This window comes from Camellia sinensis, chromosome 2 (assembly GCF_055761805.1).
Source record: "Camellia sinensis isolate YWXY chromosome 2, ASM5576180v1, whole genome shotgun sequence".
NCBI lineage: Eukaryota > Viridiplantae > Streptophyta > Magnoliopsida > Ericales > Theaceae > Camellia > Camellia sinensis.
In genome coordinates, this window is record NC_138962.1 from 182580025 (window position 1) to 182652113 (window position 72089).

Genomic DNA, 72089 nt, shown 5'->3' on the forward strand with positions numbered 1-72089 from the left:
ATGAGTGCAAAAATCCTGGACATATGAAGATAGATTGTCCAAAATTGAAGAACTATGGAAAAGACTACAAAAGAAACAAAAAGGCCATAGTAGCAACTTGGGGAGAAAGTGAAGATGAAAGCTCAAATGATGAAATTGAAAATGAAGTAGCCAACTTATGTCTCATGGCTCTTGAAGATGAAGACTCTACTCAAAATGAGGTAACTACTCTTTATGAAGAACTTGAAAGTGCATTCCATGAACTATCAAATGAATTTAGAAAAGTTTGTGCCAAAAATAATATGTTAAAGAAATCTGTTGCATCTTTATCTATTAATGTAGAAGAATTAAAGAAAGAAAAAATTATTTTGAAAAATGATTTTGATACTATCTCTAATGAGAAAACTATTTTAAAAAACAATGTTGATGATTTAACAAAAACACTTGAAAATTTTGTAAAAGGTAGAGATAACCTCAACATGCTTCTTGGAAATCAAAGATGTGTTTTTGATAAAGCGGGTATTGGATATGATCCTATTAAGAAACAAAAGAATCTCAATATAATTTTTGAAAAGGCACCTCTCATGACTCACCCTCATATTACTTGTCATTATTGTAGAAAGAAAGGCCATTATATATCTTATTGTCTATTCAAAAAGAATATGAACATGGGAATTAAAAAGATTTGGATTATTAAGGGATCTAACAAAATTAACCAAGAAGGACCCAAGAAATTATGGGTACCAAAAATCAACACTTGATTGTCATCTTATAGGTTTGCTTTAAGTCCAAAGCTAAAGAAGGAAAGTGGTCCTTGATAGTGGATGTTCCAGACACATGATCAGAGATAAATCATTCTTTACTAAATTATCATTGAAAGATGGAGGATTTGTTACTTTTGGAGACAACAAGAAAGGAAAAATCATCGGTATTGGTAGCATCGGTATTTCTCCTAACCCTTCTATTGAAAATGTTTTACTTGTTAATGGACTTAAGCATAACCTACTTAGTATTAGTCAATTATGTGATAAAGGTAATCGAGTTATTTTTGAAAAATCACATTGTACAATTGAAAGCACAAATGATCATAAAGCTTTATTCGTTGGTAATCGCCATGATAATATTTATGTTTTTCATCTTAATGATCTCTATGCTAGTGATGTTAAATGTTTATATGTTAATAATGAAAATAGTTGGTTATGGCATAGAAGACTTGGTCATGCTCATATGGATTTAATTGCTAAACTTTTGAGAAAGGATTTGGTCATTGGGCTTCCAAAAATTAAATTTGAAAAAGATCATCTTTGTAATGTTTGTCAACAAGGAAAACAAACTAAAATATTATTTAAATCAAAATCTCATATTTCCACAACTAGACCTTTACAACTATTGCATATGGATTAATTTCGTCCCTCAAGGACATCTAGTCTAGGTGGTAAACGTTATTGTCTTATTATTGCTGATGATTATTCAAGATTTACTTAGGTTATGTTTTTAGCACACAAAGATGAAACTTTTTCTTCTTTCACAAAACTCTGTCGTAGAATTCAAAATGAAAAAGACTTTCTTATTACTAATATTCTAACCGACCATGGTAGAGAACTTGAAAATGAGAAATTTGAATTGTTTTGTGATGAGTATGGTATTGGACATAATTTTTCAGCACCTAGAACCCCTCAACAAAATGGTGTAGTAGAAAGGAAGAATAGAACTTTAGAAGAGATGAGTAGAACAATGCTTTGCGAAAATAATCTTCCTAAATATTTTTAGGCCGAAGCCGTTCACACTGCATGTTATATTTTAAATCATGCATTAATTAGACCTATTCTAAAAAAGACTCCTTATGAACTTTGGCATGATAGAAAACCCAACATTAGTCACTTGCATGTTTTTGGTTATAAATGTTTTGTGCATAATAATGGTAAGGATAACTTAGGTAAATTTGATTCAAAATCTGATGAAGCAATTTTTCTTGGCTATTTCTTAACTAGCAAAGCTTATCATGTTTTTAATAAAAGAACTCTTGTTGTGGAAGAATCTATACATGTGGCATTTGATGAAACTAATATCTCTGCTCAAAAGCAAATTGTTAGTGATAATATAGATTTGGAACCAAATGTGGAAGATTCAAGTATCTACAAAGAAGAGAACCAACCATGTAAGTTGAACAAAGAGATTGAACAACCTATTCTTCCACCTCAAGAAGAATGAGGACACAATGATGATTTGCCAAGAGAAAGGAAGTTTGTTCATAATCACCCTAAGGATTTAATCCTAGGTGACCCTACAAAAGGTATTGAAACTCGCTCTTCACTTAGAAACATTTGTAGTAACTTGGCTTTTCTCTCACAGATTGAGCCTAAAAACTTTCAAGAAGCTGAATTCGATGAACATTGGATGATAGCTATGCATGAAGAGCTTAACCAATTTGAGATAAACAAAGTGTGAGAACTTGTGCCAAAACCTAAAGATCATACCATTATCAGTACCAAATGGATCTTTTGAAACAAGCTTGATGAAATCGGCACAATCATAAGAAACAAGGCTAGACTTGTTACACAAGGATACAATCAAGAAGAAGATATTGATTTCGATAAAACCTTTGCTCCGGTTGCTATATTAGAAGCTATTCGCATGTTACTTGCATTTGCATGTTTTAGAGATTTCAAACTTTATCAAATGGATGTAAAAAGTGTCTTTCTTAATGGTTTTATAAATGAGGAAGTTTATGTTAAACAATCCCCAGGTTTTGAAGATCATGCTTTTCCAAATCATGTTTTTAAACTATCAAGAGCTTTATATGGTTTGAAACAAGCACCTCGTGCATGGTATGAACGATTAAGTAAATTTTTGATTGAAAATAATTTTTTTAGAGGAACGATTGACACAACACTTTTTGTTAAAACTAAAAATGATGATTTACTTATTGTGCAAATATATGTAGATGACATTATATTTGGTGCTACTAATGAAACCTTGTGTAAGGAATTTGCTAAGTGTATGCAAGGTGAGTTTGAGATGAGCATGATGGGGGAACTAAATTATTTCCTTGGGCTTCAAATCAAACAATGTAAGGAAGGAATTTTTATCAACCAAGCTAAGTACACAAAAGAACTACTCAAAAAGTTTGGTATGTATGACTCAAAAATAGCTGGAACACCTATGAGCACATCCATTAAACTAGACAATGATGAAAAACGTAAGTCCATTGATCAAACAAAATATTGAGGTATAATCGGCTCACTTCTTTATTTAACTGCAAGTAGACCCGATATTATGTTTAGTGTTTGTATATGTGCTACATATCAATCAAATCCTAAGGAATCACATCTCAGTGCTGTTAAAAGAATTTTTAGATATCTTGTTAGCACTCAAAATTTGGGACTGTTTTATCCTAGAGATGTTGCATTTTATTTAATTAGTTACTCGGATGCCGACTTTGCCGGATGCAAACTTGATAGAAAAAGCACCAGTGGCACTTGTCACTTTCTTGGTAACTCATTAGTATCTTGGTTTAGCAAAAAGCAAAATTTTGTTACTTTATCAACGGCCGAAGCTGAATATATAGCTTCCGAAAGTTGTTGTGCCCAAATACTTTGGATGAAACAACAATTGGAGGACTTTGATTTGCATTATGTTCATATCCCTATTAAATGTGATAATACTAGTGCCATCAATTTAAGCAAAAATCCGGTTCAACACTCACGAACAAAACATATTGAAATTCAACATCATTTTTTAAGAGATCATGTTCAAAAAGGGGATATTGTACTTGAATTTATAAACACCGACAAGCAATTGGCGAATATTTTCACAAAACCCCTAAGCGAGGATCGCTTCAATTTTATTCGTGGCGAGCTTGGAATGTCGATTTCTACTTAAAAAGTTTTGTTATGACTGTGAAACTTGAATTTTTGTTAAAATGATATATGTGTAATGCTACATTGATATGGAAACATTTATATCAGTTGAATGCTCTCAAGTCCTTCATACATTTATTCTCCTTAACAGTTTGTTATTCTCAACTGTGTAATATTTTTTTTTGGTTCTACATCTTGAGGTAAAATTAACTTTGCATACATTGATTTTTTTTTAAACCTCATGATATTTTTTTTGCATTACAATTCCAGCAACACCAACGTCCCATTAAGTTTAATTTCTGCTAGTATTATTCTATTTTAATTTCTTTTATTTTTTTTATTTTGCTATTAGGCTTAATTTCTTTTATTTTTATTTTTTTTCCTTATTATTTTTTGTTTGGGCTTAATTTTCTTATTTTTTTTCTTTTTAATTTTATTTTTCAGTACTTAAACATAAAAACAAAAACAAATTAAAATAAATTTTTTTACATAAACAAAATAAAAAAAAAACATCCTTCATTTTCTTTCCGGCCACACGCCGATCACAATAAACATAAAAAAAAAACAAACAAACAAACAAACAACCCTTCATTTTTTTCTGGCCATATGCCGACCTTACTTACTCGCCTCTTCTATCGTTTTCTTCTTCTTTTTATCACCTTGGGCGACCCTTGACGCCCTTGCCCCTGTGCTTTCGTCCAGAGCGACGACTCCCTACTAACTATCAAAGGCCAAGAACAACGTTGCTCCAAATCGGGCCATGGAGATGGTCTTCCGTTTAAGCTCTTTATTTTCGGTCTTCAGTGCGCCTATTTCTACTCGCGCATCCTTGTACATGCGCTGAAGCAGGGAGAGTTGGGCGTTGACCTGATGGAGCTCACTCGTCCTGTTCTGTAATCGATGAGCCAATTTTGTGACTACCGTCACCGTCTCCATACAGGACGTCAGTGTGAAATGATTGGCTTCTATGTCAAATTGAGTTACCATGCTTTGCTCAATCGACATCATAGGAAGGTTAGAAAGAGGAATGACATGAAGAGTAGGAGTAGGGGCACTCGATCCAGCAGAGCTTATGGGATCGTTCAGGTTCGGAAATAGAGTGAGGGGACGGGATGAGGAAGCCATGGTTTCGAGGTGCGAGGTGTAAAAGAAATGAGTAGCAGAGAAATAGAAACGACGAGAGTGGTGACGAAGAGATAGAAGCTAATGGTAAAGCAGCAAATAGACGAGTGTGTGATTAAGAAGAAGGCGAAGGGAGAGCTTAAGAAAAAGACGAAGGAGAAGAAGACAAAAGGGAGAGAGAGCTGAGGCAGCTGATTGACCCGTCTCACTTTTGTCGGTCGGCTGACGCAAAAGCGAGGCCGCGTGTCAAACGCGTTTATTGAAGGAAAAAGAGAGACACGATTTTCGACGGGCATGGGAGAGGCACGCAAATTAACCATATATATTTTTTATTATCTGGTTTTGATGCCATTTATCACTATCATTTTCCTCCTCCTCCTCCAGATTCTGAGCCATCATTTCCTTTTGATAATATCACAGGGGGAGAAATTATATGATGTTATATATTTATAGTTTGATATCTTAATATCTTAAATCTTATATCATGTTGTTGATTAAAGCTTATTTATTACACATGTGCTAACCTATGTTAAATCTTAATATCTATAGTTTATGATGTTTTATATTTATAGTTTGATATCTTAATATCTTAAATCTTATATCATGTTGTTGATTAAAACTTATTTATTACACATGTGCTAACCTATGTATTTAGAAATGAATTTAGGGAGCATGACTTGAGGGGGAGTCTTTCTTACTCCCAAATCAAATCAAAACATCATTGTGTGCCATCATCAAAAAGGGAGAGATTGTTAGACTTATTTATTTTGATGATTTATTTAATTATGTTTTAATTTATTTGAAAGAGAAAAATAGAATCCAAAATTTATTTTGATGATTTATTTAATTATATTTTAAATCCAAAATTTATTTTGATGATATATTTAATTATGTTTTAATAGAATCCAAAATTTATTTAGATGATTTATTTAATTATATTTTAAATCCAAAATTTATTTTGATGATTTATTTAATTATGTTTTAATTTATTTGAAAGAGAAAAATAGAATCAAAATTTATTTTGTCCGATTATTTCCCACCTAAATCTTTATCCTCAATGTTGTTAGAATGTATTTAATATTTGATTAAATCAGGAGTACAAACAGCACAAAACAAAGGTTCAAAAGATTCAAGTGGAAGATATTCAAATTTGTAATGATGGAGTTACAACGGCTATAAATTCAAATGAATAGTTCAAAATGTTCAAAAGATTCAAGTAAAAAATATTCAAATTTGTAATGATGGAGAGAAATATATTCAAATTAGTAATGATGGAGTTACAACGGCTATAAATTCAAATGAATAGTTCAAAAGGTTCAAAAGGTTGAAACGGAAGATATTCAAATTAGTAATGATGACTACAACGGCTATAAACAGCTATAATTTTCATTATATATATCAAAGCCTCTAATGTAAAACAAGTTACAAAAAAAACCTGAAAATATTCTTTGATCTATAATCACTCACATCTATTCTTTGAAAAATTCTCTAAGAAGTATTCTTCGATTTTTGTTTACATCCTCTCTCACAAATTATACACTGAGCCTTATAGCTTTAAGTCCATCTTTCTTGTGTGAGGTTTACAGAAAAAACCAAAGCTTCATTTTTATATCTATCTTTGAGAGATAATTCTTGTAGTTTTCTGTGAAAGCAAAAACACCTTCTTTTCAACCTTGTAAGAGTGTAGTACACTCAGTGTTCTTGACTTAGAAAGTCTGTGTAAAATCCGTGGATGATTGCTCCATTTGTAAAGAGGTTGCTAGCACCCCCGTGAAACTAGAGTATAGTGGAAAATCTCAAGTGAAGCTTGAGGAGTGAAGGTAGGCCGAGTTGAAGCCGAACCACTATAAATTTGTTTGCCTCTCTCTCCCTTATCTCTTTAATTTATTTAAATTGTTGTAGCTATATTTCACATTTTCACTGTGCTAAAATCATTAACTGACATAGTTGTTAGAACACTTGTTTTAATTATTTTTATTTCATTAACTATATTTATCTATTGTGCTAGTCATAATTTTTATTAGGGTATTATTAATTTTTAATTGTAAAAACCTAATTCACCCCCCTCTTAGGTTGTCTTTTGGGTAACATTCTCATTTTTGGTCTTAATCAGATTGATGCTTAACTTCAAACAACCATATCCCTCTCATCCAGACTCGGCTTTAGGAGATTCTTAAGTCTAAATGAAGTCCCGGAAGTCCACTTTCCAATGGTGGCGGCCTCATAATTAAAGTATAAGTGTACGAAGAGATAGGCCTAATTTAGTGAAGGCTGCTCAGTTCTCTTTTAACGGTTTCATGCCCAACTTCTTCCCCAACTAGTTTTCTTCCCTCCCTTCTAATTTTCTTCAACTCCAAACCTATAAATAAAATGTTTAAAAAGATTTTTCAAAGAGTTCACCTCTTTTCCATTTATTTCCACTTTGTCTTTACTCGGTTTGCTGAAAAGTACAATTTTTAACGAAATGCGAGCCTCGGAACATCGTAGAAACTTTTTCAAAAATATTTTGAAAGAGAAGGTTTTAAGGTCTAAATTAGTTTTGGTCCAAAATAGGGTGTAAGGTTGGGATTTAAAAGCTCTTCTTGCTAAAGAAATTGAACGTTTGTACATCATAACTTTCATCATCGAGTGATTAACCAGTGGCACCCAAGTCTTAAGGGCAGTAAAAAATGGGGTGTCTACGATGGGTCATTGCAATTGTGTATTGATTACCACAAGTTGAACCGTGTTACTGTTAAGAACAAGTATCCCCTACCCAGAATAGATGATTTATTTGACCAACTTAGAGGGTCTCGCTGCTTTTCAAAGATATATTTGAGGTCGAGGTACCACCAGTTGAGAGTCTGGGAGGAGGACATCCAGAAAACGACCTTTTGTACACGTTATGGCCACTACGAATTCCTTGTAATGCTTTTTGGGTTGACCAATGCACCTGCTTCCTTTATGGATTTGATGAACCAAATTTTTCAAGAATTCTTAGACCGCTACATGGTCGTCTTTGTGGATGATATTTTGATTTATTCTACATCCGAGGAGGAACATGAGAACCACTTGCGGTTAGTACTTGATTTGCTTAGGGAGCACCAATTGTATGCCAAGTTTGAGAAATGTGAGTTTTGGTTGACCGTGGTAAAATTTTTGCAACATGTGGTGTCGAGCAAAGGAGTAACTGTAGACTCTTCCAAGATAAATGTTGTGCAAGATTGGGAACAACCTAAAAATATTTTTGAGATTAGAAGTTTCTTGGGGTTAGCAGGGTATTATCGCCGTTTTGTAAGAGACTTCTCTAGATTAGCTGCACCTTTGACCAGGTTGACTAGAAAGGGGGTCAAATTTGTGTGGAGTGAGGCTTGTGAAAAATCATTCCAAGAACTTAAGACTAGATTAATTACCGCACCAGTCTTGATAATTTCAGAAAGAGGTTTGGGCTACACCATTTATTGTGATGTGTCTCGGTATGGACTTGGTTGTGTCTTGATGCAAGGGGGAAAGGTTGTGGCCTACAATTCACGACAATTGAAAACTTATGAGAAGAACAACCTCACCCATGATTTAGAACTAGCAGCGGTAATTTTTGCCTTAAAGATTTTGGAGACATTACTTGTATGATGCGAAATTTGAGGTGTTCTCCACTCAAAAGAGTTTAAAGTATTTATTTTCTCAAAAGGACTAGAATTTGCGCCAACGGAGGTGGATGGAATTTATAGAGAACAACGACATCGAGTTACACTATCATCTGGGAAAGGCCAATGTAGTACCCGATGCCTTGAGTAGGAAATCCGTGAATAGAGTGGCAAGTGTGGCCACTCGGGAGTGGGAAATGCTAGGCGATATCGGTGAATTTGATTTGCATTTGGGTGAGTCTAGTGGGGGTGCTACCTTGTCTACTTTGATTGCTCAACCTACCTTGATTAATAAAGTCATAGAGACACAATAAGGGGACCGTGAAATGGAGTCAATCCGCGATAGAATTTCTAATGGGAGGGAAGAGAGGAGCTTAAACATTCACTCGGATTTGAGTGTAAATTATCTAGACCGTTTGTTTGTACCAAAATCTTGTAGAGAGGAAGTACTTCGAGAGTTCCATCACTCACGTTTTGCGGTGCATCCGGGAGGCACCAAAATGTATCATGATCTTAGTCGTCAATTTTGGTAGAGGGGTATGAAGCGGGATATCTCTTTGTTTGTATTGAAATGCCTTACTTGTCAACAAGTGAAAGCTGAACACCAAAGACCAGCGGGTTTATTACAACCCTTACCGATAGCCGAGTGAAAATGGGAGCACGTTACTGTGAACTTTGTAGTTGGGCTTCCTAGAACGCAGCGAGGCAATGATTCCATTTGGGTAATTATTTATAGGTTGAGTAAGTCTACACATTTCATTTCGATGCGCACCGGTGACTCATTTGAGCATTTGGCAGAGTTGTACATTAGAGAGATAGTTCGACTTCATGGGGTTCCTGTAACCATTGTGTCGGATAGAGATCCTCGTTTTACTGCTCGGTTGCGGCAAAGCCTTCAAGAGGCGTTAGGAACTAAGTTGACCCTTGGCACCACTTACCATCCTCAGACCGATGGGCAGTCAGAGCATACCATTCAGATTTTGGAAGACATGCTTAGAGCTTGTGTCCTTGATTTCAAAGGGTCTTAGGAGAGGCACTTGCCATTGATTGAATTCGCCTATAACAATAGTTACCAAACTAGTATTAAGATAGCACCGTTTGAGGCCTTATATGGCCGACCTTGTAGATCACCAGTATGTTAGGCCAAGGTGGGTGATGCACCGTTGTTGGGTTTAGAAATTGTTAGAGAGACAACCGAGAAGGTTGCTCTCATTCGGAAGAGGTTAGCTACGGCCCAAAGCTGACAGAAGAGTTATGCCGATAAGAGAAGGCGAGCCCTAGCTATCGAGGTTGGGGATCGCGTGTTCCTTAAGATCTCACCAAGACGAGGTTTGATGAGATTTGGTAAGAGTGGTAAATTGTCTCCGAGCATCATAGGGCCCTTCGAAATATTGGAGAGAATTGGGGAAGTGGCATACCGGTTGGCTTTACCGCCACAACTTTCGGGGGTTCACAACGTGTTTCATGTATCTATGCTTAGGAAGAATGAGCCCGACCCTTCTCATGTGCTTGATTAGGTTGATTTGGAGGTAGATGAGGATGCCTCTTATGAAGAGCGATCGGTTCAAATACTAGACACCCGGGAGCAAGTGCTACGAGGCAAAACTATACTGTTGATTAAGGTGTTGTGGAGACACCATGGGGTTGAGGAAGCAACGCGGGAATGGGAGGCGGAAGTCCGCTCCAAGTATCCGGATTTATTTGAAAATGCGTAAGTTGTTTTCCTTTGTAGTAACTCCCTAGTGTTTGAGGGAAATGTGTTAAAATTGTTAGTCGCGTGTTGTTGTGTATATTGTTGTTGTTTCAAGCATGAGGTTGTTGTGGGTCGTTACTATTTTTACTGAAAAACTTCATGCTTATGCTTATTTTGGATGGTTGTTGCTAATGAGGTAACCATTATGATAATGGTGAATTTTGGTGAAAATAGATGTTGTGATTTGAGAATTTAATAGCATAGTTTTGATCGCTTGAAACCTCTTTTTTTTGGGTAGTTTGACTTAATTTCGGGGACGAAATTTCCTATGGTGGGGAGGTTGTGATGACCGGGTATGTAACTCGTCTTACTTTTCTTTTGTACGTGTTGGGGTTCAACGTGTTAGAGTGTCGGGGTCTAACTTGAGGTCTTGTCAACTGTTAGGTTCATCACTTTTGAAATCTCTTTCTCAAAATTTTCGTCCCTATTTATTTCAATTTTGAGTTTCGCTTGTTTCGGGAGGCTTGAAGTTGAATATGGGGATTTTTCATTTGAGCTGGAAATTTTCTGAGCTGAGGGCAGAGTCACACGTACGGGGGCCTTGGCTGCACATACGGAAGAGGGGCCACACGTGCACGAAACTGGGGGCTTGCCAAGGTGCCCACCGCATTATATGCACATGCAGTTAGAGGTGCGGGACATGGGCTGCACGTGCGGGGGTGAGAGCCATACGTACGGGAATCTACAGACTCCGAAAAATCTGTTTTTGTTCTTTTCTTGGGCTGAGTGTATAGCATTTTGTACATCTCTCTCTCTCTCTCTCTCTCTCTCTCTCTCTCTCTCTAAAAGCCCTTTTCTCCTCATTCTCTTTACATTTCCTACATCAAACCTCACAAGATCTTTGATTTCTCCAAATCCATAAACATTTTGATCCTAGTTCCTTGATTAAAGTTGGAAAACTCTCCGAGGGCTTCATTTTGTGCGGTAGAGATTGGACTTCAACACCGTCAAACTTAAGTGTTTCTTCTTTTTTCCCTCTTCAAAGTTGAGGTAGGGGTTTTCTTAGAGTTATATATATATTTTTACAAGTTTTTGTTGATTTCGAGATTTCCTTTGGTGGTATTGAAAATTTGGTTTTTGGCTTAAGAATATTGGTGGTTTTGAAATTGGGTTCATCTCGTTCTCTTTAAATGATTTTCTTAAGGATTTGAATCACATTGATTGAAAGGAAATATTTTTGGTGATATTCTTTCAATAGATGAGGGAATGTCTAGTTTTGATGAAAAACCTAGAAATTGGGGGTTTATGGAAGATGTTGAGAATCTATGGATTTTTCTTTGTACCAAATGATTGAATGAGCAAAAAATTTATATTATCGTACATAAATTGACAATTTTCTTGGTATATGAAAATTAATGGATTTTTTTTTTTTTGAAGTTATTGTAAAAGAGTGTATATATAAATATATTCATGAAATGACAATTGTTGAGAACCTATGTGATGTGGAAATGTTGCTACACTTGGATAAATGTAAATTCATATGTGATATATGTTGAAATGGCATTCGAAAGGGAAATGGAAATTATGATCACGAATGGAACGAATGTATGGAAATTTTTGTAAATGGGAGGATGTTACATTGCATGGATGATTGTTATATTGGCATTTCAATACTTTTGCTCGCTACAAATATTGAATTGCGATTTGAAACCTTGCATTGATAAAAGAATGTTGTGAAATAAGATGGACTGAAATATTTTTGGGGTAAATACGTTGGTAAGTCTGGATGGGAGGTGTAGATGAACTTGATCAAGTTGGCCTGAGTGTCTAGGGTAAAAGACCGAAAATACGTGTGGAGGAGGTTCCGCGTGCCTTCTAGTTAGCTACCGGTAAAGTGGGGATTTGGTAGTGCTAGTCTTGCCTACTCGCAGACACCGACCTATGGATTACCCTAGTCGTATTTACTGCCCCAAAATCTTGGTTAAAAGTTTATGAATTTATTGAAATTTCAAGTTTTCATTGTGCATGTTGATTTTCAAATGACAAAAAGAAATGCTACCTTATATGGCATGGCATGTACCCTTGTGTGGGCGTGTATTTTTGTGAGTGACAACACGTGGCCAAGGTGGCACCGAAGTGCCAGCTGAGGTGCCACGTGTTCTGGTCATAACGCCAAGATGATCTCGGCAAGGTCGAGGTTATCTGCGGAGATGCCGGAATCCAGGATAAACGGATAAGCTATGAGAGTCCTAGAATGGGGGAAGACTTCAACCTGGATAAGGATAAAGCTCATAGGGAGTTTATCTTTATCTATTGGAGAGTCTAGGATGAGCATTGGGCCAGAGTCCAAGAGAAGCTAGGATTCTACAAGGATCAGGACAGTGCAGACTATAAAAGTAAGGCACCCTTATGGGTCTAAGGTACGCTTTTTGTATTCACGCTTATGAGTTAAGCACAATTGGTTATCTTTGAGAGATATTGATTACTGACTTGATCGTCGGAGTGCCCCTGGGTGGACGAACCACCGCCGGAGTCTCATCTTTTTGTGACAGGTCGTTTGGGCACAATCTGTTCTGTCGGTGTTCTCCAGCTGAGTACTTGTTTGGTAGTGTGGTTAGAAAACAGCACACACAATTTGGCGCCGTCTATGGGAAAGAAAGGAGAATAGATGATGGCTAACGACGAATAGAAAGAGAATATTGGGGACGACATCCCTATTGGAAGTGGTAAACACTTTGATCCTAATGTAGAGAAGGATAACTGCAATGAAGAAACTCGGGATCAGAATCCCGGAGAGAAAGAAGTCGGCCAGGAGGGCGACGTACCAAAAATGTCAGACCGAGGTGGGTATTATAACAAGGACGACCTCCGGGTATGGAAAGATAAATGCCTGCAGAGGGACAACGAGATGAAGAGAATGACGAACAAATTGGCAGACCTGCAATCGGTCGTCAATTTCATGATGCAGAACAACGTCATGCAGCCACCGTTTCCGTTACAAGATACACCAATTCCAGCGGCCAAAAAAGATGCCCAGAAAGGGGGGCAGAAAACAGTTCCTCCAGTCCCCCAGGACACTAGGACCAAGGAACACTCTCACCGGCCTTCAATGGAGATCGGGTAAGAAGAGTCAATGAAGGGAGATTCTCGGAGGACACATCGTACCAAAGAAGCTTATCCCAAAGAACATCGGCATGTTCAAGGAAAAGAACTTTGTTTCGACACGAACAATAGAGGGAGGTCCAAGAGGACCCATAACGACACCGGGAGTAATGCGCCAAAGAGGCTAAAATTCGTAGATAGCCGAGCTCCTGGACGGACCAAAGAGGATCTGAGAGATTACCTCCAGAGGAAGTGACAAGATGCCGAGGTAACATCTCCGGTCAAGCCGAGAACGTCGTTCTCAGTAGAATTGGACAAATTTGAGGCCCCAAAGAGGTTCCACATGCCGAGATTCCAGATATATGACGGTAAGTCTGACCCTAACTTTCACGTCGGCTTGTACCTGAACTCAATGGCACTATACACCGGGAACGAGCCGTTGCTCTGCAAGGTGTTTCCCTCATCCTTTGGGGAAATTGTATCAGACTGGTTTCACAAGTTGCCAAAAGGAACTGTGAAAAACTGGGAAGGCCTGGCCGAGATGTTCGTGGCCAGGTTTGTGACAAACAAACTATAGCCGTTGACGGTGGACTCCCTGATGGCTTTGAGAATTGACGAGAATGAAAGCCTCAAGGCTTATGCCAAGAGGTATTATGAGGTATTCAACCGAATATCATGATGCAACCAAGAGGTGGCAGTCGTGTCTTTTAAGAGCGGCCTGAACGATGATTGTTTGCTTCGAAAATCACTGGCAAAAACACTGCCAAAAAGTATGGAGGAACTAATGGCCAGGATAGAGAAATATGCGAGGGCCGAGGAGGATACGCCAGGGACAAAAGCGTCAAAACAAGAGAAGAGAAACGGCTTGCCGAAGCGAGGCCGAGGTAATAGTGGATATAATAAGTAAGAGACAAGACTAAGGGCTGCACAGACAGTCACAACCGTATTCTAAATTTCGGTTTACAAAGTCTTGGAAAGAATCCAGAATCAGCCCTATTATAGAGCACCAGAGAAGATTCCTAGAGAATTTATGGGAAGAAGTCTGGGGAAACGCTGTGCCTACTAAAATGAGGATGGGCATCTAACTCAAGGGTGCAGAGCCCTAAAAGCACATCTGGAAGACCTAGTAAGACATGGTCATCTAAAGGACCTGGTAGATGAGGCCAGGACAAGAGAAGAGCAAGCGAGACTACCTCAGGCACCGACAGCACCACCTCCTTCAGCACCACAACCGCAAGCAGACGGACCTTGAGTGATCAATGTGATTCACTCGAAGGTCAATGAGAACGAGATACGTGGGGAAACTCAGAAGGTAAAACACTTACAACATGTGTATCAGGTCCGGCAGAAGAGACCTAGGGCAGACGAGTGCTAGGGACCAATGGTGTCCTTTATTGAAGATGACCTAGAGATGGTGCAGCATCCACACAACAATGCCTTAGTAATTTCCCTCCAGATTGGAGAGTGCCAGGTAAAGCGAATTCTAATCGACCAGGGCAACTTTTGTGACATCATGTATATCAGGTGTTACAAGGAGCTTGTCCTTCACCAAGATGATCCAGAACAATCCAATGGTCCAATGGTTGGGTTCAATGGAATGCCGATGTGGCCCCTGGGAGTTGTGAGTTTGGAGGTGAAGGCTGGCACTAAGAAGGTAAAAATTAAGTTCACAATAATTGACACCCCCTCCCCCCTACAATGCTATCCTGGGAAGGCCATGGCTGTATGCAATGGGGGATGTTCCCTCAACATTGCACCAGCTGTTGCGGTTCCCAACAGAACATGGAATTGAGGAGGTTAGAGGGAATCAGGTGCAGGCAAAGAATTGCTCCATAGCAACAATGAAATCCACCTACAACATACGAGAAGCAGAAGCAGCGGAGATTGAAGATAAGGACATGGAGGTCCTTGAGGACGTCGACAAAGAACCAGCCGAGAAAAGTGAAGAAGCCCTGAAGAAGAACTTAGTCCAGCAAGGGAATGAAGAGCGCTTCTTCCTCCTCAGCTCAGGCTTGGCTGAGGAAAAGGAAAAAGAATTAGAGGCATTCTTGAGAGCAAACCTTGAGGTGTTTGCCTGGACACCATACGAGATATCTGGCATTGACCCCGAGGTCACTTGCCATAAATTGAATGTGGACAGGTCGGCTAAACCTGCCATCCAACGAGCAACGAGGCCTACGTTGATGCATGTTGAGGCAGTAGAAGAGGAAGTGGATAAACTTTTGGAGGCCAGAGCCATTCGAGAGGTAAACTACCCAACATGGCTATCAAACACGGTTGTTATGATGAAAAAGAATGGGAAGTGGAAGGTTTGCGTGGACTTCACCAGCCTGAACAAGGCTTGTCCCAAAGACAGTTTTCCACTGGCCAAGATTGACCAATTGGTGGATGTCACTTCAAGGCATGGAATGATGAGCTTCCTGGACGCTTACAGGGGGTACCATCAGATAGCCATGTACCCCCCCAATGAGGAGAAGACTGCATTTATCACCCCAAAAAGGCTATATTGCTACAGAATGATGTCTTTTGGGTTAAAAAATGCAAGAGCAACTTACCAGAGATTGGTAACTAAGATGTTCAGACATCTAATATGCAAAACAGTAGAGGTATGCATTGATGACATGGTCGTGAAGACCAAGGAACCTGAGGATCATCTGGCTGACCTGAAGACAGTCTTTGATATCCTAAGGACATTTCGGCTCTGATTCAATGTGTCAAAGTGTGCATTTGGAGTTGGGTCAGGGAAGTTCCTGGGATACTTGGTCACCAGAAAGGGCATTAAGGTAAGCTCAGATCAAATCAAGGCCATCTTGGAATTGAAGAGCCCAACGTAGGCAAAACAAGTGTAGATGTTGACTGGAAGGGTTATAGCCCTAAATAGATTCATAAGCAGAAGTTCTGACAAATGCAAACCTTTCTTCAGTTTAGTGAAGAAAGCCACAGACTTCTTATGGACAGAAGAGTGCGAAGCCGCCTTGGCCGACTTGAAGAAATACCTGACCACCGCTCCAGTTCTTTCAAATCCAGTACTTGGAGAGGAGCTGCTCTTATACTTGGCTATTTCAGAGCATGCAGTGAGTGCAGTGGTAATCAGAGAAGAAAATTGAGAACAAATGGCAGTTTACTACGTAAGTAAAACCCTAGCAGATGCAGAGACCAGATACCTACCCTTGGAGAAACTGACACTGGCCTTAATAATGTCCTCCAAGAAGCTGAATCATTACTTTCAAGCCCATAAGATTGTGGTGTTAACTAAGCATCCGTTGAAGTCCTTGTTGCAACAAGAAGATCTGCCAGGCAGAATAGCCAGATGGGCAGTGGTATTGGGCCAATATGACCTGGAGTTCAGACCCAGAACAACAATCAAAGGCCAAGTTTTGGCCGACTTCGTGGCCAAGTTCACACAAGGCGCCATTATACATCGGGCTTCGTTGAGCCGGGGTATACGATGTCTAGGTGAACAAGAAAAAACCCAGCTGGGGATAGCAGAACAGAGGAAAGAAGAGAAACTCAGGCCCTGCAGTATTTACGTTGGTGACTCTTTCCGCCTATTTATTGATGGAAGTTCAAACCGACAAGGAGCGGGGGCAGGAGTAGTGCTAGTATCACCAAATGGGCAGATGCTGGAACAATCCATCTGTTTGGGGTTTAAAGCCTCAAACAATGAAGCAGAGTATGAAGTAATGATCGTAGGGTTGAAGTTCACAGTAGCAATGGAAGCTGACGAAGTGTTGGTCTTTTGTAACTCCCAGCTTATCGTCAACCAGGCAACGAGCGAATACGTAGCTTGAGATGAAAAAATGATGGCCTATGCAAAAGAGGTAGGTAGACTGATAGCATTATTCCAAAATTGCCGACTACAGCAAGTTAGCCGAGATAACAACAACCATGCTGATTCCTTTGCTAACCTGGCTAGTGCAATGAAACCAGGAGAGCCAAGGACAATTATGGTTAACTACTTGTCAGGTCCAAGTGTAGAACCACTAAACACAGAGCATGAGGTAATGTGTGTGGAGATAGGACCAAGCTGGATAGATACGATAATAGTATTCCTTAGAGTTGGAAAACTACCAGATGATCATAAAGAAGCACACAAGATCAGACTGAAGTCGGCAAGATTCAGTCTAACATCAGAAAGGCATCTTTACAGAAAATCTTTTACTGGTCCCCTTTTGAGGTGTGTGAATCATTCACAAGTTGAAGACTTGCTGTATGAAATACATGAAGGAGTATGTGGAAGCCACATTAGGGGCAGGTCACTTGCTCATAGGGCTATTACTCAGGGGTATTAGTGGCCTTACATGCAGAAAGATGTTGAAGCTTATGTTAGAAAGTGTGAGAAGTGTCAAAGGTTTGCACCTTTGATACACCAGCCAGCAGCAGATTTGAACCCAGTGTCCAGCCCTTGGCCATTTGCCTAATGGGGCATGGATCTTGTTGGACAATTACCTCAAGCAACTGGACAAAGGAAGTTCCTGCTAGTGGTAATAGATTACTTCACCAAGTGGGTTGAAGCTGAACCCCTTGCAAAGATTCGGGATATTGATGCAAGAACTTTATATGGAGGAACATCATCACCAGGTTTGGGATCCCAAGGGCAATAATAGCAGACAATGGTACGCAGTTTGACAGTAAGCTAATCAAGAGCTTCTGTGCAAAGTACAAGTTCAAGAATTATTATTCTACTCCAAGCTTCCCTCAGAGTAATGGTCAAGCAGAAGCATCCAATAAGGTTATCTTGGATGGGATCAGGAAGAGGCTGGAAGCAGCAAAGGGAAAGTGGATGGATGAGTTGCGCAATGTACTATGGGCATGTAGGACTACGCCGAGAAGATCAACTGGGGAGTCCCCATTCACCATGGCTTATGGCACAGAAGTAGTTATTCCATTGGAGGTCGGCATCCCAGGGATCAGAACCCAAGGAGTAGAAAATGGGACCAATGAGGCGCTCTTAGCCCAAGATCTGGATCTGTTAGAAGAAAGAAGAGAGAAAACAACAATTTAGCTGAGGGCATACCAGCAGCAGCTTGCTAGGGCTTACAATAAAAAGGTCAACCCAAGAGAGTTTCAAGTTAGTGACCTCGTCCTGAGAAAGGTCATTGGCAACAAGAAGGATCCTAGAGAGGGAAAGCTTGGCCCAAATTGGGAGGAATCTTATAGAATCATCCCGGTCCTGGGCAATGGGACATATCGGCTTGAAGACAGTGAAGGCAAAGAGTTGCCAAGACCTTGGAATACTTGCAACCTGAAGTTTTTCTATCATTAGATTTCTTTTTGTTTTTTTTTTAAAGTTTTTTGTTATTAGCCGAAGTATTAATAAAGTTTAGCTCGATTTTTTTATTTCAAATTTGTCTAATACAACTGACCAGTCACTTGGCGATGTTTCTAAGTGAAACATGATGAATAACTTAGATTTATTATATGGTAGAGTTGAATTATACTTGCATATAATAGAGTTGAACTAAGTTGGCGATGTTTTTAAGTGAAGCATGACGAATAACTTAGACTTATTATATGGCTGAGTTGAATTATACTTGCATATAATAGAGTTGAACTAAGTTGAACTAACCTGGACTTGCCATATCGGCAGAGGCAAACACAGATTGAAACTAAGTGCATTTGAGTAAGATTAACAGAGGAACTAAGGTTGAGAACCTCGACTAGGCTCTGTTTAATATAAACTTCGGCGACAAGGTCATAGCCACATGCTTAATGAGAACCCAAGTGGAACTTAAGTTCACATTAGGGAGCAAAGAGCTGGAGAATAATGCACGAGAGTTGGAATTTACAAGCTAAAGTTGGTTTAACACATGTTAAAATGTTTTAAGGACAATTTACAAGTTGAAATTAAGTCAAGGTTATGTTGAAAGAAATATCTATGTACTTGCCGAGATTACCATATTGCTAAGACTTGAAAGATAATGGAAGACAGAAGTCTTAATAAGTAAAAGTAAAGTGTCAAGTTTTACGTAACACTTGAAAGTGAAGTGCCAAGGCCAAGATGAACAAGATTGGAAGTTATGTCTGAGGTATGTTAATCCGAGGAGACTGTACAGCTAAAGGCATAAACTGAATGCATGCAAAATATTCTAAATATGGAAGCAGTAGAGCTTACAAGCATACAAAACACTTGAAAGAAGAAATTATAGAATGCATTTAGAAAAGGAAGTTCAAGTATAAAAAGGCACTTCGACCTGACATTAAAGATTACTTGTTCAGAGTATAAAAATGTACATCGGCCAAATAAAAGCTAAACATTGTTCAAAAGAAAAAAGCACAAGGTATAAGAAATAAGAAAAAGCTTCAGAACTAGACTATTAGGCGTCATCGGCTGGATGGGTTTGGGGATCAGAAAACATCTGGGAACTCTTCTCGGCAGCCTTCTCAGCCGTGAGCTCGGCATTGATCTCTTCAGCAGTCTGGTCGAGGCTCTTCTCGGTGATAGGTGCCTCGGATGTTGTCTTCCCGGGGGAGTCATCTTCTAAGACCTCGTCTCCCTCATCCTGAGTAAAGTCTATGACTTGCTCATTCCGAGTTGGGGACTTGGCCCCAGCAGCTTCGGCCTTCTCAGACTTGTCGGCCTCGGCATCTTCTTCGGACTCAGCCTCATCCTCGGATTAGCTTGGAGTGGGGAGGAATGGCAGGACGAGGAGGTTGTTATCTCAGAGAGTTGAGTCCTTGGGGACAACCAACTCCTTTAAGGCAGCTATCCAGCCAAGGATGTAACCCTTGTTGTATGCCTTTTTCACTTGTTTTTTGTAGTCCTCACGGATGTCGGCTGCCCCCTCGGCATATGCCTTCTCATCCACCACTTTGATCTCGGCGTCCTTTGTAACCAAGGCAGCGAGGAGCTCGGCTTGGGCTTCGATAGTTTTTGCTTCGGCCTCTTTCTTCTCGGCTTTGAAGACCTCAGCAACAGCCTCTGTAGCCCAGGCCTTTTCTTCGGCCTCGTCTTGAGCTTGCTTGGCTGCCTTAGCCTGGTCTATCAGCCCTTTCATCTTGTCCTCGGCGTTGTTCAGCGATTTGAGCAAGCCAGCAGCTTCCTTGGTCTTACGGGCCAACTCCTTCTTAATGTCGAAGGCCTGCATCGCGAAAGAATGGGTGTGCTGGATCGTCTAGAAGAAATGGAAAAAAATAAAAGTTAATAAAACTCTCTAAGTATGGAAAAACAGAGAATGGAGAGTACCAAGTGTTAGGGGCTTACCTATATAGAGTATTGCAACATCATTGCAAAATTCTCATATTCACTGACCTCGGCGTTACGTTCGAGGTCTTGGGAAAGGAGCAAGGCAGTAGAGAGGGCAACGCTGACTTCAATGTCAGTTGCGTTGTCGCTGACTCTAACTGGCTTGTCCTCGATTGTGATTGAAGGGGCCTAGGGGGCATCAGATTTCAAGGACCCCGAGGTTGTAGCAAACTTCCACCTCGGCTTTTTGACCGGGTGGATTTGGAAGGAGCAGCCTGTGCGGGCCTCTTCTCGACAGCGGAGGAACCTTTTTCCGCCTTGGCCATTTTTGAAATCAGCAAGGTATCCTCAGAATCGATCTGAGTCACCGTTGCCTTTGCTTGGGCTTTCTTCAGCCTCTTTGACTTTGGCTGGGATTGCGATGGGGAAGATTGGACCATAAAGACACTTGGGATGTCGGCCAAGAGGTCTTCGGCAATAGCCTTCTTGCGTCCCATCTCGTCGGAGGTCGCGGTAACTATGACTCTTGTGTCGAAGTGGATTGCTGGCAGAGCTGTGGATAGATTTGTTGGGTCGTAAGCCGACGCCTCAGAACTTAGGCGTTTCCGACTACGAGTTCTTCCTGTAGGGGCAAGCTGTGGAGCTCAACGTCAGCGTTGGCGTTGAGAGGGTGGAATAAGTTGTGGAGCAAAAGTTGATGACCGCTCTGCTGGGTCAGATGTAGAGCTTGATCTGGCCAAGGTGACGAAGTTGTGGGAGGAGTTATTGCTGAAGGAGGAGACTTGCTCTTCTTCGGGACATCGGGCAAAATGGATTTATAAGTTGGGATGTAGTTGAGTAGCAGAGGGGTTTTCCGTTGGTCAACTAGCAAACCCAACAATTTCTTGAAATCCTTGCTGGGATAGAATGTTTTGCGGAAGTCCTTTAGTGGTTGGGGAAGAACTGCAAAGTAAAATAAACAGACGTTAGAATATACAAAAGTATCAGAAATAATAAAAGACTTAAAAGCGAGTAAAGTGACACTTAGCTCTTACCATTCCCTTCTCTGAACACTGTTCGGCTTAAAGGGTAGAGGTAAAGGTCATCATTTGGTGGGAACTGCCAGTTGCCCGAGATGATGAAATAATTGTCTCCAGCACCCTTGTTGGAGTCTGGGAGGTCGGCGACAAGTTTGTATTCTGTGAATCTCGACTTAAGGTAATATATATAGCCCTTTTCTGACTTCAGGCCGTACATGGTGTAACAGTACTGGATGTCGGCTAGAGTAATCCTAGCGTTTTCTTTTTTGGCTAATGCAATTATACCGTTTATGACTCGATAAGAGTTAATGGCTAGTTACATCGGGTTAAGTTTATAGTAGTGAAGGACTTCTCGGAAGAGGATGTCAAGAGGGAACCTAAGTCCACACTATATGAAGGCTACTACTGGGAAGAGCATGGAGTCGTCTTTGGGCATGATGGAGTCCTCTTCTCCAGCCAACCTGAGATGAACGTCGGCATGGATGGAGAACTCTTGCCTAAAGTATTCCAGCTTAGCAGGGATGTCTACCCTCCACCTAAACATACCCATGATGTCGGCTAAGATGGACAAGGTGTTGGATTTCAGAAGGAGGTGTTTTATCTAGGTTTGAGTGGACCTCGGCTTAACTAAAAAAAAACAGAAACTGGGGAAAAGGTTTTCAAGTTCAAGAAGGAATTCGTTTCAATTTTTCCTAAGGATAGGAGTTCTAAAACAAATCCCAAAACCTAAGACTATAAAAACAAGAATTGAAGGCAGAAATCTGGAAAACACAACAAGAAAACAGAGAAGAATAGAAATTCAGACTCAAGAAAACCAGAAGGGGTTCAAGAAACATTGCATAAAATGTAAACGTGCTCAAATTGAAGACAGTGGCAATTTACAAAGAACATCAAGTTTATGAACAGTGTGTGAGTGTGTGTGTATACCCATAAACAAATTGTAAGCAAGGAAAAATTTACAACACAAATGAAGATTCGAGAACATGAGTAAAATCACAGTAGCAGTGTATAAACATAACAAATGTCGCAGTAAGTCAAAAACTGAAACAAGGGGGGAACAGTGACTCACCGAGGAAAATGAGGCCGGCATAAAGTACACCGGAGTCAGACAGTGGCAGTGAGCGAAGAAGAGCAGCAAAAGCTTCACCGGAGGAGGTGAACGGAGTAGTTGCAAAAAGCTTTGAGAAGGTAACAATGGAGGCTTTGGGAGAGAAAGTGAGAGAGTGAGAGAGAGAGAGAGAGAGAGAGCTTGAACGAAAATAGTGATGTGAAAGTGAAAATACGAAGAAAGAGAAGTGTTTTTTTATCAAAACACAAAAAGACGGCAAAAATGGTATTGAATGTGCCTAAGATGACGTGTCTGTCAGGCGGCGCACGCCAAAAACGACGCGACCTGATGGCGCGTGTTAGGTACGGTTCAATAGGGAAAAGACACGTGGCGAAAACGGTTGAGTTACTGTACGTGACAGCTCATACACGTGCAGAAACTCACACGCACAGAAACTCTTGAAGTTCTTGATTTAATGAAGTAATGACCTCGGCTAAGGGAACGATCTCGGTTAAAGAAACCTGGAAAACTTGGTCCTTGGTTCTAAGACATTGATGAAAACAGACTACAAGTCTTGGTCATATGGAGTCGACGAATGATGACCTCGGTAATAAAGGATAGAGCAAGCTTAGCCGACGTGTTATATGGTCGAATGATATAGGTTCCATCACCTCAGGATGCTGAGGTAATAGAACCTAGGGGGCAGTTGTGGGGGCGTATTTTTATGAATGACAACACGTGGCGTGTCCTGGTCATGACGCCGAGATGATCTCGGCGAGACCGAGGTTATTTGCGAAGATGTTGGAATCTGGGATAAACGGATAAGCTATGAAAGTCCTAGAATGTGAGAGGACTTCAGCCTGGATAAGGATAAAGCTCTTAGGGAGTTTATCTTTATCTATTGGAGAGTCCATGATGAGCATTGGGCCAGAGTCCAAGAGAAGCTAGGCTTCTACAGGGATCAAGACAATGCATACTATAAAAATAAGGCACCCTTATGGGTCTAAGGTACGTTTTTTGTATTCTGGCTTACGAGTAAAGCACAATTGGTTATCTTTGAGAGATATTGATTACTGACTTGATCGTCGGAGTGCCCCCGGGTGGACGAATCACCGCCGGAGTCTCATCTTTCTGTGACAGGTCGTTCGGGCGCAATCTATTCTGTCGGTGTTCTCCAGCTGAGTACTTGTTTGGCAATGTAGTTAGAAAACAACACACATACCTTCATTTCATGGAACTTGTATAAAATGTATATACTTTGTTAAGAATTTTCTACTGGGCTTTATGCTCACCCTATAGGATTTTGGTGCAAGAAAAGATGTGGCAATCCCGTTGAGTTAGGGCGTGGATGTATCTGTTGAGAGCACAAGGCTCTTATTTTTGTTATGGTATGTTTTACTAGCCAAGGGTTATAATTGTATGGGTTCGAGAGACCATTTTTGTGTAACCGGGCCTACGCCTTGGGAATTTGTAAGCCTATGAGGGTATTTATTTATTTTTGGATTGAGGGTTTTACATGCTATAGATTCATGTACTAGGAATTATTGAATGTATATTCGCATGTGGAATTATTTTGTATGATCCTCATTATCAAGTAATGTAAAAGTTTGAGACTTGTTTCTTTTCTTATAATGAATGTTGGTTAATGTATCTTTATGGTGTTATGAAAATTGGGGCGTTACATATGAACTACACATTTCATCAATTTAATCTTCACCACATATAACCATTCTAAGTAAAATATGGGTCCCTAATTCTAAACCCCTTTTCTATTAGAATCGTGTTTATTTTGAAAAATTATCATAAAATAATTCATGGAATTCAATTCTCAATACTAACTCTCTCCACAATCACTAAACTCCTTGGTAGAAAACCAAACATGTCATTTGAGGAATCCACCTTACTATTATTTCAATCATACACTTAGGATTGGTTTAGGAATTATTTTTTTTTTTTTCATAATAAAAAAAAAGAGTGCTGTTATTTGCACCTCATAAATTATTTTAGACCCCCCAATTTTTAGCTTTTTTTTATTGCAATAATAACCTCAAATAAAATTACTACAAAAGACATCATTAATTTTGGGACATCTCATCTCATAATGACACACCCAATAGATCATAAATTAGGATTTATGAGAGCACCCACCTTCATCACCAACCATCCATCTTTCCCAAATCTCACATTCAAAACATACCCATCCTCAAAACCTTCAAAATCCTTTGGCGGAAACATTCTGGTGCTAACGGTGGCAACCATTTGATTACCTACACTTTTTCGGCAATGACAATGAGTGGAAGTTTATCTGACAACCGCAATTCCATAACACGAGAGAAGTACAACAATAAAAACTTAGAGGAGATTCATAGTTTTGATGTTGTTCTTAGCTTAAATGAGATTGGACTTGCAAGGGTAAGTTTCTTGAAAAAAATGACAAAAATAATAAAATATGTTTGTTATTTTTTTAGGATTGAACTCCCGAACATATGACCAAAATTCGGGAACACATGCCTGAACATTGTTTATTTGTTCGGGAACCGGTAATCGAACATTTATTATTTGTTCGGAAACAAGTAACCGAACATTATAGGTTCGGACTTGTTTTACTGAGAAAACTAAACCAATTATTATAATTTTTTTTTATGTAATAGAAGAAATTATTATGAAAAAACTATGAAATTATGTGTATATATATATATAGAGAGAGAGAGAGAGAGTATACTAACTGTGACAATGGTGGATGAGCTAGTAGAGACAATAATCACATTGCCTTTTCTTCTTCTTCTTCTTCGTGGGCTTTGTTAGGGGTTTTTTGGAAGTGGGATTTTTTTGGGGTGTAGGGGTGTGGGGGGTGTGCATTCAATGGATGAAATGTTTTCACAAGAATAATTTTGGTATTATTTGGGAGAGTGAAAGAAATTTTAAGGGTTTTAAAATTTATAAGTGAGGGTCCAAAGAAATAGGGGTCTAAAATAATTCATGGGGTGCTAATAGCACCACTAAAAAAAAAAAAAAAACGAATTTACTTCTTGAATATTTTTTTCATTCTTTTACGAAAGGACATGTAAAAAATTACAGAAAATCATTTGACAACTTATAATATTTTTTTTTTGATTTTTTAACTACAAAAATCATATTCCCAAACAAGGCATTGGTACCAAAAAAAGGAGGGTAAAATACAACTACACCCCTTGAGGTTTACTTAAAATACATATTGCCCCTATGATTTTGGAAATTACAAATACTCTCTTATCAAAAAAAATTATTTAACAGAACTAATAGAAAAAATAATTTTTTTAACTACTTTCCTATACAAAATATCATTACCCTAATTGTTAATTAAAATATATTTATTGACATCATTAAAATTTATTAATTGATTTGATGATTTATTAATAAAAGATGTCATTTGTTATGTGATTAGAAGCTTAAAAAGGCAAAATAATTTTTAGAATTACAGGAGCCCATCCATATTTTAAACAAACCTGAAAGAGTATACCCAAACAATAAACGTGCTTCCAGAGATTAGAACTCTAAAGATTAACACTAACCAATCTCGTGATTATGTTCCATCTCATGACTGAAAAATTATTTGGCGCTCATGAAGTGTCACGTGGCGATATTTCTCACTAATCACAGTACATTATGTCGTTTGGTATTTCCTAAACAGCCAACATAAAAACGTAAATCTCACCTCTTTCACCAATCACAACACTCTTGAGACACTACCTTGCGATATCCCAAGAACAACTAATAACTTCTCCTCTATACTGATTAGTCAACTGTTGGAATTTAAACCCACACTCCAAGCTTGGAATAGGGTTCGTTGATACTTGGAAATCTAACCCCTAAGAACATCTTTACTTGAATTTTAAAAAAATTATAAGTCAACTTATTTTGAAAGCTTATTAAGGTCTTGTTTGTGAACTAAGTATTTTAAGTAAAAAATTAAAAAGTCATTATAAATTATCATATCATTCTTTCTATTTTTCTATATATATTTTCATAAAAAGTCAAAAAATTATTAAAATAACATATCCACAAATGAGATCTAAATTGGCATATTGACATTTCTAATAAAAATACTTTAATTGATATGCCAAATTTATTATTTTATTAGTTTTATTTTAAACTTTATTTATTTTAATATTTTTAACACTTTTATAGATTCTAATCATTAAAATAATAAAAATAAAATGATTACCATCTTCCTTTTAGTGAGTCCGGATCATCTGCCGTAATTTCCTGCCGTGATCCCTGCGGTGCCCCAAAACGACGTCGTCGTTTTGGGGCCAAAAAAAAAAAAATCCCAGAAAAAGAAGAGATAGAGAAGGAAGGAAAGAAAGAAGAGATAGGAGAGCAACTCCATCATCTTAGTTTCTTCATGGACTGTGAATTGGAAAATATATTTTGGATATGTTGAAGAACCCTCTTTTTTTTCTTTCTGTTTTCCCTTTCCTTTTCTTTTCCATCTTTCAATTTTTGACAAATTCAACATACAGACACAGCCAGAAATTCTCAAAGGAGTTTAACTTCAAATGAAGCCCTGTTTGGAGTTCATCTCATTTGTGTAGGGAAGACAAAATGGAAGTAAAAAATAATTTTTTTTAAAAAAAAATCCAGAAATCCATTGACAAATCCAACATCTCTACACGGGCCAAGAATTCTCCTGAAGAACTTGAAATTACATCCAATAAACTGAAACTTATTATCCCAAAACAAAGAAAGCTCTGTTTGGAGTCCTTCTCATTTTCCTCTGCACAGAGTGCAGCAACTTACATTCAGGAGGTTGACGATCCATTACATTCAATCTTGATGGAGTTGCCGTTGCCGTCGCCTCGCTGCCGAAGTCACCTCGCCATCCGATTGCGGGTCTCTTTTTCGTCTTATTGTTCAGGAGGTGCTTAGGTTGTGGTTGTGGTCTTTCAAACTGAGGGGAAACAATACAGGAGGAAAGAGCAAAAAAAAAAACAATACAGGAGATTGGGTTTGGGGCCAAACTTTCCCCCACCAAAAAAAAAACCCAGATGCAACTGAGAACAAGGATCAAATGAGAAGAAGAAGAAGGAACAAGGAACAAGTTCATTTACCTTCCTTCTTGCTTTTCTCTCTCCTCTTTGATTGTTTCTACAAACCCAAAAAAACCCATCTTTCGTTATATTTTCTATGATCCTCAAGAACCAAAAAATGCTATAGCTAACCAAACCTAGGATCAATTTTTTCCTTTTCTTTTCTATAATTGAAAAATTGAAGTTCCATTTTTGTTGTTTACTTTCCACGGAAATTGATTCAGATCTGAAGATGACAAATAGAGACGGGTCTGAAGATGACCATCTGTGAGCTTGAGTCTGAAGATCTGAGCTTTGTTTTCGTCGAATTCAAATTTTTCTTTGGATCGTTTTTTGGGTTTGAGTTCTTGGTGGTCGGAGGTGCCGGGTCTTCGGATCGCGGTCCTGAGGCCGCCGTTGGGAGCTGCGGAGGGGTTGACATCGTCGGGGTGGATGTAGGTGTGGAGGCCTTGGAGGAAGAGAATGGGGATATTAAGGAAGGAGAGAGTGAGAAAGAGAGCGAGAGTTGATTTGAGCATGAGATTGTTTGTGAAGAGAAGGGTCAACGGTGACATGATCTTCATCTTCATGAAAAATTGGAAGAATCTCTCTCTCTCTCTCTCTCTCTCTTTCTCTAGATTGTTAAAAAAGAAAACAAATTAGATGAAACACCAGCTCTTACACTTTACCATAATATAAGAAACGAGAGAGGAAAAAAATAAAAATAAAAAGGTAAAAAACGACGTCGTTTTTTACCACGGCAGGGACCACCGCAGGAATGTATGGCAGAAGATCCGGACTCCCTTTTAGTATGTCAAAATTAACAATGTTCAAGGCATGTCAAATGTCATTTCACTTTTAGCGGTTAAAATGGGAGACAAGTGGATGCCAAATGTACTGATCAAAAATGTCACCTAAGCCCTCGTTTGGAAACAGGTTAATTTAAAATTTTTTTAGTTATTTGATTAAAATATGAGCTAAAAAAAATTAGTATGTTTGGAATGATTTTTTAATTTTTTACGAAAAGATGTGTAAAAAATAGAGAGAAAAGAGAATTTTTGACTTTTTGGTATGGGTTGTTAGCTTTTTGACTTTTTTAATGACTTTTTGACTTTTTGACTAAAAAAGCCACTTGCCAAACGAGGCCTAAGAATTAAAATTAAGAAAATAGTTGAGACCATTAATTAGTGGTAACACTTATGATATGACAGTGAGTCATATTTATTGTCACAGTGTTACTGTGCCTTTTTTTTTTTTAAATGTGTGCCAACTCACTAGTGGTGCTTTAGAGCACCACTTTTAATGACATGTATCATTGCCTTTAAAATTATTTTAGCAAGTCGAATAAAAGTTAGTTTTTTTATTTTTTATTTTTTTTGTCACATTATCTCTCTTTATTTTTTTATACTTTTTTTAAAAAAAATTAAAAAATTAACTTTTAACATACTTTTCAAAATTCGACGGAGATGCTAAGAACGAAGCTAGCAAGTTTCTCCAAACATAGGGCCCGTTTGGTAGAGTTGTAAAAAAATGATTATAAATTATAGCTTAACAGCTTATAGCTTATAGCTGTGAACATAAGCTGATTTTTGACTTATAAATTAAGTTTTTCCTCCCTTACTCAAAGAATAAGTTGATTTTTGACTTATAAAAAGGTATAATTTGTATTATTAAGCTGAACCAAACACATTAAAATAACTTAAATTAAGCTAAAAGTTAAAATAAGTCCTACCAAACAGGATCATAAATTACTAATGAGAAATTATTTTATGTAAAAAGTGCATCATGTGAGTGAATTAATGTGATGTACCATCCTATTTATTAATTGATGTGTGAGTGAAATAATGTGATGTACCATCCTATTTATTAATTGATATGTGAATGTTTGACCTAAGGTATTGAATAATACATATACAGTCATATCAAATCTCCATTTCACACTTATTGTGGTTTCATTTGAAATTTAATTTTTAAAATATTTTTTTAACTTTTTATAAAAGTATATGAAAAATAATAAAATAATAATTTAACAATTTATAATAACTTTTTAATTCAAAAACCTCCCTTCCTAAACATGGTGTAAAAGAGTAAGAGCAACTCCAATGCTTGTTGCATCAGAGAGAGGAGCAACATCGTATGCAGAGAACTTTGAGGCAGATGCAAGAGGTGTGGACTAACCTATATTTGAACAAAAAAATGTCGTGTCATCCAGAGCAGTATCGTCATTCTTGTTTTACATTGACAAGGCTAAAGGTTTATCGGTCACTTGCATCATTGCAAGAACCTTGAAAATCTCCTTGTAGTCCTTTTCAACTTATAGATAGAATTTGTAACTTGCTATCCTCTTTGCTTAACAGGCAAAGATTTACCTATGTAGAAATGATGATTCACTTAAATTCATACGAGAGTCTAACTGCATTGTATTATCATAACCCATGTTATATATTTGAAAGAAGTTGACCTCTTAAACTTCTCCCAAAAGAGTTACACGTGGGATTACTATCCATGAGGGGCATTCAGCATCATATTCACGTAATCCCATTCAAATCAAGCTACTTATTAGATGAGTCCATCGTATGAACATAGAGCCACATCACTTTCAAGTATAGTTTGAGTGTTAAGCACATAACTATGGTAATAGGTAGGTATAAATATTAAAATAATATAATATAAAATATAATTTTTAATATTAAAATATATTAAAAATACCAAAAGATATGCATGATATTTTATATAATTAACCTCCTTACTAAAATATATCATAAATAAGTATAATTTTTTTTAATATCTTCACTAATAATTCTCAAATCTCTTTATTAACAATTTTGATACTACCAATTCAACCCAATTAATCTCAAAATAAAAGAGCCCTAGAAAATATCTCTAATAATTTTTTGTTAGAATTAAATATATTCCTTAGTGCGGTTCAAAAAAAAAAAAATATATATATATATATATCTCTAATAATTTTTTGTTAGAATTAAATATATTCCTTAGTGCGGTTCAAAAAATATATATATATATATATATTCCTCAGTGTTTAGAGCATGTAGGGTCTAAGTTTCGTTCCGACAGAAGTGTTAAGAGATAATACTTACTAATAAGGGGTTATTTGAGATGTCTTAAATAAGTGTATTTTTTATCTTTTTGGACAAAAAAATTGAGGAAGAAAATATGGATGTTTGGATTAACTTTTTAATTTTTTATGGAAAAATGTATAATAAAAAATTGTAAAAATTGATTTGTATGAAAAAATTAAGATTGAGAGTTGTACAGTCATAATTATTGACTTTTGATGAATAGTATTAATCTTTTAACTTTTTTATAATATGTCAAACTTGACATAAATATGTTGAAATAGTCTATCTATTTATTTTTTTTTGAATAAAAAAAAAAAAAAAAAAAGTACTTGAAACGCATCATTTGGACCGAGTAACGTTCACGTAAGAAATTACTTTCCCTCAGTTACTTTTCAAGTGTAGACTAGAGTACACAAAGCCTCTCTCTCTTCACGTGCTCATGATCAGTTCATCAGGTAAGCTCTCTGGTCGGAGTCGGAGGTGTAATTTATGATAATTTAAATAAGCGTATTTTTTAATTTTTTTTAATTTTTTAATGGGAAATTTATCAATAAATCCCATTTCATAAACTATTAAACCAATTAGTCCCAACTTTATTCTTTTGTTCGGATAAGTCCTATCAATGGGGAAGTTTATTTCTTGTTAATCCTATTTTTCATATTTAGTGTACCTGTGTGGACAATTTTACCCATTATTGTTTTGTTTTCATATACTGTTGGGGCCATCAATGTGATCCCTCACTTTACCATCACTTCACCGTCTTCCTCCCTTCTGTCTCTTCCTCCCTTCTGTCTGCAAGCTCACCCGCGCTTCTCTCTCTCTCGCAAGCTGGCGACTCCTTGCTCGTGATCTTTCCATCACCGTCTTTATCGATCATCTTGAAGGTTTGAACGAACTCGAAGCAGATTTCGGACCAATCGCATGAGATCCGATGATTTCGAAGGCAAAACGCTAGTCGGAGTCTGTGTGTGTGTGTATGTATCTGTGTGTGTGTGTGTATCTGTGTGTGTGTATCTCTGTGTGTGGACCAATCGCATGAGATCTCCGATGATTTCGAAGGCAAAACGGTAGTCGGAGTCTGTGTGTGTGTATGTATCTGTGTGTGTGTGTATCTGTGTGTGTGTGTATCTCTGTGTGTGGACCAATCGCATGAGATCTCCGATGATTTCGAAGGCAAAACGCTAGTCGGAGTCTGTGTGTGTGTATGTATCTGTGTGTGTGTGTATCTCTGTGTGTGTGTATGTATCTGTGTGTGTATCTGTGTATTTGTGAGCAACGGTTAGATGAGGGTAATTACGTCCCTCACAATTAAATGGGACTAAACAGTTTACTAGAATAAAAATGGGACTAATTGGTTCATAAGTTTACATTTTAAAATTTATTGATAAATCTCCATTTTTTAATAAAATATGAGTTGTGTAAGAATTAAATTTGAAGTGACGTGTGAAAGAAATAATGTAATTTTAAAAAAAATGATATGACTCATATATTAACTTTTTGATTAAATCATCCCAAACAAAATCTGAGTTCTCTAATCATCATCCCTGTACGGCCCACTCATTCTCCTCTCTCTCTCTCTCTCTCTCTCTCTCTCTCCACACTTGTATTGCTTCTCTCGGCTCAGGAAATCCCCCATTGACCCTCCAAATCGCTCCTTCATTTCACCATCTTCGACCCCATTTTAGGGTTTCACAGAGAGACAGAGAGAGAAAACCATATTGTGTCTCTGAGGTCGTCTATGTAGAGTCCAAGCATGGGCTGTTTTCAGTCCAAAACCGCCAATGTTCAGTCCCCAGACCTAGAACCCTCTCAACCTGACTCCAAACCTGATCTAGGTACTAAAACCCACTTCTTCACATACTACAATACAATTTCTTTTTCAACTCTATTCTATTGTATTATGGATTTGTGTGTGTGTGTGTGTGTTTTTAATTTTTGATTGAATGCTGTTGGTGAAGCTAATGAAGAGCAATTGGATCAAGATCAAGTAGTTCCTGCATTCAAAGAGTATAGTCTTGCTGAGTTGAGAGCTGCCACAAATGGGTTCAGTAGCGAATTGATTGTGTCTGAGAGTGGTGACAAAGCTCCCAATGTTGTTTACAGAGGCAAACTGAAGAACAATCGCTTTGTTGCCGTTAAACGCTTCTCCAAGCTTTCCTGGCCCGACCCTCAACAGTTTGTGGTAAATTTATAGTGTGTGTGTGTGTTTTTTTTTCCTCTTCCATATTGGGGTTAAAGATTCAAATTAAACTAAGCCTTGTGTTTCAATTAGCTGGGTTGGGTTTGGTTACATGAATCTTTTTTGCTGATTCTACGTAGATATAATTTTTTTTTTTGTTGGGTTTTTAATGGAATTTTTCTTGATGATTATTTAAATAAATTTAGGGACGCTGGAGTGATCTTAATTACCTATGGCTTAAGTCTTTTCAAGGGTTCTCTAAATGGTGGGATCAGTGATGTGTTTTTGGATAATAGAATTGTTGTTTGGGGGGTGGGGGGAGGGTCAGTTCTTGGAAGCATTTATGCTGGGGGGAGGAGTGGTTTCCCTAGGGAATGCAACAGGGCGGATTTTCTTCGGATTTAGAAATTCCCGTACCCGCTCAACCTTGCTGGGCCTTGACCACAGAGCAGATTTTTCCCCTGCATCCGAACCTGTCCCCTGTCACTTGACTAAACCAAACTAGTATGCTCTCATCATAATTGAGAATTTAATTAATGGTTCAAGCAAAAGTGATGTTTTAAGCTATCTTACCAGGGTTGTGTTTCCTTCTGGTGGGTTGTGTCTCCTGTGGGTGAGGTAGAGAGATAAACCAGAGTGAGAGAGAGAGAGAGTTGCAGAGAATATGAAACGTGTACAGATTTTTATTATGTTATATAGACTTCTTATAGAGTTTTTTTTTTTTTGGTTCAAGACATCTTATAAACTTGATAGTCTTTTAGACTTTTGGTACATATTTTTAGTTGTCTTTGAAACTTCTTGTAGACTTGGTAATCTTTCAGACTAGTCTTTTATTAGGGTACATGCTTTTGTAGTTTTTTACACTTCCCACAATACTAGCCTTTTAGACTTCTAGAGCTAGATTGTATATATAGATATATACACATAATTATTATACAAAAGATGTAAAAATATTACATTTACTTATATATACAAGGTCATATCGAATGATGCATCCCCTGTCACTTCGGGTGGAGAAACAAACACTTACTCCCGCCCCATTTTTTTATCGGATAAGGTAAAATCTGTTCCATTCACATAGGGCAGGGTAGGGTGTCCACGGGGCTGGCCAAAATGGCCATCCCTAGTTTCCCCTCTCTTTTCTTTTGTATTGCAATTGACAAACAACCTTTCATTGGGGGATTATCTTCATATAGGAAGATATTTACTTTTCTCATTTATAAGGGAATTAAATGATTGGGAGGAGGATGAGTTAGTGGATCTTCTTAGCTTGTTATATGTTATCCTAACATGGGGACGGACGTGATGCTTTGGGCTGGAAGAGGTCAAGATTGGGGTGCTTTCAGGTGAAATATTTCTGAGGCATTAGTAGGTGGTAGACTGGTATACTTTCCCTAGAAAGGGATGGCTTCCTACGACCATTTCTAAGGTAGTTTTCTTTTGTGGACAAGGATGCATGTAATTTTTATCTTTTTCATTTTACCATTGACGATTTGATTAAATGTGGGAAAGTCATTGTGAATTGGTATTGCATGTGAAAAATGATGGGGAGTCAGTTGATCACCTACTTATTCATTGCATGGTGGCTAGGGACCTTTGGGTGATGATTCTAACCCTTGGCATATTTGGCGTTCGTTGGGTTTGGTGGATTTATTGTTTTGTTGGAAGATTGGAAGAGTGGGTAGGAAAAGGAAGAAGGCTTGACTTTTTGTACCATCATGTTTGATGTGGATCATTTGGGGGGAGCACAACCGATGGACTTTTAAAGAGGTGAAGTGACTGATGTGTATGGTAACTAGAGATTGATGTCTATTTTGTGTAGTTGGATATCAAGGAATGTTACCCATCTCTTGATTAATTTTAGATTTCATAGACTGTTGAGGAAGAAGTTTTTGTATAGTTGCTTTTTCTTAACCAAGCCTCTGCAATTTCAGAATCTCTCTGTCGAATGGCCTGTTCTCCGCGGTTGGAATTTATAATTGTATGTGGGTGGCACCCCCTTGGTGCATTGTGAACAATACTTATTAAAAAACTGTATTCTTAGCTTATTTTATATCAATGGCACTGTAATCACTATTTTCAGTTGTTATTGTTGATCCCTTTCGATTTTTATAATACATGTACAACTAATTAATGGTTTTTAAAGGTATTATTTATCATAATTTTTGATTTATTTGGTACCATTTCTTTTCTGTGAGACTCATGTTGGTTTGGTTAATTATGTAAAAGCTACTTATGTTTTCTCAAGAACATTATTTTCAGCTAGAAGCTGCTGGAGTTGGCAAGGTTCGGCATAAGAGATTGGTGAACTTAATTGGGTGTTGTGCTGAGGGAGATGAACGTCTATTGGTGGCAGAATTCATGCCCCATGATACACTCTCGAAGCATTTGTTTCACTGTATGATTTCTGGACTTTTTCCAATGTTGTTGCATTCTGAAGAAAGTCTCCTGTCTTAGTTGAAGATCTTTTTTATGGATTACATGCATGTATGTTTGTGTGTATGTATGTATGGGGCATGATTAATTTAGTCTCCCAACCTAGTTGAAGATCTTCTTTATTGATTACGTGCATATGTGTGTGTATGCATGTATATATGGGGCATGATTAATTGAACTTAATCTGGGAGGAAACTAACAATTAATTTTCTTTCAACCCTCAAAAACTTTTTCTAAGATTTACGTTGCATTTGTAAACACCAATTTACCTTAACAAAAAAATAAAATGAGTGTTTAAAAAATATGAAACCTAGCTGTGTTGTGGTATCCTTCTACATGAAAAATTAGATGAATCGGAAAGACATGTACCCGCACCCTATGTCTTCCTGAGTCCATGTAACAGAGACTTTTGTTGCAGGTTCAATTATGTTTTCTTACCAGATGCAGATTGTTCTGAAGCTTGTTGGTTGATTTGTTCTTTTTCCGCCTTTGAATAATGTGGGCCTGAGTTTTAATTGTTTACTGTAGGGGATAAACAACCTCTTCCGTGGGAAATGCGTGTAAGAGTTGCATGCTATATTGGACAAGCTCTTGATCATTGCAATGCTGAAAATAGGAAAATCTATCATGATTTAAATGCTTACCGAGTTCTTTTTGATGAGGTACACATTTGAATATGATTACTATTTCTAGAAAAGATTAGTTTTGTCTGGGGCACACTAGTTGCTTTGTCTTTAAACTTTTGGAAATATGAATGCATGAGCCTCTGGGGTTTGGTGAATACTTAAGAGTGTTAAACAATGTGTAATCCACACTTTGGAATTGGAGGTCATCTTATTTCACAATTTGTAATACGGGGGGCTCCAATTCCAAACCCATGGCATGCATTCCATGCTGCCAAACATGGTAGGAGTGATTTTGGTATTTGCTATGTTACAGTTTACATGCATAATTATCTTAGCTCCTAACTGAAAAATCGATATGCTACATATTTATGTTTTCTGCTTTCTTGGAGTCAAATTTTTGCATATAAGATTAAGAAAAATTTAAAAACAACGCCCAATTAGTACACATTAATGTGTGTTTGGGAGGGAACAAATTGAGTACACACCTAACCTTTGCATATACAATAAGATTAAAAAAAATTATGATTAAAATATGAAGAGAGTGAAATACTTACATAGTCCTTTTGTATGTAGACATACAAATATAAATAAATAAATAAATAAAAGATGAAAATAAGTGTGCATTGGCTGATCTGATGCCCTGAAGTTTTGAAATCACTTAAAATAAGTAAGATTTATAAATAAGAAGCATATTAAGTGAGTGATATCCTGAAGTTGTGAAATGACTTAAACCATGAATATGTATTTGCTTAATAAATGAGAGTATGGTTAACAATGGTGGACAGAAAGAAATTTTCTCAAAGAAGCTGGACCGGAGAACATTATAGAAAAGATATTGACCCATACATCGTCACATTTTAAGAAGCAAAGAAATATGGTGGAGAAGTAACTCATGGACGAGTTGGAAAACAATAGATTGACAAGACAACCACCAAGAATAATGTGAGTTATTCTGCCCATAAGATGAAATGAGATTAGGAGTTTAAGTTCTTTATGGTAATTATGTGACAGGGAGTTTGGGTGACATTACTTGTGTCAAAAAATAATGTGATTTTTTTTTTGTCGGGTAATGTTCTTTTCATTGTGAGAAAGTTCAAGTGACATTAATTATATGACAAATGAGTGGGTGATTCAGCATTCTTATGGGCACAGGCATGCCGGGTAATTCAGCTTTTGGTTTTTCATCGGCCATTGATGTTCTTTTCATTGTGAATTTGTGAGGTATTGCTGCCAGTTGTCTAAAACAGTATATAATTTTGCTGAAGACATTGAAACAAAGTTAATTGAGAATAAAAGCACAAAGATACATAGCAGGAATGGGAAAGGATCCCTTTAAAAGAAAATGAGCAGTGACCCAAAGGAAAAGAAAGAAATAGGGAATATTACCTACCCTTGATGATTCCTAATCATGCTTTTGGACTCTTTTATAGCTCAAGTTTCCCCCCTTTCTCCTCTGCTCACATGCAGTGTTGTTTTAGTTAGCTACATGTCATATATATGCATTGCCGCTTCTTTATAATACTTGTAATAGTTTATATGAGAATATGCCTGTGTGTTGATATACTAACATGCTTAGGCAGGCACATACTTTAGTGCTAGCTTATATTTAAGCAATTCTATTTCTAAGACATGCATGAAATTGGAAAATTAAAAATACTTGGTTTTTGCCCCTTCTTGTTTATGTGAAGTGATTGTCTTTTACTTATCTAACAGGAAAAAAGGAATTTACCTAAAAATAATAGGAAAAAAATATCAGGTTTCTCTGTATGAAGAAAACTTTCATGGTGAGGTGTTTTTCATCTGGATTACTTATGTGAACCATTTTCCCCTCAGCTCATTCTTCAAGTTTACTGAAATGATGTATTGCTCCATTCATTATTCAGAACATGATGTATTGCTTATATTTGCTCACATTTTCCATCTAGCATCGAATATATATATGTTTTCTGGCAGTTGCAGTGAACTTATCTGGTTTTTGGTGAACTCAATTTGTTATTATGCCAGGATGGTGACCCCCGATTATCTAGTTTTGGTCTTATGAAAAATAGCCGAGATGGGAAAAGTTATAGCACCAATCTGGCTTATACTCCACCTGAGTTTTTGCGTACTGGTACATCCAGATGTTTTCACTTTCTGTTTGTTTCTGTTTATTAGTTAAAGAATTTAATTGTAGGGGGTTTGCTTCTGAGAACTTTCTTTATCTGGTTTGAGCATGCTGTTTTTCTTTGGTTGTTGTTTGTAACCACTAGAACCTTCCCTTTTTTAATTCTTTTTTTTGGGTGTAATCACTGGACAATGATTGCATACATGAAATGTAAACTGTAGGTTTAGAAGAGGACATTAAATTGACTTAAGATGTCAATTTTCTCCTGTGGCCAAGTTATCCTTTTCATGTTTGGATGGTGGGATCTCATGGTCTATGTTTCACCATTCATTCTGTCATGTATTATGAATCTTATGATAATTACTGGTAACATGTTGGGAGTATTGGAGTTTAGTTTCACCCTGAAAAATGGAAATGTTTTGTTCATTTGTTGATTAAATAAATGTAATTGCTGACTACTAACACATAGATGTGTAAAATGTTAAGTCTATACCCAATCTACATTTTCTAGATCTCAATCCAATGGGGACTAAATAGGGCATATTGTTATCTGATGTGTTACCAATGCATTGATTTAATGGCCCTATCTTTCATGTCTTATACCAATGCATTGGTGACTGATCAGATGGTATCCAAAATTTGGTGCCTAAATTTGTTCACTGTATCAATAATGCGAACACATATTGAAATATGTTGTACTGACATTAAACTGCATTCTTATGGGCTATTTCACATGCTTGGATAGGCTTGAGAATGAGCCAGAGTTGTGCAAAATATGAACAAACCTAGCTTTAACATTTTAGCTAAGCCAGAGGTTAAGCTTTACATATACGTGATTAAGTTTCCACCAAATCAAGCTCTAACATCCTAATATTCGGCTCTACTCAATCTGTTTTCTTCCATATCTATAATCAATTGGCAGTAATTTGAATTAGATGCCATAAAATTATGTGGATTATATTACTCGGTGAAAAGTGTTTGGAATTGTCACAATGTTTTGGGTTTCTTTTCAATGTCCATTGGGTGAGGCTATAGTTTCTCTATTGTACCTGAGTCAAGACTTAAGAATTTATATTCAGTCCATATGATTTGGGTGCTGACTTTTTGCAGGTAGGGTCATTCCAGAGAGTGTTGTCTACAGTTACGGAACTGTTCTTCTGGATCTTTTGAGTGGAAAGCATATCCCACCAAGCCATGTACTATACATTCTATTACATATACCATCTCAGTTGTTCTCTACTCTTTTAAGATTCTTCTTCAATTTTGTTTTCCTTTATAATCATGTTGTAGTATTGGCCTTATAAATGCATATGATGATATAATAATAAGAATGGGCAAGCTTTGCATGTGTAGCAAATAAGATGATGTATAACTTGTATCTTGCCTAGTGGTAGGTTGGGGCCACTGTGGAGCAACACACATCACCAAAGGAAAAAACCTACATGGGTTGGTATACCTTTTAATAAATACTAGTTCTTTCTAGGTATGATGTGGATGATAATTTATAACTAAACAATGAGATTTTTTGTTTTTTTTTCCTTGACAAGTAACTAAAGAATGAGAAATTTCTCCCAATGAAGTTGTTCTTGATATTATTATTAGCACACTTTTGTCTTGGAAGATGGATTCTAGCTGGTTCACTCTAACTTATTTCTGTGATGTATAATTATGAAGGTTTGTACAAATGGCAGCATAGTGGTTAAATCAGAAACACTTTTGAATAAGTAAAATGTAATTATTGTAATTAATTAGAGGGCCACTGGTTTAGTGGTTAACATTCAGCCTAATAACCTTGAGGTTGTGCGTTTGAATCTGAGGGCAACCACATAGTATATAACGGTCAAAGGTTAGGTTTGTACCTAGTCCACCCCTCCCAAAGCTGGGTCATTCTATTTCTGCACACCAATGTTTTGCAGTTCACACATTTTCTAAGTTCACACTTTAAAATTTCCACCCCATTGTATGCTAATTTCCTTCTTCTTAGTCCTTTTGCTTGATAATATAATTGTAATAAAAAAATTATTCATCAGGTGTGTGAACTGAGAGAAAATGGTGTGTGGAAATAGAATTACCCCCCAAACCCCTATTAATGGGGGCTAAAACTGGGTGTATGTGTAATTATAGATTGAATGATTATTAAAATTTGTTTGTGTATCCTAAATATCTATGGTTATGTAATTGTCGAATATAACTTAATAACAATGGAGAAATCATTGAACTTTAAGATTCAGTAAAAACACTTCCACATGGGACTGCTGGATCTCTGTGGCTGACTTGCATATCTGTTTGAGCTGCATACACCTATAAGCTCTAAGGTAAGGAGGTTTAGAAAAGACACTTTTGCAGAATTTTAGGATGCATTTGTCTTCAGGTGAGGATTGAAGTGAAAGTGGAACTGAAAAATATTTTCAAAACTATGTACAAGAGTTGTGCTTGCTCATATTTACTTCACTGAAGTTAGCAATTAACTGCTTTATGGCTTACTGGACAAATATTTCTTTGTACTCTGCAATATTGGATTCTTAGTTTGAGAAACACTACCCCAGGAAAGCTCAGAACAAAGATAAGAATGTTTACATATATTTTATGTTAATGCTATTATATGTTGTGAAAATCTGTACTTCTGTTTGTTTGGAAAACATGCTATTAGTCTCTTTCCCACTTATCTGTTTTTAACCCATTACATAACCAAATCACTGCTCAATGTCGCTTATATTGATTCCATTGAAGGTTGTCACATTTATTATTATTTTTTAATTGTTTCTCCAGGCACTGGATCTTATAAGGGGAAAAAATGTTTTGTTGCTGATGGATTCATCCTTGGAAGGACAATATGCCGATGAAGATGCAACTGCATTGGTTGAACTGGCTTCAAAATGTCTCCAGTATGAGGCTAGAGATCGACCAGATATTAAGTTTCTTCTTACTGCGGTAGAACCCCTTCAAAAGCAGAAAGAGGTGAAACTTTGATAACTAGTTTTGAACAGGACTGTGTGTGAACATAATTACTGAGTTGTTTTTTGCATTTGATGACTTCATTGCTATGTCTATCTGAAGAAAATCTCATTCACATTGATATTTCTAGGTTGTGTCACATGTTTTGATGGGTCTGATGAAAACTCCAGTGGTGCTGCCAACCATGCTTTCTCCTCTTGGAAAGGCTTGTGCAAGGATGGACCTTACTACGGTTCATGATATCTTGCTTAAAACAGGTTATAAAGATGAAGAGGGTGCAGAAAATGAGGTGAGCAAATAATCCTGTTGTGTTTTCACGCAATTTGATGGTTAATGGAGATTGCAGTTTGCAGGTCTATACATGGTTCGTGTGCCCTTTTGTCTGTCATCTTAATGAAATCTTGTTTAAAAAAAAAAAAAAAAAAAAAGAGGAAATTTTAGGTCTTCACTTGATCCACTGAAAAGCTAGATAGGTAGTAGTTATAAATAATAGAAATTTTGACCCTAGATTTACAGGTCTATATATGGTTGGCGTGGCTTTTTGTGCTTCATCTTTATAAAATCTTGTTTAAAAGAATTTTTAATAGGACTCAAAATTCTACCTTCCTAATATATAAGCGATTTCTGGCGGAATGAAATAGGTACCTGGAATGTTTCCGGTGAAGGCGAAGACTGGGCCGCGGTGTAGGATTCTCTTCCTTGTGGGTCAATCTTTTGAGATACAGGAGGTATCAAGGGACCAACGAGGCAATTGACGGCTGGGAATTGTGGAACGTGGCTTAGGATTACGGCGAGAAGTGCTTTTGGTCGGATTTGAAGTGGGGTGGATTGTTAAGAAGTTGCGGGAGGCATCACGTAACATAGGGACCCAATCTTTTCTGGGTCGGTTGGATGGAAAATGACGAAGTGTGGCAGTCTGGACTTGAGGTGTGGAGGATGGAGGGGCCTCGTTTTAGATTGTGGTTACGACTGAGGGCAAGTGATATCAAACTTTTCTTCCTGCTTCGGAGTTCATGGATAGATGAGAGGGAGTTATTGAGGGCTTTGCCAAGGGGAAGGGCTGGGTCTTGAAGTCTAGTGACATAAAAGGGACATCAGTGGTGCAAAGGGGTGAGCCACTGACTGCAGGAGGCGTGCCTCCTATGGGCAACGGTGATAAATTGATTCAGGTTGTAGTGGAGGAGGGGTGGTTTGGGTCAGGTGGGGGGTAAGGGTGTGGGGTTTTTGGCCATGATGGAGTGGGTAAGCTCGTGGTGGAAGATGTCGAGGACGGTGGAAATCCGACCAGTTGGGGTCAAGCCTTTCTCTTCATGTTCCCTTCACGACTAAAAGCTGGGGAGGTCTTGAGGTGCTGGTAGGTAATTGACAGGTGTGATTTGGGTTTGCAATGGTGGTCACCATCAACTTTTTGCGATAAAGGGATGACATTTGGGCCAGAGACGACGGTGTGGGTGAGGGTGGTGTGATTACCCATACATCTTTGCGGGGTAAAGACGTATAGGGCCATCGGTGAGAAGTGTAGGGGTTTGGTGGATGTTGATGAGCTTTCGGCGGATCTAGGTGTGGTCTGAATGCAACTCCAAAGTGGTGGCAGCATAGCACCTAAGATTTTGCTCCGACGGGAGTCATGGCAATATGTGCTACCTCTGTGGCCGGAGGTTGGGCCAACGATCGAGGTTGTTCAGCCGGCAGTGGAAATGCGAGGTGGGGGGCAGCCGAAAAAGGAAGGTAGTATCTGGTTGCGTGATGATAGGGGGATGTTTTGGATTGAGGATCTTGAGGGATTTGATCAAAGATTTGGGGGAAATATTTTAGGTCTTGGGCCTTGGGGCAGACAACTGAGAAAAGGGGGGTGGGCTTTGGAGGTAAATAGTTGGGCTCAAATCATAAGGGGTGGATGGACCGTAGGGGCAGAATGGGAGCCTAACATCCAGTGGGCTTCTTTAGTAGAGTTGAGAAGATTTGGCAATAGGAGTCGTGGACTGGGCCCTAACAGTTCAAGCCCATATCAAAAAGAGAGGACCGACGCTAGGAGAGGCCCAGTGCTAACAATGGGGGCACAAATTAACCTGACTATTGATCGGGTGCTCGGATCTCTGCGTGACAAAATTGGGTCAAGTCGCCAAATTAACAATGGTGATGCTTTGTTGTCAAGTGGGGTAGTGGCGTGGGCTTTGTTGGAGGAGCCTAGTGTGCCGACGATGAGTCTAAGTCCTCGGCAGCTGGTGGTGGGAGATTTGATGTTGTGAAGTCTGGAAAAGGTACAGTGGAGGATGCAGGGCTTACCCTGACAAATTAGTTGATAGAAGATGAGACTTGTGGGGAAGTGCTGGGTCAGTCAGGGGAGTATGTGGCGTCTAAAGCAATGACGGAGGAGAGATGGGAAAATTTGGGTGAGAAGCATGCCTGGGGATAAGGCACTGGGCCCGAATGGTTTTTCTATTGCTTTTTTTTCAACATTGTTAGGGGGTGGTGAAAGGGGAGGTGATGGCTATGTATGAGCAGTTTCATCGAACTGGGCAATTTGAGTGGAGTCTGAATGCAACTTTTATACCTTTGATTCCTAAGAAGGGGGGCCGGAGGGCATTCAAGATTTTCGGCCTATTAGTCTTTTGGGCAGTGTTTACAAACTATTGGCCAAGGTTTTGGCTAATAGACTTTAGGGCGTGTTAGAGAGGGTGGTGTCAGAATCATAGAATGCTTTTGTGGGCGGTTGACAGATTTTGGATGTTGTTCTGGTGGCTAACGAGTGTGTGGATTCACGGCTCCGGTAAGGAAAACGGGGGATAATTTGTAAGCTGGATGTTGAGAAGGCTTACGATAATGTGAACTAGAAGTTTTTGTTGTACATGATGGAGATGACAGGTTTTGGGAAGCGGTGGAGGAGGTGGATACAATTTTGTGTTTCTACTGTTCGAATGTCTGTTCTGGTTAATGACACACAGGCAGGTTTCTTCCCCATTTAGAGAGGTTTACGGCAGGGTGACCCTTTGTTCCCATTATTGTTCATTTTGGTTATGGAGGCATTAAGTCGTCTGTTCTCTAGGGCGGTCCAAAAGGGGTTTGTTATCAGGTTTCGAAGTGGGTATGAGACCTGGTTCTTTGGTGGTTTCTCATCTTTTCTATGCTGATGATGTGCTGATTTTTTGCAATGCGGATTCTTATCAGATTGGCAATTTGCGGTGTGTATTGTTATGTTTTGAGGCAGTGTCAGGTTTGCGGGTTAATTTGGCAAAATCAGAATTGATACCGGTAGGTGAGGTGGACCAATTGTCGGTGTTGGCAGTTGTCTTGGGCTATAAGGTGGTAATGTTGTCAGTTTCTTATTTGGGTCTTCCTTTGGGGGCTTCCTTTAAGGAGACACGGGGTGTGGGATGGGGTGATGGACAGAGTTCAGCTGCAGTTGGCGGGGTGGAAGCGACGGTACTTGTCAAAAGGAGGGCGGATCACTTTGATCAAGAGTGTTCTATCTAATTTTCCGACGTACTTTATGTTGGTGCATGTGATTCCTATCGAGGTAGCAAAGAGGTTGGAGAAGTTGCAACGAGATTTTTTGTGGCGTGGGGGCGGGGAGGGTTTTCATTACCATTTGGTGAACTGGGAGAAGGTTTGTACTCTGAAGGAGATGGAGGGTTTGGGGGTGCAGAAATTGGTGGTGTTTAATTAAGCTCTATTGGGGAAGTGGTTGTTGCGTTTTGCAGGGGAAAGGGAGCGGCTATGGAGGAGGGTGGTGGTAGCTAAGTACGGGGAGGAGAGGGGGGGTTGGTGTTCGAAGAGGGTGGCTCAGCCTTATGGTCGAGGATTGTGGGAGGGGATTTGGTTGGAGAGGGAGGTTTGTTGGGAATGACTTCGCTTTAAAGTGGGAGCAAGAGATCGAGTTTGTTTTTGGCGGGATCGGTGGTGTGGAGAGCTGTCTTTGGCGGTCATGTTCCCTTTGATATTTGCGATTGCCGCTAATGGGGTGGTTGCTTCGGTTAGGGTGAGTCACGGGCAATTAGTTGTTTGGAACGTTTGTCTTCGACGTGATATTCAGAATTGAGAGCTAGACAAATTGGTGGATCTTTTGAGTTTTTTGTATGGGTTGTAGTATTGGGTTGGGGGGGGGGGGGGGGAGGGAATGGGGTGGATTCTTTGGTATGAGATGTTCTAAGTTCTAAAGGTGTTTTTTTAGTGTCATCATTTTATAAGGTGCTTGCAGGGGGTAGTGGTGGTGCATTTCCTTGGAAATGTATTTGGGCGACAAGATCTCCTTCCAAGGTAACTTTTTTTGTTTGGATAACTGCTTTGGGTCGTATTCTCACTAATGATAATTTGATTTGGCGGCGGCATGTATTGGTCAATTGGTGTTGTTTGTGCTGTAGAGATGTGGAAACAGTTGATCATTTGCTTGTGCAATGCCCCGTTGTGTCTCGGCTTTGGTGTACGAATCAGGCTTGGTGTTGGAGGTGTTGCTCAGTTGGGATGGGGCGAGGGTGGGTAAGAGGCGGCGGAAGGCTTGGTTACTTGCTTCTCATTGCTTATTGTGGTTAGTTTGGTTGGAGCATAACAGACGTATTTTTCAGAACAAGTGTCATTCATTTCTTTGGTTAGAAAGTACGCTTATTATGGTTTTGCATAGTTAGGTTGCAGGTTCGGTGGATCCTGATGTGTTCACTTTTGTACATTTTGTGGAGGATTTGCTTAGCTAGTGAGATTCTGCGGACTGTTTTGGCTGCTATTTCTTTTGTATTCTTTGCATCACTTTAATGCTTTTCTAATAGTCTTATTATTTATCAAAAAAAAAAAAAAATTTGTTTAAAAGAAAAAAAAAAAAAAAGTGAGAATTTTGGGCCATCACTTCATTCATTGAAAAACTAGATAGGTAATAATATAAATTTTGACCTTAGCTTTACTTGATCCACTGAAAAGCTAGATAGGTAATAAAAAATAGAAAATTTGACCCTAGATTTATAGGTCTATATATGGTTGGCATGCCCTTTTCTGCTTCATCTTAGTAAAATCTTGTTTAGAAGAAAGAAAAAAAAGGGAGAATTTTGGGATGTCACTTGATCCACCGAAAAACTAGATCGGTAATAGTAGAAATTTTGACCTTAGCTTTACACTTTTAAATTAAATATAGAGAAAATTTTTGGTCATCACTTGATCCACTGAAAAACTAGATAGGTAATGATAGAAATTTTGACTTACAGGCTTTACACTTTAAAATTAAAATATTGATGTCACGTTGTCCTTTATTATACGTAAGAAGTTATTATACTCTGCATGACTTCTTTTTGTTTTTGGCTTGAGTATGGCTCTGTGTTATAATTTATTATTCAATCTTGTAGTTATGTTCATGCTTTTGGCTTTAGTTAGTCTTACATATAATAAGATATTATCTCATGGGAATGTGATCTTCATGTAGCTATCATTCCAAGAATGGACTCAGCAAGTTCAAGATATGCTAAACACAAAGAAATTTGGGGATATTGCATTTAGGGACAAAGATTTCAAGAGCGCCGTTGATTATTATTCAAAGGTATGGAGTGTACTTATTCTACTGGTGGACTCATTTACCAAATTTCAATGAGTATGAATTTCTATTTGTTTTATTATTGAATCTTCATTAAAGCATCAATAGAATATTCTCAGATTCAATTCATTTATTTTTTAATGTCAAATCCTTATTTGCACTGATGCAAGGGTTTATATATTTGGGAAAATTACCCAAAAATGGGAAAATAAAAAATAATTACATTAGAGATGGAAACTTGCAAAATAATTGCTAATGGGTGGGAATATTTTGTAAAATGACAAATTTACCCTTCCCCTTCCTCTCTTTCCCCTCTTCCCTCTGAAACAAAACATCCTTGCTGGCCAACTCCTCCCGGTGCCAGTAGACCCTTCCCTGCCACCGCCAGTCCCTTCCCACTTGCCCCAACCTCCCAACCCCTTCCCCACACTCCCCAACCTCGCACACCCACTGCTTTGTAATCCCTTCCCTCCCACCCCGACTCCTCCCCACGCCTCCCTCCGCCTCACCTCTCCACCTCTTCCACCCTGTCCCTCCCCCGTAGCCCTCTTCCCGGCCCCCTAGATTGAGGAGTGTGGTGCTGGGGGTGATATGTACATTGGACATAGAAAAAGCTTATGATCATGTAATTTGTCTATATCAGAATCATGCACGACAAAATACAACTACTGCAATAATACCTTTCATGCTTCTACATCCCTATTCGTAACCAAGTTGCTTTATGAGGCATATCAGTTATGACCTTTTGAAAAAGAGAGAGAAGTTTCATCCCATATTTTCTCATGCAACTGATTTTTTGCATTTCATGACTGTTCATTGCCAGCTTTACATGTTTTCTTTTGTTACCTTTTTGTTACGCTTGCTTGGTTTTTAGTTTTTACCACTTCCAGCACCCTTGATGAATGACCACACATCTGGTAATCTCTCTTTCCGTCATTTATCTAGTTTGGCGTCTTGCTTTGTTTCATGAATATCTGCTCCATTTCCCAACATCCACAAAGATGTACCCAAATATTGATTCAAACCATTAATTGAAAAATGCAGTTGGTGTCAATGATGTCTGTCCCTTCTGGCACTGTCTTTTTGAGGCGAGCCCTCTCCTACTTGATGATTGGCCAACCGGAACTTGCACTAAGGGATGCCATGCAGGCTCAGGTGTGCTTGCCCGAGTGGCCTACTGCCTTCTACTTCCAGGCTCTTTCCCTCTCCAAACTCGGAATGGAAACTGATGCCCAAGACATGCTGAATGATGGCGCTGCCATTGAGACAAAGAAACAAAACAGCTGGCGCAATTAACTTACAACCTCTGAGCTCTGCTTCATGCAGCAAAAATGAGATCAAACACATTGCTAAGGACTGGAAGAGATTCATGTGGTGGCAAATTTAGCAATGGTGACAGGTTACACTTCAGTTTCCACCCCCCTGTTGTAGACAAAGTAGTTCCATACACAGAAATGTATAAAGCTCTTAAAATAGCTAAAATAAGTAGATTAGTTAATGACATCAATGCCATTTTGCTTTAGATATTGGTCTTCAGTCCTTGTGATTTTGGCATGGAACTTGGTTAGAGAACTTAATCCATTATGGGTTTTAGCATATAGATGGGAAAGCCTCCATGGACTGCCACATGAAAAAAGTAATAATATCTATAAATTAGCTATTGATGTGGGAACTACATGTGATAAGATCACTGTAATTTTCAAGCTGTAGTTAGTCCTCTGGCTCTGCTTGGCTCAAAATCCATGTTGATTATGGAATTGTATGTGTTTCTATGTTTGGTCACATTTTTATTTTGGCAAATTGGAGGTTGTAGCCTGAAAAGGCGGTGTCTTGGTTTTGGAAAGATTTGAACAGGTGGAACCCTTAATCTCCTACTGAGTTGATTATAGGTACTCTTTTCTCTATCATTTGTGGTATTCGCCATGTCTTTGTCATCTGACCAAGGACATCACTTTGGCTTTGAAGCAGCTGCATGATATTGGCATTTTGTAAACATGATTCGGTTAGGGTCTGGCTTTGGTCCAGTCAGTCATCAGACTGAACCGTGCTGTTGGGCTCGTGGGGGTTTACCACGGGTCCCGTTTTGAAAATCTGAACCGTTCAATGTATAGAACTCGTCGAGTACTATATGCTTGTGAAAAATCACGTTGATCGGATATCGATAGCTATGTGATCAAATCAGTTTTGTATAAAAAAAAATGGACAGTGAATAAATTAACGGTTGATAAAAAACTGTTTTGATCATATGGCTATCGATATCCGATCAGCGTGATTTTTCACAGGCATATAGTACTCGATGAGTTCTATACATTGAACGGTTCAGATTTTCAAAACGGGACCCGTGGTGGGCCCCCATGGGCCAAACAACACGGTTCAGTCCGATGGTGGACTAGACCAAAGCCAGGCCCATTCGGTTATTCTCATTTGGAGAAAGTCTTTGCGATGAAGTGAGCCGAGGAGTCAAGTGAAGTGCCAGCACTGCTAATTGAGTGTGTGCTGTCAGTAAGAAGGGAGATGGAGATGAATGTTTTGGTCACATTTTCAACTGTAATTTTTTAAAAAAATTTACGCGAGTCATTAATATCTTGAAGAAAAATGATTTACAAATAAAATTTTCATGCAAAAAAGCTTAAATCATAATGATGTCATAGTCTGGAAATTACAAGCAATAATGAAGAATATTGAAATTAAAAGTCATAATGAAGGGTGTTTTAGTTGAAAATTAAAGGAGCATAAGGGGTTTTTTCATTCGGTATGGGAAATTTTGTATAGAATTATGCTTGTGTATCATTACTAAATTTTGAATCTTAGTGTTTCCAGGTACAGTGGTTAAAACTTGACTCACTAAGTTTAAGGTTGAGTTCTAATACTAGGACAATTCTTGCAAATTATGTCAAAGATTATATTTATGTTCAATCTACAACCTCCCAAATCCTTATCAGAGTTTTATTTAATTTTAAAAAATTTTCAAATCAACATTTTGAACCCAGCCTGGAATTAAATTTGTTCCATGGAGTAATATTGCCCAAGATTTGATTTTGGATAAGTAGCAGAAATGTTGAAATTTAGGCATTGGATTATTAGTGAGGTGCAAAAATTTCAGAGATTCTATTCCTGCCCATTTTCTCTTTCTTATTAGGCATTAAAACTCCTTTTCAAATGATTTTTAGTTTTATTCTTTAATCTTGTTGTACAAATGGAAATAGATATAAAAATGAAATTGAATAAAATAAAATGACTCGAATATGTTAGGCTTATTAACGCTATGTCTGTTGTGTTTGGATAGTGAATTTATAGCAAAAAGAGAGGAAAACAAAATTGGCCACAAAGCAAAACAAAAATAAAAAATAAAAAATAAAAAAAAGACCCGGGGGGGGGGGGGGAGGAATCTTTTTGATGATTATTTATTTATTTTCTTTTTTCCACCTATTTTTCTTTGTTCTTTTTATATCCTATGCAAATTTAAATACAATGTTAAGAATACATAATTGATCACAAAATGATTGAAGAAAAAATGTAATAAAAATTTAGAATTAAATTTAATTATGAAGAGATTTAGATTTAAAATAATTTTGAGTTTATTATATATTCTGTGACTCATTTTGTATTTTAATCTCAACAATATTAGGTAGTCTGAATTTTTTTGGCTGGAGTGACTTAAATATCTCAAAACGACCTCATTTTAGGTATAAAACGATATCATTTTAATACATTCGAACCATTTAAACCACACAAAGACAAACCACCAAATATTTTTATTTTAATTTTGTATTTATGTACTACTCGAAACAACAAAGCAAAGGCCCTCGTGGTTGTTATTTGTCACCGGATGCAAAAATTGACATCTGAACAAACATGTTGACCCTAGGAAAACAGACAAATCCCAAATTAGATCAAACAAAAGAAAATGGAATGCTTTTTATGTGCTTATAACTTTTGATGCAACTTTTCGTATGCAATTCTTGACCAATTTGTTGGAACCGACACTGGATTCACTCAATTTTGACTACTTTTACAACTACAAAAATATTTTCATTTTATTTTTTTAAAATTTAAAAGTTTCAAAATTTCAAATTTCTCTCTTTTTATGACAAAGAAACTCGATGACGTTTCGCAGAGTAAGGCCTCGTTTGAAAACCCTTTATTTTAATTAAAAAGTCAAAAAGTTATTAAATTAATTAAAAAGTCAACAATTCATACTAAAAAATTAAAGATTTTCTTTTCTCTCTACTTTTTGCACATCTTTTCGTAAAAAGTCAAAAAGTCATCCCAAATATATTAATTTTTTTTAGCTCATATTTTAGTCAAATAGACAAAAAGTTACTAAATTAGCCTATTCCCAAACGAGGCCTAAATCTCAAATATTTACAATCACTTGCAAATTAAATCTAATTGTATCAAATTTTTTTTTTTTTCCAATTTCTTTGCCTAACTTGTTAGAAGGTGATATAAAAGTAATATGAGATTTTAAAATGATTAAAAGAATGAGGTCATAATAAACCTATATAACCTTCTATTTTTTAAGACAAACAGTCAAGCAAAATTGGATTTTTAATTAAGAAGCATTAGAGATGTGAAAAGTTTCTACATGGGATGCAATTTGAGATCATTTCAAAAAACACTTCCAATATTTAATTTTAAAATTTATAATAGTGTTTTTAGTCCAAATTCTTTTTACAGATTATGAGGTAAAAAATACATATTTAATTTTGGAATTTGTTACAAAATATTTAATTGTAAAATTTGAGTATATATTGTCTTTCTTATTTAGATTATCAATTTTTAGTTTTTCAAAAACTGCATGAGATATAGCTTTAAGTGTTTTAAAGGCTTACGGCTTCAAACCTATCAAATCTTCAAAGATTGTCAAGTCTCTAACCCTAATGATTAACTTAAGAAACTCTTCTTAATTAGGGTCAAGGAATGTCTATCCACCAACATTGTCACGATCCCATTCCGCCCCTAGTAAAATGGTATCGTGATAACCAGTAATTCGAGATTATCAAAGGCCAACTGACAAAGATTCACACACAATCAGAGTATATATATGGGGCTTACATGTGCAGAAGCAATAAATTTAAATCTAATTAGTCTATAAGAGCTGTGCATAAATTAAATGAAATGGTATACATCTTAACATGGTCTATAACTTGAATACAGATAAAAATAAAGTACATATTACATCTTGATCAAAAGGCTTCTCAAGCCGACATATACGAAAGAGGTGAAATACAAAGCCAAGAAGCATAATCTTCAAGATGCTAGCAAAAGTATGAATCCAAACATCATGCAAAACACATCTAGGCGTCACCGCCTTCTTTCTCGTCACCTACATATATATGAGAAGAGGGTGAGCTTGGATACTCAGTGAATGATATTAGAAATAAAGATTTGCATGACTGATAATCAAGATCTTTATCAAACAATACATAGCATATCTTGTACCAAAATCAAAGGATGAACCAAGTCCATCTGTCAAATCTTTCAAAGCTTCAAGGGATGCTTACTAGCATCAATATAGTACAAGGGATGACATTCCAGACAAACAAATCCATGCGGAAAACTGTCAGTGGCAAAACAAAGGTGCAGTCGCATTATAGTCCCCTAGCACTAAGGACTTTCAAAACAAGGGTGCAGTTGCATTATAGTCCCCTGTCACTAAGGACTTTCAAAACAAGGGTGCAGTTGCATTATAGTTCCCTGACACTAAGGACTTTCAAAACAAGGGTGCAGTTGCACTATAGTCTCCTGACACTAAGGACTTTCCCAGAATGTCATCAAAACAAATATAATACTAGATACAAAACTAGGGACAATCATTCATGCTTGATCAAATACTTTTTCAAAACAAAACAAAACTTTATCAAAACTTTATAACATAACTTTATTAGAAATACCACTCACATAGCTCTTTGGGTGAGGGGATTACAAGCAAGGATTCAAGGCCTACAAGCACATAATAAATTCCGTTGAATGCATTTCAAGAAGACAATAAGAGATGCTCAAAGATGGATATGAAATGCACCCTTAGAACAAGCTTTACATGATAGGAAAGGATCTCGGCATTTCTTTCAAAATTAGGTCAAGTCAAAACAAAACATGCTGGAAGTTAAAATACTGTTTTTCATCTCGGGAAAAACATGCTGGGTACCAACCAGGTCTTGGCCGAGGTCCCACACCCCTTGGCCGAGGTATGGTCCCAACGACCACATTTGAGGAAATGAAGTCGGGAAAACCTGGGTTTCCTTTTGAAGAACATGAAGGACAAGAACATGAAGAACATGAATGCTAAAATCATAACTCCTTTATTCAAAATCTGAGATTTCATGAGATGAGTTCGAAAATATGGACCTGGGCACCCATACTTGAAGATCTTATGAAAACAAACACAAAAACATGGATCTTGATACAAACTTTCGGATCAAAACATGGTTTTCTTTCAAGAACACAAGAACATCATTTTCTCTTCCTAAAACCGAATTTCAAAGCAATGCATGGCTCATGAATCATGCTAGATCATACAATGTAGTCTGATGAATATAAAGAACAACAAGAGCAAAACAAGAATCTAACCTCAAAACACGAATCCAACGGTTCAAACTCCGAGGATCAAGCTTGGAAGTCTATTCTCACTCTAAAAACTTCTTCCTCTTCTTCCTAGAGCTTCTCTCTCTACCATGCAAAATATGACACACAATGATATGTTTTCTTCCACTGCCAGCTGACTTAACCCTCTGCTGGGGCATGTGGCACTACCGGATTGGGTTTCCTTAAAAAGGTGACTGAATGACAAAACAAGAGCATGACAAAGCGTGTTCAACAAGTAAGGTGACACGGGCACTCCGGCAAGTAAGGACCTTGGATTAGAACAAGGCTTCGGCAAGCAAGGTCTCAATGATCTCGGCTAGGAAGGTTAACAGTTGGCCTAGCTGTGCCACACCTCGGCCTAGATGTGCCACACCTTGGTCTAGGTCATACCAATCCAGAAGCAAGATCACCAGGTGCAGGGATCAAAGATTTAGGATGCCTAGATGATAACATCTCGGCCGAGGTGGCCGAGGTAATGCACACCTCGGCCTAGATGACGACATCTCGGCCAATAAACCAGGGTGAAGGTGGAGGTCAGCCAAAGTGGTTCCAAGATGATCCTAGGTGTAAAAGGTCCAAAGGCGTGACCTAGGCTTAAGATGACCTCGGCTACTCACACCAAGCAAGGGACAAAATGTACAAACAATATTCAAGCCAAAACACATAGGTACAAAACGAGACGAAAACCTTACTTTAGGCAAAACAAGTCAAAACCACAAGTGCAAGCTTAACAAAACAAAACATGTAGATGCACATGAACATGACTAAGACGAGGATGAAGGTCACTACAGTCTACCCCCCTTAAAGAAGTTTGGTCCCCAAACTTAAGTTACCTTGACCTGAAAACAACTCTGGATGTTGGATTTTCATTTCTTCTTCCATTTCCCATGTAGCATCCTTGCCATATACTTACCGAAAAATAATTTTAATACTTACCCCAAAAAAAAAAGCATCCTTGCCATAATGCTCTTTCCATTCAACTTTCACCATTGGTATTGACTTGTTCCTCAACTGCTTCACTTGCCTATCGAGAATCCGTATCGGCTTCTTCTCGTAACCCAAATCTTCATTAATCATAATCCCGAAATGATCAATCACATGCAATGGATCCCGAACATACTTCCTCAACATCGAAATGTGAAACACATTGTGGACTTGACTTAATTCTGGCGGCAAAGCAAGTCTGTAAGCAACTGGGTTAACTCTTTCAAGGATTTCAAACGGTCCAATATAACGAGGTGCTAATTTACCTTTCTTCCCAAGTCTTGAAACTCCCTTCATCGACGAAATCTTTAAGAATACATGATCCCCAACTTCAAATTCTAACTCTCTTCTCCTCTGGTCGGCGTAACTCTTCTGTCGACTCTAAGCGGTCCTAATTCTTTGTCGGATAAGTTTAATCTTCTCAGTTGTCACTTGAATCAGTTCGGGACCGATTAAAGCTTTGTCTCCTACTTCGGTCCAACATATCAGCGATCTGCACTTCTTTCCATACAGAGCTTCATATGGCGCCATGCCAATGCTAGCTTGATAACTGTTGTTGTAAGCAAATTCTACCAATGGTAAATGCACTTCCCAACTTCCCTTGAAGTCCAATACACATAGTTTGAGCATGTCTCCAAGCGTCTGAATTGTTCTCTCTGTTTGCCCATCGGTCTGGGGATGAGCAGTTGTGCTAAATCTCAACTCGGTTCCCAAAGCTCCTTGTAGACTCTGCCAAAATCTAGAAACAAACTTCGGATCTCGGTCTGACACAATGGACATCGGTACTCCATGAAGTCTAATGATCTCATTCATACACAACAAAGCGAGTTGATCGGCATTAAAGGTAGTCTTAACAGGCAAGAAGTGTGCTGACTTAGTTAATCTATCAACTACAACCCAAATTGAATCCATACCCCTCTGTGTCCTCGGCAAACCAACCACAAAATCCATGGAGATGTGTTCTCATTTCTACTCGGGAATTGACGAAGGTTGAAGAAGTCCTGTTGGCCTCTGATGCTCTGCTTTCACTTGTTGACAATAGAGGCACTGGGATACGAACCCGGCTATTTCTCTTTTCATATTTGGCCATCAAAAAGTTTGCTTCACATCTTGGTACATTTTTGTATTTCCTGGATGAACGGAAAATTTGGAACCATGAGTTTCCTGTAAAATTCTTCTTTTTAACTCGGGGACATCGACCACGCACAATCTTCCTTCAAACTTAAGTACTTGATTCTCAATGGCGTACCTTGACCTCGGCTTGGTGACAAATTCATCAATCACCATTTTTAAGAATCCATCCTCTATCTGCCTGGTTTTCACTTCCTCAATAATAGTTGGCTCCACTAAAATCATTACTAAACATACCAAACTCCCAACTAATTTCCTGCTTAAAGCGTCGGCCACCGAGTTTGCTTTACCTGGATGGTACTGAATCTGCATATCGTAGTCTTTTAATAACTCAAGCCACCTTCTCTGCCTCATATTTAATTCCTTTTGGGTGAACAAGTACTTCAAACTCTTGTGATCTGTGAAAACTTGCCAAGAAGCTCCATACAAGTAATGACGCCAAATCTTCAAAGCAAATACTACGGCTGCTAATTCTAGATCATGGGTGAGATAGTTCTTCTCATGGGGTTTTAATTGACGAGATGCATATGTTATGACTTTACCCCCTTGCATTAACACACAACCCAAACCTTTATGTGATGCATCACTATAACTCTGAAATTCCTCATTACGTGACGGTAGTACAAGAACTGGTGCAGTCACTAACCTCGTCTTGAGTTCCTGGAAGGCTGCTGCTCTACTCTCGGTCCATTCGTATGTCACTCCTTTTTGAGTCAATTGTGTCAATGGTACTGCAATCTTCGAGAAGTCCTTCACAAACTTCCTATAATAACCTGTCAAACCCAAAAAACTACGAACCTCGAATACATTAGTCGACCTCGGCCAATTTACAACGGTTTCAACCTTGCTAGGATCAACTGAAATACCTTCTTCAATAATCACATGCCCCAAAAATGAAATACTGGAAAGCCAAAACTCACACTTGCTAAGCTTGGCATATAACTTCCTGTCCCTCAAAGTCTGTAAGGCAAGTCTCAGATGTTTCTCATGCTCAACCTCACTCTTGGAATAGATCAATATATCGTCGATGAAGACAACCACAAACTCGTCTAGGTAAGGCTTAAAGACTCTGTTCATCAAGTCCATGAATGCTGCAGGAGCATTAGTCACTCTAAAAGGCATTACCGAAAATTCGTAATGGCCATACCTCGTCTGAAAAACAGTCTTCTCAACATTTTCGGCTTTAACCTTGAGCTGATGGTAGCCTGACCTGAGATCAATTTTAGAAAAGATTCGTGCTCCTTGTAGTTGATCAAGAAAATCATCAATCATTGGCAACGGGTACTTGTTCTTAATAGTTACTTTGTTCAGTTCTCTGTAATCAATGCAAAGACGAAGTGATGAAGCCCTTATCTAGAAGCTCTTGTAATTGCGGCTTCAACTCTTTAAGCTCGATTGGGGCCATTCTATAGGGTGTTTTGGAGACAGGCTGGGTTCCCGGCATAACGTCAACAGTAAAGTCTACTTCTCTCTCGACTAAGTGGCCAGGCAAATCATTTGGAAAGACGTCGGGGAATTCATTAATAATTGGGATATCGGCCGTTTCGACGTTCCCATTCGGATTACTTAGTACATTACACAGATAACCTCGACACCCTTTTTGGATTAACTTATAAGCTTTCATGGATGAGATCAAGTAAGGTGGGGGTACTACTCCCTTACCCCGAAATGTAACCTCGGCTTGGTTTGGGGGTTTCAGTACGACACTTTTGGAAACACAATTAATGGATGCATGGTTTTCTACCAACAGTCCATTCCCAATATAACATCAAAATGAGTTATGTCCAACGACATCAAATCAACTAATAATTCAACATTCTCAATCATAACAACACATGCTCTATAAATGGATGTAACAGTCATAGTTCTTCTAGACGGAATAGCCACAGATAACACATAATCAAGAGGTTCTAATTCCCTATTCAACTTCTCAGCAAACTTAGTAGATACAAATGAATGTGTTGAACCTGAATCAATCAATATATATGCATCTTGAGAGCAAATGGGAAGTATACCTGACACTACTGTCTCGGCACTATGAGTGTCTCCTGACACCAATACAAAAACTCTGCCATGTCTCATCTTTCCTTTCCCGACGTTGCCTTTCTGTGCCGAACCCGAGGTGTTCCCATTCTTCTTACCATCGTCAGCCTTTGCCTTTGGACAGTCTTTCACACGATGACCCGTCTCACCACATTCAAAGCAAGCCCTTGACGCCCAACGACAGACCCTGAAATGTGGCTTCCCACAACTCGCACACGTCAACTTAGCATCACCTTCCTGATTTGAGTTGTTGGAACTGCCCGTGTTCGCCTTCCTCTTGGCCTTAAACGGTACTCGGTGATTCTCATAGTTCTGTCTCTTCCTCTGGCTCTCCCCTGAACTTTGATATTAGTTCAAGTTAGCTTCTACCAGGATGGCCTTGTCTAACACTCCGGTGTAAGTTGGCATGTTGAGCATGTTAACTCGATCCTGTATCGGTCCACGCAGTCCGCTTTCAAACTTCCTGGCTTTCCTATATTCATCATCGACCATATGAGGCGCATATCTCGCCAACTCGGTAAAAGCACGGTCGTATTCTGCCACTGTCTTGTTGCCTTGTGTCAGAGTCTGAAATTCCGTGGTCTTGCGATCTCGGACACTAAGGGAAAAATGCTTGTTAAAATACAACTCTAAAAATCTGGCCCAAGTTAAACCTGGATTGCCCTCTCGGATCATCATCCACCACCTTCGAGCATCGTCGTCCAACATGAATGCTGCTAATGACACCTTCTGAGCGTCGGTGCTGGGAAAAATTTTGACAACTTCTCCATTTCCAAAACCCATGCTTTGGCTTTCATCGGCTCTATACCTCCTTGGAATCTCGGCGGATTCATCTTCTTGAACTCTTTGATTAAGGTTATCGTACCGTTCCCATATAAAGCTTGCTGTGGAGGCACTTGTGGCATTGGAGGAGGTGGAGGTGAAGGCGGAGCTGCATGTCGGCCGTTTGTCTGCTCGGCCTGAGTAGAGGTGGTGCTAGTGTCTTGCGGCCTAGGTTGTCTCAACTCACGAACCAAACCTTCGACCAATCTTTCTAATCTGTCCAATCTGTCCTCAGAATGATCTCGGCCAATCGGAGGTCTACCACTTCTTATGATGCTAGGAGTATGCAAAATATGACTTTAAAACAAAATGAGCAAATAAACATGTATGTAAGTAACAGTTAATTATGCCGAGATGATACACACTTTGTCAAGTAGCAAGCCATATGATGCAATCCTAACATCATTCTAAGGGACATTCTATGTTCTTTAGAACTCAAAGTGTGTATGAGTAACGTACTACAAGGAACCGGTGCTCTGATACCAATTTGTCACGACCCCATTCCGTCCCTAGTAAAATGGTGCCGTGATGGCCAGTAATCCGAGATTACCAAAGGCCAACTGACAAAGATTCACACACAATCAGAGTATACATATGAGGCTTACATGTGCGGAAACAATAAATTTTAATCTAATTAGTCCATAAGAGCTGTGCATATATTAAATGAAATGACATACATCTTAACATGGTCTATAACTTGAATACAGATAAAAATAAAGTACATATTACATCTTGATCAAAAGGCTTCTCAAGCCGACATATACAAAAGAGGTGAAATACAAAGCCAAGAAGCATAATCTTCAAGATGCTAGCAAAAGTATGAATCCAAACATCATGCAAAACACATCTAGGCGTCACCGCCTTCTTGCTCGTCACCTACATATATATAAGGAGAGGGTGAGCTTGGATACTCAGTGAATGATATTAGAAATAAAGGTTTGCATGATTGATAATCAAGATCTTTATCAAACAATACATAGCATATCTTGTACTAAAATCCAAGGATGAACCAAGTCTATTTGTCAAATCTTTCAGAGCTTCAAGGGATGCTTACTAGCATCAATATAGTACAAGGGATGACATTCCGGACAAACAAACCCACGCGGAAAACCGTCAGTGGCAAAACAAGGGTGCAGCCGCATTATAGTCCCCTGGCACTAAGGACTTTCAAAACAAGGGTGCAGTTGCATTATAATCCCCTGACACTATGGACTTTCAAAACAAGGGTGCAGTTGCATTATAGTTCCCTGACACTAAGGACTTTCAAAATAAGGGTGCAGTTGCATTATAGTCCCCTAACACTAAAGACTTTCCCAGAATGTTATCAAAACAAATATAATACTAGATACAAAACTAGGGACGATCATTCATGCTTGATCAAATACTTTTCCAAAACGAAACAAAGCTTTATCAAAACTTTATAACATAACTTTATTAGAAATACCACTCACATAGCTCTTCGGGTGAGGGGATTACAAGCAAGGATCCATGGCCTACAAACACATAATAAATTCCGTTGAATGCATTTCAAGAAGACAATAAGAGATGCTCAAAGATGGATATGAAATGCACCCTTAGAACAAGCTTTACATGACAGGAAAGGATCTCGGCATTTCTTTCAAAACTAGGTCAAGTCAAAGCAAAACATACTGGAAGTTAAAACACTATTTTTCATCTTGGGGAAAACATGCTGGGTACCAACCAGGTCTTGGCCGAGGTCCCACACCCCTTGGCCGAGGTACGGTTCCAACGACCACATTCGAGGAAATGAAGTCGGGAAAACCCGGGTTTCCCTTTGAAGAACATGAAGGACAAGAACATGAAGAATATGAATGCTAAAATCATAACTCCTTTATTCAAAATCTGAGATCTCATGAGATGAGTTCGAAAACATGGACCTGGGCACCCATACTTGAAGATCTTATGAAAACAAACACAAAAACATGGATCTTGATACAAACTTTCGGATCAAAACATGGTTTTCTTTCAAGAACACAAGAACATCATTTTCTCTTCCTAAAACCAAATTTCAAAGCAATGCATGGCTCATGAATCATGCTAGATCATACAATGTAGTCGGATGAACATAAAGAACAACAAGAGCAAAATAAGAATCTAACCTCAAAACACGAATCCAACGATTCAAACTCCAAGGATCAAGCTTGGAAATCTATTCTCACTCTAAGAACTTCTTCCTCTTCTTCCTAGAGCTTCTCTCTCTACCATGCAAAATATGACACACAATGATATGTTTTCTTCCACTGCCGGTTGACTTAACCCTCTGCTGGGGCACGTGGCACTACCGAATTGGGTTTCCTTAAAAAGGTGACTGAATGACAAAACAAGAGCATGACAAAGGGTGTTCAACAAGCAAGGTGACATGGGCACTCCGGCAAGTAAGGACCTCGGATTAGAACAAGGCTTCGGTAAGCAAGGTCTCAATGATCTCGGCTAGGAAGGTTAACACTTGGCCTAGCTGTGCCACACCTCGGCCTAGATGTGCTACACCTCGGTCTAGGTCATACCAATCCAGGAACAAGATCACCAGGTGCAGGGATCAAAGATTTAGGATGTCTAGATGAGAACATCTCGGCTTAGATGATACACATCTCGGCCTAGGTGATGCACACCTCGGCCTAGATGACGACATTTCGGCCAATATGCCATGGTGAAGGTGGAGGTCAGCCAAAGTGGTTCCAAGATGGTCCTAGGTGTAAAAGGTCCAAAGGCGTGACCAAGGCTTAAGATGACCTCGGCTACTCACACCAAGCAAGGGACAAAACGTACAAACAATACTCAAGCCAAAACACATAGGTACAAAATGAGACGGAAACCTTACTTTAAGCAAAACAAGTCAAAACCACAAGTGCAAGCTTAACAAAACAAAACATGTAGATGCACATGAACATGAACATGAATAATACGAAGATGAGGGTCACTACAAACATGCTTTGAAAACATGCAATTTGAATAGAGTAATACTAAAGATCTCAAAAGTTCTATCAAAATTTTTGTCAAATATCTCACATGAGCGTGAGACTTATATAGTGTGAATTTCACACTCATATGAAACATTTGATAAAAATTTTAATAGAACTTTTAAAATATCTAAGGCTTTATTTGGAAGAGCTTTTGAAATGTAATTCCACCTCTTGATTTACACGTGATGTTTGGTTACAGTTTTCAAAAATTAATTCCACATCCATTTTTGAAAACTCTTTTCAAGGCGAAAAAATATAGGCTAACCAGTTGTCCTCCCGGATATCCGGCCGGTTGGCTGGAATTGTGCAATATATATATTTTTTTTACAATTGACACATGTTATTTTTTATATTTTAAACAAAAAAATCAGAATTTTTTAAATTTTTATGAGTTTCAAATAGAATTTTGAGTTGTGTGTTTAGTAATGAGTTGTAAATTTTTGTATCAAATATCATATGTCACATCAAAAATTCTTCACTCAATTCAAAATTCTTTTACCAAACAAAATTTTCACACTCAAATTATAATTCTAAAACTCACAAATTCAAAATACAATTTCTATTTTCAAATCATATTTAAAAAATATTACCAAATGTTACGTAACATTTCTCATTTGAATATTCATAGGTTAATGTTGGAGGCCAGAGATGATAACCACTCATCACTCTCCTCTCAAGCCCACAATAAGATATTTTGTTTGACTTATTATATTTTAATTTTAAAAAATGTGTAACAGTTTGTTGAAATTATGGTGTGATAAGCAAGTGGAAAGAAAGAGACTAATAAGCCGTGGATCAATTGAATAGGAGCATTTGCTTTTCAAGTTCCCTTTCACTTGAAAACTGAAAGTTACGATTCAAGAAAAAGTCTAACCCACCATTTTGGACTTATTCGTCTTCTCCTCTCAAGTGAAAATGACTTTTAGTGGCCACAATCACATCCAACTTTGGTGATATGACTTCATGTCTAGATTGGCACTAACATCAAAAGTATCATTTTAAAATTTCAATACTTCACATATGGCTGTTTTAAAAAGGTGATTATAATTAATTTTTTAATTAAAAATTAATTAAAAATAAATTATAATTAACTTTTTGTAAGAAAAAAAAAATAAATTATAATATGAGAAGTAGATTATAATCCACTTTTCAAAAGATTTCAAAAGTTTATTGGCCAAATACCAAAAAAAAAAAAATAATAATAATAAAAAAAAAGAGTTCACAAAGTTGTCTTATTTTAATGGTTCTTTTATATTAGATATTTGATATTAGAGAGTTGCACTTTCTTTTTCTTCTTCTTGTGGCTTTTTCTTACTCTCATATGGCTTTTTCTAGAAGTATAATTGAATTGTGAGTATTAGATCTTCTGTTTTTATTTGTTTATTAAGCCTCCGTTTGGGACGTGGGATGACTTTTTAGTTTTTTTAATTTTTTTTTGACTATTTTAACCTGGGCTAAAAAATTTGGTTTGGGAAGGATTTTTTAGCTTTTTGATTTTTTTGGCTTTTTTTGTGAGAGAATAGTGTAATGATTATGGGTTGAATGTGATGTTTTATTTTTTGTGGCTAAAATAGCATATTTTATCTTTTGTGGCTAAAATAGCCAAAAAAACTCACTTTAGTTCTTCCCAAGCAGACCCTAATTTAGAGCCATTTGGAAAGTAATTTTTTGATTAAAATAGTTAAAAAATTACAAAAAAAAAATTAAAGGTAAAGAATTCAATAATAATATTAGATAGTTACATTATACACATCAATTAATCATTTTTTTCTTCACAACTATCTATTCAACTAAAAATATACTCCCAAATATATTAACTTTTTTCACCTCATAAAAAAAATCAAAAAACCAGAAAATTACTAAAAAAACCTAATTTTCAATGTATTTCTAATTGTATGATCATATTTTAAAATTTCTATGTTAATTTTTTTTTTTTTATCACATATTGCAATTTGATGTGAAAAGACAAAAATTTGAAGAGGAAAGATCCCTAATTGATTTGGCCACTGTATATTATAAAGATTAGTGGCAAACACTAATTCCATTCTCTCTTTCTCAAGTGACTAAAATTTTATTTGGCTTCTATTGTGAACACTAGTGGCAAACACTATGCCCATGCTGTTCTCTCTCTCTCTCTCAAATGCATTTTTGTATTAGTTTGAAGGATTGGCACAGTTGTAGTACATGCATTAGGTTTTTGTTATAATATTGGGGTGCTATGTGGTGATGTAATCCAATTTTTGGGCCAAAAAGAAACAAAAGTTAAATCATGTAAAGTAACATAAATTTAAGGCTTTATTTATTTTATTTTTATTTTTTAAATAGTTAAGTGGTGAGCTCTGGAACAAACAATAAACTTGAAGTTTTGCATTTGATTTTTCTTGATATCTCATAAGCATAATTGATACTGTAATTTGCAAGTGATTGTTTTATACTTTGCAAAGATGATTCCAAAAAAATCTTATTTTAAGGAGATTTCTCATCACTTAAAAAAAACAAAAAACTCATGTTAATCGTTCAACGTAGGCGTCTCATAGTCATTTTGGAAAATCAATGCATAAAGAATCCAACTTGTGTTTATTATTATTTTTTTATTAACGAAAAAAATAAATTTATTGATTTATTTTAAAATACATAAACTTGTGTTTATTCTTATCTCATTAGGTGTAAAGATATGTTTTTGTAATTAGGGATGACATTTCAATAAATATTATGAACTTTCATTTTCTTTTCTTTTGGTGACTAATATTTGCACATCATTGTTGCTTCGTAATCACTCTCTTAATTATACACCAAAAACGAAAGTCAATAATTAACGAGAACTAGTGGTGATATTTTTTGCCAAGATCTCTATCAATCGATCATTCTATAAATGAACACTTATTTAGGTTTTGACAATAGTGAAGACATGTGTCTCTCTTCGGTACTTCAAAACAAATATGGTATTGTTAGTGTTGCTTATGTTGTCAAAACACTACTTCAACAAATTTATTTATATATATTTATTATAAAAAAAATTTGTAAAAAAATTATTATGAAAGGAGAAGTGTAGTTAAAATTTAAGTAGTGTATTATGAAGTTTATGTATAAAATTAATCTAAATCATATATTGATATTTGGAATAACTAATTGCATGTTTTATTGATTGGACTTATTTACTCATAACTCTTGAGCATTATTATTTTTATAAAATCCTTTTGGGTATGAGAAAATTTGAGCTTTTTTAGATGTGTTTTGTGTTTGTAGAATGATCATTTGATATTAATAATGAGGTTAAGAAATTTATTAAATTGATAAATGATTAAGACATTTTTACATTTGTTTGTAAAGTATTGATTTATTTTTAATTTATTTGTATTAGTTCATTTTGCAATATGATAATATAGTTGAATTGTATTTTTTTAAAAATACTTATAATAAATTTGTCATAAAAAATTAGAATATGACTTTTTAATAAATAAGTTTTTTTTTTTTTTGAATCAGAAAAAAGGCCGCTGTGGTGTCATCATGGCCCCGTTGGGCCCTAGCCCCGGGATAGCCGGTTGTCATCTAGGAATTAACCCCCACCAAGTGAGGGACCCACTACCAGAGCACCAATAGAGGGCAAACCACACGCCGCAGCAGAGGACAGGATTCGAGGGGAGTATGAGCGTGTTCTCAAAAGAGATTTCAAATGCCCCTCTCAAAAATCGATTCTGACTCTCGATTAAAGAATGTGCCGCATCCTCCACTAGACCACTAACCCTGGTGGTTTTTAATAAATAAGTTCAGTGGACAAAACTTACTCATAACTACCCCTTCATGTTTTTGGATAAAATTTTAGGTACTCAAACACGCAACGGTAATGTCGAAATGACAGATGTAATTGTTATTTAACAAAAAGGAGGAATTACAACCCAATGGTATCCGCCAAAATTATTATAAATTGATGATAAAATTAAAAATTTTAATTATTAATATTTATAAAGTTTATTATTGATGTGTAATTTTTTTTTTACATATACACTAATTTTAAATTCTCCCCCCCCCCCCAACCCAAAAAAAAAAGGCTAGTTTTCCTCTGTTTCGATCATGGACTGGAGGGTATTATGCCCATGAAAGCTCATCATGGGTCCCATTTCGATAATGCGAACCGTTCAATATATAGAACTCGCCGAGTACTATATACCTGCAAAAATTCATGTTAATCGGATATCGATAGCTATCTCATCGGATCAGATTTCTATTAACTGTTTATTTTTTTACCGTTCATTTTTTTTTATACAAAACTAATTTGATCACGTAGTTGTCGATATCCGATTAATGTGATTTCGTACAGGCATATAGTACTCGTCGAGAGTTACACATTGACGGTTTAGATTATCGAAACAGGACCTGTACTGGGTACCCATGGGCCCACCCGTATTCTCTAGTTCAATCATGGATTGTAGGGAAGCCAACCTCCAAAAAAAAAAAAAAATTATGGAAGAAAAAAAAATTGAAAAAAATCGAAGTTTGAAAAGTTAAATAGGGATAATTTAGATATGAAAAAAAAATGTGTGACATAACTTTAAAAACATATTTTGAATTGTATGTTTTATATATATAGCTTGACGTGTAAGTACTTAATTACATATGAATCACACGAAAGATTTAGCTTGTTAATAAATGAACTACTATATTGTGTTTCATGCCTTGTTGGTACCAAACAAGACTTATCCAAGCTTATAAATTCATCTAAAACTTGAGATAAACCAAGCCTAAGCAATATCATCAATTTGGGATGTAATTAAATTATTTTTGTAATTTAAATTATTATAAAGTGTTTTCTAAATAATGTGTGTCAGAAAAAAAAAATTCAAAAATAGTTTACGAAACATATTTCTATCTCAATTTTCTATTTTGTCTATTTCTAAGAACATAAAACATAAAATGAAAAAGATAAACAAATGTTATCTAGTGTGAAACCTCATAAACACACAATTAATAGAAAACAAACAACAACACAAACAAATGAAATATAAAATAATCATAGCCAGAGAAGACACAAATTTACGTGATTCCTTCGACCTGAGGTACATCCAATGCTAACTATTTTACTAATTAAAGGAAAAAAATTACAAAAGTATCTTACTCTTTCTCTACGCTACGTATAATTCTTATTTGGAAAAATAACACAATAGGGTAACTTTGCAAAAAAAAAAAAAAAAAAAAAAAAAAAAAATTAAAATCAAATTAATGGAAAATTTTGTACATATTAATAATAATTAAATTTATATATATATTTTTATTTTTATGAATTTGCACTTTTTTATTTATTTATTTTTTTTCTTGACTTCACTTATATGTAATAACCCTTTCTTATTTTCTAAGTTACAAATGATGCACCATATATATTTATATATACTGTTCACAATTGACAAAGACAAATAATACGCAAATGAACACTCAAATATACGGATCAATAATTAATTAATATATTCAATACTCATAAAGATGGTACATGAACAATCTAATGAAATCCCATACAAACGGATGTATTCAAAAAAAACTGTCTAGCCGCGATTTGAGAATTATTAATAACAACAAAAAAAAAAAAAAAAAAAAAAAGACTTTTATAAGCCATAATATATATATAGGATGAAAGTTACATTTGTACAAAACAATTTTAAAAGTCAAAGCAGGACCATGATCATCCATGAAAAGATTTCTTGGTCTAGATTACAATTTTATCTAATACATGTCAGATCTGTAGACTTCAATGAGCTGTTCTCTAAGTAATTGACAAAGCAATCTACTCAGCACCGGCATCTAAAATTTAATTAAAAAAAAAAAATGGAAAGTATTTTTTTTATTTTTTTTCTGTAAATGTTAGGTGGTGTTTGGTAAAATTAAAAATCAAAAATTAAAAATTAAAAATTGAAAACTAAATGCTGAATATTTTAAGATAAAAAGCTGTTTGATAGAAATGTAAGTGCTGAACTAAAAATATATTGTTTGATATATATAAAATCAAATTTAAAATTTATTATTTTTGAATTGTATATATTTCAATTTTTGTATTATAATAGTGGTGATGATGGTGATAGCGGTAGTGTTGATGGCGGCGGCGGCGGTGGCAGCGGTGGTGGTAGATGATGATGGTAGTGATAGTAAAATGATAGCAGTGCTTATAGTAACAATGACAATGGTGATGAAGGCAGCGCCGGCTGTAGTGATAGTTGTGGTGGTAGCACTTGTGATGGTGATAGTGGTAACAATAGCGATGGTGGTGGTGATAGTGGTGGTGGTGACATAATGATAGTGGTTGTAGTAGTGGTGATAATAGTGAGTTTATAATATGTTAGGTCCCTGTGTTGTCAAATCCGGAGACAAAATCTTGTGTTGATTCAAAACTATGTTTTTCTGTTTTTGTACTGTCCGCTCGAGCGGAGACTCTTGAGCTCGAGCGTAGATTAGCAGGTCACAGTAGTTTGACAGGGCAAGCACAGATTCTGGTGGGTGTGATTTGACGCTCGAGCGGAAACTCCTACGCTCAAGCGCATCTCTGTTTCTTCGTATGCAGTTTTTGTTCAGTCCGCTCGAGCGGGCTATGTTGAGCTCGAGCGGAGATCGCGATTCAGATTCCTATTTAAAGCTGCTAACGTTGTTTTGTTTGGGACGTTTTTCCTAGACCTGATCAAAACAAACTAGGGTTGTGTTTAAAGTCTTCTTGGGAGATTTTTGAGAGTTTTCCTTGATGTTCTTAAGAGAGTTCTGAACTTATGCATTGAGATTCATACATCAAGGAGGTTGCTTCTTAAGTTTCAAGTGAGTTCTCTTCGGTGGATTCCGAAGATCAAAGCGTAGGATCCAAAAGGCGTTTGAGTCTACGCAGTCGTTAATTCGACAAGTGAAGTTGTGGTGTGGAATCAACTTCAGAATCAATTCCGTGACGAAGGTGTGGTGAAAAGAGTTACAGAAGATTCAGAGACAAATTGACTAGTGTTGGGTGATTTGTATGATTTCTTTGTAATCTTTTTGTTCTTCAGTAGTGGATTGATAGTGGCGGTTCGCCCGTGGTTTTTGATTACAATTGAAGGCTCTTCAATTGTGGTTTTTTCCACGTAAAAAATCGTTTGTGTCAATTTATTGTTTATTCTCAAAAACAAACAAACTAAAATCACTCTCGTAAGTGTTTGATGATTTTAGGTTGAGTGTTTTGATTTATTGGGATTTGGAATAAGTTAATCTTGATCTAATCATAAATCACATAGGATTTTCAATTAGTATCAGAGCAGGTCACTCTTTGTTTTTTTTTAAAAAACTATAGGAGTGTGATTTTGTGTGATTAGTATCATGGATTCTATTCGTGAAGGTAACTCCACTCATAGACCCCCATTACTTGACGGTACAAACTATTCTTATTGGAAAGCTCGTATGAGAGCATTTTTAAAATCCATCGATGAGAAAGTTTGGCACTCCGTAATCTTTGGGTGGAGTGAACCTACAATCACCGTTGATGGGATTGATATTCCTAAACCCCTTGATAAATGGGACACAATCGATTACCAGAATTCGAGTTGGAACAGCAAAGCACTAAACTCCCTCTTCTGCTCTGTCACACCTGAAGAATTCCGTCGAATTTGCACGTGTGAAATAGCAAAAGAGGCGTGGGATATTCTTGAAACGATTCACGAAGGTACCACCTCTGTTAAAAGGGCAAAACTTCAACGTCTCACGTCCGCCTTTGAAACCCTTTTTATGCGCGACGATGAGACGTTCGATGAATTTTATGCAAAACTCAGTGATATCGTGAATTCCTGTTTCACTCTCGGTGAAAAAATCCCGGAAGCAAAAGTTGTTGGAAAAATTTTGAGGTCCCTTCCCGAGAGGTTCCAACCAAAGGTGACAGCCATTGAGGAGGCTCAGAATGTTGATACCCTCAAGCTCGATCAATTGGTTGGAAATTTGCAGACTTATGAAGCCCACCAAATTTCTAAGAAAAAGCAAAAAGAAAATATGGCTTTCACGAGTGCTCATGAGACTGCAAAACCTCCGGAGACTGAATTTGATTTAGAGTCTGAGATGACGGCTATGCTTACAAAACAGTTTAAAATTTTTTTGAAAAAGAAGCCGAATTTCAGAGCCCCTACTTCAAAAGATAAGAGTAATGACAAACCCAAAACTGTTCCACCAAAATTTGCTCAAACTACTGAAAAAAAGATTGTAAGGGGACCAGGGGTCAAGTGTTATGAGTGTCAAGGGTTTGGCCACATTGCCCTTGAATGTCCTTCGAAAAAGAATCGAAAGAAAGTCTACACTGTAACTTGGGATGATGAAAGCGGGTCGGAGCAAGAACCCGAAGAACCTGAATCTGGAGAAGACGGGGATAGTGCTTTTATGGCTTTTTGGTCCACTTTCACTCAAACTCTTCCAAAGCCAGTGGAGTTAGCTCGTGGTCAGAACTTGCATCATGCTCCTACTTTTGATAGGAGTAACTACCTGTTTTGGAAAATCAGAATGAGGGCTTTTCTGAGAGCCTTTGATCCAGAAGGCTGGCAGGCCATTGAAGAAGATACAGAAAGTGTTGACAGTCCGAGCAATCTGAGAGCCCTTAGTACTATTCGTAGAGCAATTTCTGCTGAAGAACAGCAACGGGTTGTTCGTTGCACAAAGGCTAAAGAGGCATGGGAAATTTTGAGCCAATTCCATGAAAGAGGAAACTCACATTCATCACCATCCAGCGACTTTTCAGTTTTAGTTGCAAGATTGGAGGAGATCAATGGCGATGAACTACAACAAGCCTACGAAAAGCTGTACGAGGAATCCTTGAATTTGTCCAAACTCAACGACAAACTCTCTCTTAAGCTCAAGACATGTGAGAGTGAGAATGTCAGGCTGAAAGGAGAACTTGTAGCAGCAAAGCAGAATATCGTCAAGATCTCGAGTGACAGGCAAGACTTATGTGGAAAATTACTATCCTCTGAAACTGAAAGGAATGAACTTCTGAAGGTGTATTCCACATATGAAGAAAAACTTGAAAGTCTTGAGCTGTCACAAGCCAGATTGGAAGAGATAATCTGTCAAAAGGATGAAGAGCTTCGGGTTGCTAGAGCCACTATTGCCATGTGGAACAAAGGTTCAAAATCTTTAGAAGACATCCTCGGGTCTCAACAAATGGGTTGCGACAAAAGCGGGTTAGGCTATGGTGCAACAGCACACAAGGGACAGGCCTCTACTTCACATGACAAGAAGACTCAAGCAAAGGGAAAATTGAAGGTAGACCAGGCTGATCTCTCTCTCCGTCTACCGAAAGCTGGTAAAATCAACAAACAGGAGGTAAAACCGGTTTTTATTTGTCATCACTGTGGTAGGTATGGCCACATTCGTCCTTACTGTTTTGAACTTTTTGGTAAGGTGTCTAAAAAGGGTAGAAATTCTAATACCTTTTGGGTTAGGAGACAACCTTACATATCTAGGCTGAACACCAAGACTAAAAAGATTTGGATTAGAAAAGAGGATTTGACTTGTTTTGTTGCTCACACTGCTCTAAAAGCACGTGATTCACACATGTGGTATCTTGATAGTGGGTGTTCTCGTCATATGTCAGGTAACAAATCCTACTTCACCTCCCTTGAAAAATATGAAGGAGGAATTGTTACCTTTGGAGATGGCGGCACTTCGAGAGTCATTGGTAAGGGCTCTATAAGTGTTGCTGGTCTTCCCAAGCTAGATAATGTTCTACTAGTTGATGGTCTTAAAGCTAATCTTTTAAGCATTAGTCAAATGTGTGATTCCCATCATGAAGTATTGTTTTCTAAAAATAAATGTGAAATTTTGGATAAAAAAGGAAATACTGTCTTACATGGGGTTCGCACATCTGATAACTGCTATGGGATTGTTACAACTAATGATCTCACTTGTCACTCTGCCATCATTAGTAACATTGACCTGTGGCATCAAAGATTAGGTCACATGAATTTCAATGACCTAACTAAGATAGCCAACAAAGAGCTTGTGAGGGGAATACCTAAACTAGGTAAGAATTTGAGCCATGTGTGTGGACCATGTCAGCTTGGCAAGCAAACCCGTGCTCCGCATAAAAAGGTGAACAGCTTTACAACCAAACGTCCTCTTGAACTAGTTCACATGGATTTAATGGGTCCTACTCGCACTGAAAGCATCGGAGGTAAAAGGTACATTTTTTTAACTGTTGATGATTTTACTCGATTTTCGTGGGTAAATTTTGTAAGGGAGAAATCTGATACGTTTGATGCTTTCCAGGCCTTAGTCCCTAAAATCCAAAATGAACAGGGTGTTTCCATTGGGCGTATCATAAGAATCCGAACCGATCATGGTCGTGAATTTGAAAATAGTTCGTTTTCGGATTTTTGTGATATGCATGGAATCAAGCATGAATTTTCTGCCCCTATTACTCCACAACAAAATGGAGTTGTTGAGAGGAAGAACAGGGTTGTTCAAGAAATGGCTAGGGTCATGCTCCTTAGTAAGAAACTTCCTCCTAAGTTTTGGGCTGAAGCCTTAAATACTGCTGTGTATGTCATAAATCGCGTTTATTTAAGGCCCGGCACTTTACAAACTCCATATGAATTGTGGAAGGGTTTGAAACCTAATGTAAAATACTTCAAAACTTTTGGGAGTAAGTGTTACATTTTCAAAGATAGAGAGCCTTTGGGCAAATTTGACTCCCGAAGTGATGAAGGTATTTTTCTAGGGTATTCAACCACCAGTAGGGCATTTAGAGTCTATAACCTGCGAACTTCATCCTTAATGGAATCTATCAATGTGGTTATAGATGACACAGGTGCACCTACTCCAGCAACAAATGAGGATGATAATGATGAGTCGCCAATCTTGGATACGGAATCACAAAATCAAGGAAAAGGTGCGGACCTATCACAAGAAATGGTTACAGAACCATCTTCACAGGTAAGGTCAAGTCCAAAGAGTGCTCCAAGGGACATCACTCCTATTGCCCCTGTCACT

General features: G+C 37.6%; 1 protein-coding gene across 3 annotated transcripts; it reads left to right on the forward strand.

Annotated features, from left to right (window-relative positions):
* Positions 1-32094: 32094 nt before the first annotated feature.
* Positions 32095-48244, forward strand: LOC114279343 (serine/threonine-protein kinase BSK2). Of its 3 annotated transcripts, XM_028221576.2 has the most exons (11): positions 32095-32595; positions 32719-32942; positions 35202-35337; positions 35904-36037; positions 38006-38111; positions 39216-39301; positions 40875-41063; positions 41191-41349; positions 46465-46578; positions 47447-47489; positions 47617-48244. In XM_028221576.2, exons 1-11 carry the CDS (start codon positions 32514-32516, stop codon positions 47799-47801), a joined length of 1458 nt encoding a protein of 485 aa, XP_028077377.2. In that variant the 5' UTR covers positions 32095-32513; the 3' UTR covers positions 47802-48244. The 3 variants fall into 3 exon arrangements, with proteins under 3 accessions (XP_028077377.2, XP_028077376.2, XP_082772458.1); XM_028221575.2 differs by lacking the exon at positions 47447-47489; XM_082916332.1 differs by lacking the exons at positions 46465-46578; positions 47447-47489; positions 47617-48244 and adding an exon at positions 41702-42861.
* Positions 48245-72089: the final 23845 nt, after the last annotated feature.

Bases quoted from the DNA above. Each gene is read 5' to 3' on its own strand.
- LOC114279343 (XM_028221575.2), top strand. From the start codon at position 32,514: ATGGGCTGTTTTCAGTCCAAAACCGCCAATGTTCAGTCCCCAGACCTA. The intron at 38,112-39,215 runs GTACATCCAGAT...GACTTTTTGCAG, and splicing joins ACCTGAGTTTTTGCGTACTG to GTAGGGTCATTCCAGAGAGT. The intron at 41,350-46,464 runs GTGAGCAAATAA...ATCTTCATGTAG, and splicing joins AAGAGGGTGCAGAAAATGAG to CTATCATTCCAAGAATGGAC.